General features: G+C 51.9%; 2 protein-coding genes across 3 annotated transcripts; one reads left to right on the top strand and one right to left on the bottom strand.

Annotated features, from left to right (window-relative positions):
* Window positions 1–28,642: 28,642 nt before the first annotated feature.
* IRX2 (iroquois homeobox 2) lies at window positions 28,643–33,852 on the bottom strand. The gene is made up of 5 exons (XM_043601512.1): window positions 33,540–33,852; window positions 31,826–32,231; window positions 30,821–31,561; window positions 29,955–30,029; window positions 28,643–29,233 (listed from the first exon to the last, which is right to left on the bottom strand). The coding sequence occupies exons 1-4, from the start codon at window positions 33,786–33,788 to the stop codon at window positions 29,977–29,979; spliced, it is 1,449 nt and encodes a 482-aa protein (XP_043457447.1). The 5' UTR covers window positions 33,789–33,852; the 3' UTR covers window positions 28,643–29,233; window positions 29,955–29,976.
* A 534-nt stretch (window positions 33,853–34,386) lies between these two features.
* Window positions 34,387–40,364, top strand: LOC122495674 (translation initiation factor IF-2-like). Of its 2 annotated transcripts, XM_043601494.1 has the most exons (6): window positions 34,388–34,880; window positions 35,067–35,195; window positions 35,642–35,722; window positions 37,264–38,137; window positions 38,336–38,373; window positions 38,404–40,364. In XM_043601494.1, exons 2-5 carry the CDS (start codon window positions 35,078–35,080, stop codon window positions 38,361–38,363), a joined length of 1,101 nt encoding a protein of 366 aa, XP_043457429.1. In that variant the 5' UTR covers window positions 34,388–34,880; window positions 35,067–35,077; the 3' UTR covers window positions 38,364–38,373; window positions 38,404–40,364. The 2 variants fall into 2 exon arrangements, with proteins under 2 accessions (XP_043457437.1, XP_043457429.1); XM_043601502.1 differs by having other exon boundaries at window positions 34,387–35,186.
* The last annotated feature ends 29,669 nt before the right edge of the window (window positions 40,365–70,033 follow it).

Here is a 70,033-nt window from a genome sequence, read left to right as displayed (position 1 = left end):
TCAGGTGAAGATCAGTGAATATTTTTTTATTAACTTTTTTTATTTATTTTTGGGACAGGGAGACAGAGAGAGAGAGTGAGCAGGGGAGGAGCAGAGAGAGAGGGAGACACAGAAACCGAAGCAGGTTCCAGGCTCCCAGCTGTCAGCACAGAGCCCGACGCAGGGCCCAAACCCACAGACGGGGAGATCGTTACCTGAGCCAGAGTCGGGCACTTGCAGACTGAGCCCCCCAGGCGCCCCGAGATCACTGAATTTTAAATGCAGAGCTGCCCAGGAAAGCAAGTGAGGAGAATCCCCGGGCCTGGAAACGGGGTGGAGTGCACGGTGACAAGTGTGGACCCAGAGCAAAACGGGTCCCTGGGACCAGAGGCCACCATGTACCCAGGGACTGACGTGGTGGGAGAGGACGTGCGGCCTCGGGCGGAGGCTGGACGCCTCTGAGCTGCCCCCTCGGAAGGGATCGGGACTCTGCTCTCTCGCTCCCACCTACTCAGGTCTGCAGCCCGCGGGCGTGCGGGTCCCCGGCCTGGGCCACCGGTGCAGAGTGAGGCCAGGTGGGGTGCCCGCCGGGAGCTGTGTGGGACCCCACGTGGGAGGACGTTCGAACCACGAGGACCCCGGCTCAGGACGCATTGTCATGCACGAGGCTTTGGGAACCAGTTTACACACCCACAGATGGGGACTTCCGTAGGCGGACGTGAAAATCCCAAAGCAATTCTGTAGAAACATGAAGCTAAGTCGACACTGCATCTCCCAGTAAGTAAAATAAGCTTTACCTCGTGAGAAAATAAAACGTATTCTAAAATGAAAATAGGCAGATGGGACGAAAATAAATACTGTCCCTGAAAAACAGTGACGGGACATCCCAGTCCTCACCCCCCAGTCCCAGGGTGAGGGCTGGGCAGGGCAGAGGGTATCTGGGAGCCTGGTGCACGTGGGGTGGGGGGCGCAGAGCTGGCGGGGGCACGGCCGTGGGGGCTGGGAGGCTGGCCCCCACTGAGGTTGGCCCAGTCAGCCGGCTGCAGGGGTTTGGGCCTCAGTCCCCTGCCTGCTGGGGGAAAACAGGGTCTGAGGGGTTACGCTGGGCCCTCCGGGTCCAGAAGCGTCCCCTCCCCTTTAGAATCAACCATCCCCGTTTGGCCCTTCTGTGAGATCACGACCCGAGCCGATGTCTGGTGTTTAAGTGACTGAGCCACCCAGGTGTCCCTTTGGTTGGCCCTCTGATTTGGTCGGGCTCCAACCCTCACCCAGCCTGGTCCCAGCCGTGCCGGGGCCTGCCTGCCTTCCTGGAGGGCAAGACACCCGCCCCCTACCCACTCACAAGGACATGGCATCCTCACGGAGCCGCGGGCCAGAGGGACAGCGACAAGGGCTGCCCGGCCGGCCCCGAGCTCCCGAGGCTCACAGTGGAGGCTCTGTGTCCCCCAGCACCCTGCAGCCTGTACCCCCCGAACCTCAGGACAGGAGTGACATTTGAAGGAACGTACCCGCTCTCTCCCACTGTGCTGTAGCCCCTCCTGAAAAGGCCCGTCTTCCCCAGTCGGGCCCATTTGGACCCAGACCAGGCGTTTGTGCCTGTGACCGGCACCGTCTGACGTCCAGGGCTGACGGTCGCCTCCCTGCCTCCCTCCCAGCTTGGCTCTCTCCTACCGGGCAGGCCAGTCCCTGGAAAGGGGTTTCTAGAGCCTCTCTGCACACAGCCGCCTGGCCACTGGGCGTGCAGCTCACCAAGGCCGGTGGCCGGAACTTCAGCGCCCACCCCGCCACGGGCACCGCACCTGGCACTGATCCACAGAGAGGTGTGGTCCTGGCCGTGGTTGTCTTTGGGAGACAAGTCAGACCTCCTCTGGGACCCTGGGGGCCAGGAGACCTCTCTGTGCGTCTTCAGGGAGCCCCCTGCCTCTGGGATGTCACAGTGGAGGGAGGCCTACTCACGCCCAGGGCTGAGGTTAGCCAGCGATGAGCCGGGACTCGGAGCTCGGAGTCCACGCAAAAGCTCCCTGACCTGGAGGGGGGCCTGCCTCTCCCCTCAGCGCACCTGACCCAGCGCGCCCCGCGACGTCTTCCTCCTTCTCCCCCGAGCACCACCCTCTCCTGGCAGGAGACACACACACACACACCAGACCCCCGGGCCACAACGAACGCCTCGCACTCGGAAGGGGCTCATCCCCCCAGAAGTGACTTCCACGGCTGACAACGGTCAGTGTTTTCCGGGAGCAGAACAGAGGAAAGAGAGCGTCAGGCTGACGAAGGACAGCGCGATCCTGCGGACCGTGCGCGGCTGGGGTCCCCGGAGGAGGGGTGCGCGGGGGCATCCCTCCTGCCAGCAGACCCCGCGGCCCAGCCAGGGTCCTCTCGTCCACAGGCGCCAACGGGAGGCCCCCCCGAGCTGGGACGGCTTGGCACTGGCTTCTAGAACCTATTCGGGGCCGCGATATCCAAGTTGGGATTCCACCTCTGGCTTCTGTATTATTTGCAAATTTAAAATAACAAAATGTTTAAAAACATATATTATAACGAGTAAGTGCCGAGTATAGATGCACCAAGGCAGCTGGAAATGCCTACGTTTAAGGTATTAAAATTGGAGTTGATGGTGGCCCCATTTTATTCATCACATCAAATGGAGATGCTTTTAAATTTATATTAAATTCAATTTAAATGCCATCAAAACCATGGTTGACAAAGTCCTGACAGATGAATATTTTAGTATGATTCAATAGCAGTAAACTTTATTTTCTTACCTTGAGGCAAGGTGATGGAGTTTTATATGCAGTCGGTTGAACTGGGTTTGTAGTAACATGGCTTAGCATTTCCATAAAATAAAATTTTATCTTTAAAAATGATTTTAAAGGGTTTAAGTCTTGAACTCTGAAAACATTTCTGCAGGGTCTCTCTGCTTTCTACTATGAAATCCGATAGCTTCCTTAGACCACTCTTCAAAATACCTCCTGGTTTAGGATTAACAATTAGTCATTTTAACGGATTCGTGTTTGATGTGGATCCTCAGGAACATTTCACCTTGGTTTTCCCACTTAGTCCTCGGGCACAGAGAACCTTACAGAGAACTGCCAGAGAGCTCTTACAGAGAACTCGGTGCTGGGGACATAGGTGTCGTATGAATGGACGAAATGATTGATTGATTGATTGAGCACAGTCATCAGTCTCTGCAGTCATTCTAAGAAACATCACACAGCCTTTTGTCCGGCTGCCGGGGGACCCTGGGCTCCAGACTTTACAGGGCTCGTGACAAAAAGAGCCACAGGGCTTCCTAGAGATTATTAGTGACACGTACATGTTGATATTACATAGAGATTATTAGTGATATATATTGACATATGGGGAGATTATTTTATATAGAGACGTATATTGTCATCAATACTGAGAAATGGTCCTTGTCCGCGTGCTCAGCCCTCCAGCCTCTGGATCTCCGTGTTGCCATCTAAGTGCTTACAATTCTCTTAGTATCTGCTTCCTAGAGTTGAGGACCCGGCTTCCCAGTCTCTTGTCTTTCCTGGGGATTTACAAGAGCTCGTGCGCTGGGGTGACGTTTTGTGAAACACTTCCGATGTATTGTTATTTTCTTTAGCCCACAGTAGTTTTGGTGCCTGTGAATTATCTCCCAAGTCGAGGCGGCCACGGCCTCGGGGTGGGGACAGATGGACCTGGAAGCGCTGTCACTTGCCAAACAACCTTGTTACGGAACGGAGCCTGCTGGATCCGGGAGCCGGGCTTCAGCCGCAAGAGCCGCGCCCTTGAGAAAGGGAAGGATTGCTTGCCCCCCAAAGCTTCCTTGGAAATGCCAAAGGCCAGAGCCCGGTGGGTGCAGGGCAGAGACTGTGGCCTGAGAGCCGGACGCGATACAGTGGGAGGCAGGGGTTTGGGGTGGGCCTGCCGCCACGTGTCCGGGAAGGGCTGAGGGAGCTGGCCGCAGCCTCCTGGGCGCCGGGATGGGCTCCTGGGGTCAGGGGGCAAGTCAGAGGTCAGACAGACAACGGCTGCTTGAGCAGGAGGGACGGAGTCTTGGGCCGGGGCGGGGGACGAGTGTGGATCCCCACAGGCAGACGCTTCAGGGCCGAAGAGGAGAGACTGGAACAGAATGAGGAAGGCGCACCTGCTCCAAAGCCTCTTATTCCCCCAGAGTCCGGGCGGACCCGGGGGTGGCTGGAGACACCTCGGAGCAGGTCGCCACCCTCCCACCTCCCACGCCTGGCCGCCAGCAGCCCAAGCGGCGGCTGAGGAAGCCGATCTTCGAGAGACGGTGAAGCCCCACGTCGGCACCACTGAACGGCCCCTGCCAGGCTTGTACCGAAAAGCTACCACGTGGGAGGGAGAAGGGCCCTTGCTCTCTCGCGTCCTCCCCACCGCGAGGCGCGGAGTGAGGACAGTCCCCAACATGCTGAACTGTCGGGGCAGAGGTGACGATCCGAGCGACGGGAGATGGACGTCCAAATATCCCCACGTCCTCACACCTGTGACTCCCCAGCCCGTCTTCCCGTGAAACGCGTTGGCCTTGGCCAAGGACAGGATTCCTCCCACGTGAGGCTGGTCATGGACTTCAAATAGAGATGTTTCCAGAGACAATAGGAACGCGGTGACGAACCGGTTCACTCATTCGGTCAGAAGTATTTGCTGGAGAACCTGCGATGAGGTGCGGCCCGCGGCCATGCTGCCGTCACGCGCTGGAGGGGACGCGGGTGTTCTCCTCTGGTTGCCATGAATGCCCCTTGGACATTGGCAGGGGTCCGCGGCCGGTCCTGTCTCTGGGTGTCCTCTTAGGTCACTTAGGACCGCTTCTGACGCCCCATAAGGGGAGTTCACGACGACGAGCCGGGCGAGCTCTCAGTGGGGAAGGCCCGCACGCGCACGGGCCGAGGGCCACGTTCTCTGCGCCGTCCCGTTTCTCACCCTCCCTCTGCGTCCTTGGACTTGTCCACCTGGCATTACAACCCCCACGCCCCGGGGCAGCAGAGCCTCCGCCCACGGCTGTCTGCAGAGAGGAAGGGACAGAGCAGGAAAACAAGACAGAGGCCTTTGGTTTCCTTTGGATTATAATCAGGGAAGTGAACCTTTCTCAGAATCCCTCTCCTCCCGCCCACCACACACCCCACAGCGATTTCCCATTTTTGCTTCGTGGACTTGAACTGGGTCATGTGGCCACGCCTGAGCTGCGGAAGGTTTCTGGGGAAGTAAATGTACGGTGAACGTGCACAGAAAGAAGGAATTAAGAAAGAGAGGGAGGAGGCTGCCGCCGGTGTGGGCCACCACCCTCCGCAGAAGGTACTCCACCCTGTAACAGCACAGGAGCCAGTCTGGCCACACATCGGGGCCTCAGAGTCGGGCCCCGCACCCCCTTAATCCTGCGTCTCAGGACGGCCTCTCGGGCCACAAAAGGTCGACCTTTCTTGTGGAGAGCCCGCGGACAGCAGCTCACGTGTTAATACTTGCTGTCCGGCTCCTGAGAAATAATAACTTATTCTGCAAATAAATCTCCGTGGTCATTATCACAGTTTGCATCACCCGTTACCATTACGTGTCCAGGATGGACGTGGCAGACGCGGTGGCCATAAAGCCTGCTGTCCGTTGTCACGCCCGCTCCGCCTTGGCCAGCTTCCAGGCGGGTCCAAGTAGTGCCCATGTCAAGTGCTAATTTTGATTGTGCCATTATTTTTTTATACATGTTTAGAAATTTTTTTTTTCAAGGGTATTTTTCAATCAATCCAAACTAAATCATTTTTTTAATGTGGAGGAGGAGGGAAGAATCAGTATAGAAAGATGTTTAATTTCCACACGAAGTCAGTCACTCACAGACGAAAAACAAGGGTCTGGGGGAGGGCGGCGGGGGGGCGCCTGGGCAGCTCAGTCAGGCGTCCGGCTCTTGATTTCCGCTCCGGTCATGATCTCACGGTTTGTGAGATTCAGCCCCATGTCAGGTTCTGAGCTGCTTGGGAGTCTCTCTGTCTCCCTTTCTCTGCCCCTTCCCAGCTCATTCTCTCTCTCTCTCTCTCTCTCTCTCCCTCCCTCCCTCCCCCCCTCTCAAAATAAATACATAGACATTAAATAAAAGCAAAGATCAGCAGTCATGACAAATGGAAATCAGGAAAACAGTCCCGGAAAGGATTCTATCTGATTCTTGGCTCTGCAGTCCCCACGTAGACTCAGAGGTGACGATAACTTCGTGATGTAACTGCTTGCCTACAGGATTGCATTTCACAAACCTTCCACATGATTAGCTCAGAATAAAGTTACTGTGTGATTATATATATTTCCATATCGTTTGCAAACTCAAAAAATACATATTTAAAAGAATATTTACTTTTTCTCCTCATCAGAATCCCAGTACACACATGAATTACAAACTTTCCTTTCTCTTTTTGAATTCTCCCAGTCTCCAAAGGCTAGAGAGAGACGCCAGGACTTAACAGTTCTGCATAGAATATTCCTGCCTGCACACTTAAAAATAGAAGCCATTATACTTTCCAACTTTTGCCAAATTGCAAATAAGTGAACTGAGTGAAGGATGCCGTGATGAGTCAGCGCTGAGTCGGCTGCTAGAGTGTCATCGAGCCCAACAAGTGTCAAAGGACTTCCCATGCGGCCTCCCCTGAGTCATGCACGGCACGGAGGAGCTCCCTGCCCCTGGCGCTGAGCCCGTCTGTGTCGAGGTGCTGGAGGGCAGACCTCGCTCCGGTGCGGAGGCCCTACGTCAGGGCCACTGACGAGCCCCCATAGATCTTCCACAGGACTGGCAGTTCCCTTTGTGAAGATACTCAGAGGGCGCCTGGGGGGCTCAGTCATTTAAGCACCAGACTCTTGGTTTCGGCTCAAGTCCTGATCTCACAGTTTCTGGGTTCGAGCCCCACGTGGGGCTCCGTGCAGGGCCTGCTTGGGGTTTTCTCTCTCCCTCTCTCTCTCTCTCTCTCTCTCTCAAAATAAATAAACAGACATTAAAAACAGAAAAAAAGATACTCAGTTGAAACAAACAAAACCCAGCCAGATTCCAGCCAGGTACAAAGCACATCCCTTCTGCGCAGACCTGAAGGAGGAACCGTTTGGTGGCCCAGCACTTAGATAGAACTGCTTTCTGCGCATCCGGCAAGGGAACTCTCCGTCCTGTGCAGAACCCCAGGGGCACCCCAAGACCCAGCCCGCATCCCCACTGCCTGGGGCTCAGCTCCCTCTAAAATCCCCCGGCAACAAAATTCTGTGAATTTTTCTGACGCCAAAAAACTCCTCGGCCAGAAGATCGGATGCTCACAATGGTCTGTGTCATTCAGGAAAAAAGATAAGCCATTCACCTTATTAGTTACTTCTCCCCACGTTCGGGGTCACGGCCCCTCGGATTCGTCGTGCTCCTGGCGGTGGGAAATCCTGACTTTGCCGTTGGGAATGCAACCGTGAGCGATCCCGTGTCATCCCTGCCTGTGGCTGGGGAGCCATGGGCAGCGGACTCCGGGGACAAGGGCGGGAGGCTGAGCACGCGTTGTCCTGCCTCTCTGGACCCTGCATGGCCGTCCGTCCCCCGTGCATGCGCTCTGTCCATCCTGTGCCCGCTCCAGGGTAACCCACGAGGTGGGCATAGCAGCACACGGGAAGAATCCCACGCCCACGGGCTGGCCCCGGGGCTGGACACGTGGCCGGGCCCAGCCGTCCGCACAGCCGGCCGTGAGTGTCCAGAGATGAGGTGCCGCGGCCACCAGCCCGTTTGTGGCCACCTTGCTGTCTGCCTCCCCTCACCCCGTCCCTCCCTGAAACGTGAAGGACAAGTGGACCCTGAACACAAGGGCACGTGGCTCCCTCTGTGCAGAGTGGAGGACAGACCCACGGCAGAGCTGTCCTGCCCTCTGCCGGAGCACAGGGGGCCCGGGAAGGCACCAGCACCGGGCTCCAGGGTCTTGACGAGGCTCAGAAGCTGGGCTCATGCCGTCCAGAAGCCACACTCCCCGGGGGGCACAGTCAGCGACGGGTCCTGAACACGATACGCTGTAACCCGAGCCCCGTATGGTCCCCTCCACCCTGTTCCCTGCGGTCCCTGCTCCTAAGCCAGCAGGGCACCGAGTACCCATCCCGCGGGTTACCCATTGTGATACCACTGTAATTCCTCCCGGGACGCTGACCGGTCTGAATATGAGAGTAGGGTAAGGGGGAATTCACCCACAGAAAACAAGGGGCACCTCTGTGGGCAAAGAAACCTCACGCCCTATTGTTCTGGGACAGGTCTCTCCGTGAGTGAGCAGAATCCCCCTCCCCACGGCCTCCTGGCCACCCTGCGTCCACAGATCCAGTGGTGACACCGGCCTCAAGCACGCATGTGAATGGTCCACTTCCTGGTGTAAATAAAGGAGAACCTCGGGTGCATCCGCTCTGTGCTCACAGCCAGGGATCCGGGGTTTCAGGATAATTGCGACGTGGGCATAAGGCCGTGGAGCATTTTCCGAGGAGCCTTCATTCTCTCAGCCAGGGTGACAGGAAAGACTGACGCAGCATGTGGCGGGCACCGGGCACGGGGTTATGCGCGTGCCTGGCACGCTGGCCAAGGCTTCTCCCTGCAGCCATCCTGAGGCCACAGGCCCCACGGGCTGGGGCGTGGGGGGCGATGTATCTGATAAACCGGGACTGAGCTGGGGTGAGGACCAGGGTCCAGAGCCCTCGCTGCGGGGGCGACGCAGCAGACGCGGGCTAAGCCCATGCGTCACAGGCCCCGGGGATTCCAGTTCGGGAAGGAAATGATGGAGAGGCGATCCTGCGGGAGAGCTGTGTCCCCGAGACAGTCCCCGCGACCCTCTTCAGCCTCGTAGCAGCGAAAAGCTGCCAGAACTCCTGAGTGCCTTCAATGAAGGCGATGCTTCCTTGCTCGCATTCAGTGATTAAGTGGAGTGAGACTAATATTTCTCGGTGAGTTTCCTGGAAGGAAGGCTGCCCAGAAGGACAGGTGAGTCTGTGCGTCCAGCCTAGGGCCCTGGTTGGGGGGGGGGGCTCATACTTGGACATTAGGGTTTGGATCACGTGGTCCTTGCCGGCGTTCTCTTTGGGCTATGTATTCGTGGGGATTTCTGTTCTCCGCACACTTTGCCAAGGATTTGCAAAACAGTCTCCTTCGTGGCGTCTGTGGCATGCCATGTGGCTGGCCCAACTACAGAGTGAGCCCACAGGGTGCTCGGGGAAGAAAACGGGAAGCTTGGAAGCTTCCAGAAGCAAGCACTGCCACAAGGGCACCTGGAAAGCCTCTCCGGGCCCTGCTGCCCCCCCCTCCCCGGTTTGGGCACGGGCTACCCTGTATCTATGACAAGACTGACCGTCACTGGTTATCATCAGCAACTTAAGAATGCAGTTTACAGGGGCGCCTGGGGAGTTCAGCCAGTTAAGCGTCGGAACTCAGCTCAGGTCATGATCTCACAGTTCGTGTGTTCGAGTCCTGCGTCAGGCTCTGTGCTGACGGCTCAGAGCCTGGAGCCGGCTTTGGATTCTGTGTCTCCCTCTCTCTCTGCCCCTCCCCCTCTCGCACTCTGTTTCTTTCTCAAAAATAAATGAATGTTAAAAAAAAAAAAGTGTTGAGGGCGCCTGGGTGGCTCAGTAGGTTAACCGTCGGACTTCGGCTCAGGTCATGATCTCGCGGTCTGTGAGTTCGAGCCCCGAGTCCGGCTCTGTGCTGCCAGCTCAAGGCCTGGAGCCTGCTGGAGTCTGTGTCTCCCTCTCTCCCTGCTCCTCCCCGGCTTGTGCTCTCCTGAAAATAAATAAACATTAAAAAAAAAAAAAAAGACCCCAGTTTACACGCACCCGATGCTTCCAAAGCTGGCAGCCGGTCACGGCGGCCCGGGTTCCCTCACCTGACTGCCGCTGCACTAACTTCACCGGCTTCACCGACAGTCAGGCACTGCCTCTGCCTCCTGTCCCGGGGAGGAAATGGGGAACGGCCAGGGTCGTGCTGGTCTCTGCACAAGCCCCGCACAAGCCAAGCGTCCCTCTCAGAATGAATCTAAGATTCTAACCACCTTTCAGAGAAGCGTGAACAACCTACTGCTTACGGACGACACTGGGGGCTCTCAGTCTCAACCTCAATCCTCCGCAAGAGTGGGACTTTTGCATCTATGCACACGTGCACACACATCTGAACAAGTACAAAAGGCCTTTGTCTCTACCCGACTACCTTTTCTATTCTATTTTGCTCCAAGGAAACTGCTCATTGATCTTATGACCCGCTGTGGACCCCAACCCCCACCTTGAAAATAAAGCTACGATACTCAGAGCGTCTCGCAATGTTTACGTAGTCTTGAACCTGTCACCACGCTCCACGGTGAGAAGTTTCTGTCCGTGTAGTCCTTTCTGCACGGGGCGGGTACTTGACTTCCTGAAGCCACGCTCTGTCTTGTATCAAGAAGCATGTTTCCAAGAGACACTGGGCTGTATTTCTAAGGCAGTTTCTAACCACCACTACGGACTGAGTCATTATGGAATTGAACCCATGGCTTGGGCTTTTAAGTGATTTAAACCTAACCAACCAAATAAGTATCAGTGAACTTCGTATGAGACGCCCTTGGTTCAAGGAGCTCTTGCTAAGTACAAAAAGACCCCAACTCAACCCAGAGAACCTTGAGATCACAAACTCTTAGATCTAGAAGAGATTGCATGATTCTCCTTCCCCAGTCTCGTCCTGTGGATTAAATGGAAAACGTGTGTGGGTCAAGTTGCCCGACCTAGCCCTCGGAACACAGGAAGAGTGTAACGAGAGCTGAATTAGGGGACAGGCTGACGTGGGCAAGGTCAAGGCCACACAGTAGAGTCCCGTGGGGAGTTCTGTGTTCCTGAGGTGGGTTCGACCGTCCACACTCACCTCCCCACCAGCAGGGCAGCCCCTCACCCACAGAGGAGAGTCGGCAGGATCCTGGGCCCTCTGAACTGTCTGCAGATCCTGCGAGGTCACCTAGACCTCTGAGTTGAGAGGAGTCACCTGTGCTCAGCTCACCCCAAGAGTCAAACCAAACGTACAACCCCGGCCTCATTAGCTCTATGTTTCCATGAGGTCAGAGTGGGGGGAAAGAAAAAAAAAAAAAAACAACGAAAAAACAGGAAGTTTTTTTTTTTTTAGTCTAAGCTCACACCCATGAAATGGCATCCCCAAGGGAAATTAAAATAAGACTTTGAACTGAAAACTGCCTAAGAAAAGGCACGCAAATGATGCAAAAGGGTAGGAGCCCATCGGGGCCGCCTGCCTACTTCTCACCCCTGGATGTGGCTGGGAACATCTTCCATTTGTAAAATCCAAGGTCATTTTAGTCACTGGTGAAGTGCTTGTGAGGAATTATTAATAGAAATTTTGAACAATACTGCTCAAACAGAACCATGATCTATATGCTTCTGACAAGCAGGGTGTTAAGCATTCTGAGGGGTTAGGATAACAATGGCTGGTTTTTCTCATACAAATGGAGCACCTGTCAGCTTTTCCAATAAAGAACTTTCACTGGAAGCATACTAAACTCTTCCTTACCCAGCTGCCATCATCCCACGATCCAGGCAAAGGTATTTTTAAATGTCTTTCAATATATTTCATGACTCCCAAGTGCAGCAGAAATAGTTTGTCCACATGTGAAGCTCTCCTCTCTCCAGCACGGCTCAAAGCCAGCGAGCGTTTGAGAGATGGCAGGTCATCACCTTAATCACTTTTGACTTTTTTCCCCCCAAACAGCATCATGAGATGCTTCAATCTGAAAAAATGGGGAGGGGGGGATTATTCTTAAAGAAGAAAACCTGGGATCTGGGTTCAGAGAGTGCAGTATATCCTGCCACTCTATCCTTCACTCTGGACTGTGGTCTGGGCAATGCACTTCTCCCCAGCTCCGTGACAGCCACGGGGGACCCCGGAAAAACCACGTGGTCTCTGGGTCTCCCCAGCTCTGTGACAGCCACGGGGGACACCAGAGAAACCATGTCATCTCTGGGGTCCCCCCAGCTCCGTGACAGCCACGGGGGACCCCAGAGAAACCACGTCATCTCTGGGTCCCCCCAGCTCCGTGACAGCCACGGGGGACCCCGGAGAAACCACGTCATCTCTGGGTCCCCCCAGCTCCATGACAGCCACGGGGACCCCAGAGAAACCACGTCGTCTCTGGGTCCCCCCAGCTCCGTGACAGCCACGGGGGACCCCGGAGAAACCACGTCGTCTCTGGGTCCCCCCAGCTCCGTGACAGCCACGGGGGACGCTGGAGAAACCATGCTGTCTCTGGTATGCCTTCTGGAGCACACAGACGATGTTGCCTTCTGCTTTCCTGAATCTCCCAGCCAGTGGTGCGTACTAAGGGGGTATCTGCGAAGTCCCGAGAGCCGTTTGGATAAGGGTTTCGGGGTCAGAAACCCCAGGCGTCCTCTTACAGGAAACACACAGAAAGAGACACAAACACACAATCCGACTAAATCTAACACGCTGAGGTCCTGTCGTACGTTGCAGACCCTCTGCACATAGCATCTTCCGTGAGCCCACGCCTGCACGAATTCGGGACACGTCCTGCCCAAAACAGGAGCACAGAAGCTCAGGGACCCACCTTGCACAGAGGAGCAAACTCTGTGCCGCTGCGTTCTACCAACCAGAGTCCTGAACCAATGGAGCCAATTTCCTGTGAGCGTTATGAGGTCTTTCTCAGTCTCTCTCCCCCTTCCTTCCCGCCCTCAGGGGAACATACCGCCTCTGCTGGAGGCCACATCGTTGTCCTTTCCAAAATTTCCTTTTCACGTTTGAAATCACCTTCGCGGACGGTGCTCACAACGGCCACTGGCGGCCTAGAAGGCTTAGGAACCGTTCAAACTTATTCCTCTAATAAAAAAATTCTGTAAGTAGCTCGATAGTTAATGATGTTCAAGAAATTGAATAATCTATTAAATGATTTTCCACGGTATTGTAAAATCTCTTGATTCCTGTCTGCCTCGTGTGGGCTCCGATTTAAACATAACCTTTTTGAAAGAAAATAATCTTCCTTTTGTTACCACGATGCTCACTTTGCAGTTAGGAGTCTGCGGTGAAAACACACGGTCCTTCCAGATAATAAATTAATTTGTACGCTGTCTGATATCTTTTAAGTTCCGTAGAATCGTCCAGCAGCTGATCCAAAAAAGGAGCCGAATTAAGGGGCTTCTGTGTGGACACATCCTCGGGAAGGGCTTGCTCGAGGCTCTGCTTGCGCACCTGACACAGGTAAGGTCGGGGAGGGTCAGGAAGCGGCCCGCTGGAGCTGGAAGGCAGGTGGCCCGACACCACACACGTTGTGCTCTGCCCACACCTTCTCGGGTCACAAGATACTCAGTAGATGTATGTGGATTGCTTATAATACTCAATAAACATAAACGTGGATTTCAAAACACGTAACAATTACTCCTTGAGAATGCACCTGGGTGTCACTATGCCAAGAGCAGGGCCACGCAGCTGGTCCGTGGACGGTCCTTCCTGGGACTCCCTGCGGGAACGTCCACTCGCACCCACCCACTGGCCACCACGGGGATCCATGGAGGCCAAGGGATACCACGAGGGGCCAGCGAGGGGCCGGCTCGGTGAAGACCCCCCGGAGAGGCCAGCGAGCAGGACGACGAGGTCACACAAGAAGAGGACAGGGGGTGGGCACATCAACAGGAGGACGTGCTTGAGAAGGACCCTTCACGGTGCTCAGCATCGAGCCAGAACCAGCTCGCCCATTGACCCTCAAGCCTTCACACTTCATCCCAGACCTAATATACTCATCTGTATCCAAACCTGGACATGTGTGTCCCTTGAAACTTGGCCTTTGCACACTTCCTGCCCAGCTCCAGGTATACGGGACGGGGAGAGCCTAGCGAAAAGGAAAGGCGAGCTCCACACGGACCTGGCCATTCTGTCCAGGCAGCAGGTGCCGTCCAGAGCCTCGCTGACTGGCGATGAGTGACAGTCCCCAATATTCCCGAAATACGTGGTCACCTTGATACATCTTCATAAGGGTTGTTAATCCACACGAAATAAGGCTCCTGCCCCAAAATCAGATTGTGCGGGCGAAGCGGAACTCGGAGGGGATGAGGCTCGGAGTACAACTAAGACAGCGTCGTGGTATTCGGGACCTCGGGGTGTGTGTGTGTGTGTGTGTGTGTGTGTGCACCAGACACACAGGCAAAGATGCTGTGTGTGATTATGAAGGGTGAAGCGACCTCGCCTAATGTGTAAATCAAGAGAGCTCAAAAAGAAGGATTTGATAGACGGGATGCGCTTCTGTAGCTGTGCCCTCGGTTCTGCATAACGCAGCAAGCCCGGCCATGTCCTCGGGGGTCCGTGAGTCAGCTAGAAGCTGGCACTTGGCTCCTTAGAAGAAAGTACGTTAGAGGATGTTTGCACAAGCCACAGTTCCGTGCTTGACTTACTCTGGGAAACTTAACCTCCACGGGAGAGGGGCATATAGATACAGATATAGATATAGATGTATGGGCAGAAAAGGAGGGGTCTTGGAAAGAGGCCCAGGGCTGAGCCCAGGCAGGTCATGGGCTTGGACCCAGAAGTGCCCCTGTGCCTGTAGGCAGCCCTGAAGGATACAGAGGCCGGCCGAGAGCTGAGACAGCCATTTTGCAAGGCCGTGGTTTGGGATAGGACAGGCTGTTCATGGGTTTCTGCAGATGCTGAAGCCCTTTTCAGGGACGTGCCGTAGAACAGACAGCAAGTGACGTGGCCGGGCGTCCACGGCCGTCCCCCACCGCTGCAGAGAAACGCTGTGTTGCATAGAAGGCCGAGTCTGTGTTCACTGGAGCTTGCTGTGTGTGCACACAGGTCTCAGGTGCTGGGGGGCGTCTGTGGGCGTCCTCACGACCCTTGGCTGCACTTTTGCTCGTGGCCTTCATGTGCACAGAAGCCACTTTGCAGCAGGGACAGCCGGGGACGGGTGAGGATGGCATGGGGTGCAGGGAAGGATGAGTCGGCCTGGAGGAGCAGGGTCTGGGTGGAGACGGGGCCAGGGAGACTGGCCACGGCCATGGAGGGACCCAGTGTGGGGTCCAGAGCACATTCCTTGGCCTGGGTTATTTTGGGCAGAGTACAAGTCCCCGGAACTTGCAACAAGTCTTCTCACGTGGAAGGGAGACGATGACCGTGGCTCTCAGGTTGCGCTGTAGGGAGGTTTGCGTGAGGGAGTCCACAGAAGGCACACGGAGGAATCGCGAAGTCAATGCTGGCAGCTCCCACCTCTACAATTCGCTCTGGGTCCCGAAACCACCGAGAGCTTCAGCCCCTCCGGCACAACACGTGAGGAGAGTCACACGGACCCAGGGAGACCCAATGTTTAAGTGAGACACCGGATGTGAGGACACCAGGCGGACCACGGACCCCAAACGATTACAACAGCAATGTCAAAGACCTCTGAGCACAATCACCGAGACAGATAGAAGGCCAACCAAGTTTCCGTCATTCAAATATTGCAAAACTCACCTAAATGTGACACAGAGACACAGAGTGAGCAGATGCTGCGGGAGGAAAGGGGCCCAGAGACCCGCTCCGCGCCGCGTCGCCACAAAACATCCGTTTATGAAAGGTGCATCAAGTCGGGTCTGCCTGTACAGAATGTACTTGCAAAAAGAATTATGAACGGAGCCGACGTCACTGCTAAGAAGCCATCGCTTACTCGGTGGCAGTGAAGAGCTCGGTGACACAGAAAGTAAACTTGTTAGCCTAACTTGAGTTCCCGGGGCGTTTGTACCTCAAAAGGGTTCCGCCCGTCTTGCAGAGACGTTTACCGGAAGCTTCCGTTAAGCAAACGTGCGAAGGTACCATTTCGCTCACTTCCTGCACAGCCCAGAGCGAGGACGAGGTGACAGGGTCACAAGCTGCCAGCAAGCGGCTGCACGAGATCCACCTGTGCAGAGACCCTCTCCCCTCCCTGATGAAACCCCCTCCTGCTCCACACCACACACATCTTTTAACCCGTCTGCGGCTTTTCAAGGCATCATGATCACCTAACAAGTGTTTGATGAGAGCACAAACTTAAAATAAGTCCTAACCGTCTGCATATAAGTCAGACTGCACTCTGCGAACAGGGTCCTAACTCGTTGAAGAGGGTGAACGGGATTCTGTCCATAGAGGCCCCTGTCCATACAGCCCCCTGCAGCTGACTGTCTACACAAACTTCTTGCAGCTAACGGTCTACACAAGGCCCCAGCAGACAGCTGTCTGCACGGGATCCCTGCAGCTGGCTGTCCGTGGGAAGCACCAGCACAAAGATGTGTTTGCCAACGTGAACAGGCAAGGGAAGCGGTGGGGGACCGTGTGGAAGGCCGGTGAGCCCCAGGTCCTGTCGGCGAAGGCCTGGACCAGGCGAGTTGAGGTCTGCGATCTACTTAAGATATTTTGGAGGTTGGTGTGGAAGGGCGCGGCGAGAAGGGGGCCTGAGGCAGGGATCCAGTGTGGGGATGCCGTTGCGGGCAGAGGGGAGATTAAGGGCCACAGAGAAGGCGGTGGTGAGCAGAAGAGAGGAGCCCGGAAGCAGGGCAGACGAGGCAGACCATGGGGCTTCGCTTTTCCAATCATCACGTGTCTTCCGTTCTCTCTGCTCAGAGAAAGTCACATTCTTTTTGAAAACCTCTGATGTCTATCCGCAGACGTACAACACAGAGCGGGGAACGGTGCCGAGTGCCGGACACAGGCGGCTTGCTCTGGCCAGTGCGGGCAGACAGAAGTCCACAGACGAAGACCCGAGTTCCGTGGGATGGAGACAAACACTCGTGGGTGCACAGGGATCGACAGCCTCCGGAGCCGGCAGGAGACTCCACACCCCCTGCAGGCTTATGGTGAATTTGAATGGGCTTATTGATAACACATCGAGATTCATCGGTGGGACCGTAGAGCAACACAATGAAATCCAACAAGACGTTATTGAAAACCATCTCCGGCTTTCAGTTACAGTTGATTTGAAAAGTGGGAACTTGAAAGGGACTCCGATCCCCCACCAACAGCCTGGCGATCCAAAGGGCACCGGTCTGGATGCGGCTTGAGCAGGCGTGTGCCCGGAGCGGGGCTCCCCATCTCTGGAAACGCCTGGAGACTGGAGGTCTGGCTTTGATACATCCTATCGTTTCTTGCCTTCCCCGGCTGCAGACACTGGGGGCCCCCACATATCCACCGTGTAGATTTCAGGTCAGTGCAAATCCAGCAAATCCCTGGCCGGTTGCTTTCGTGAATGTCTGAATGTCGGTGCTCGCGGAAGCCAGGACGCGCAACCTTGTAAATCAAACAGTCTGCAGACGTAGGCCGGGCCCAAGGTTGGATGCCAACGCCCCTCCTTCCTGTGGAGTGCGATGGAGGCTGGTCTGTGGGCCCACGGCCGAGTCAGGGCTAAGGCCAGCTTCCAAAACTGGGGATTACTACCTATAACATGCAGACACTTAACCTGCCTCTGATGGAAACTGGAGAGCTTTCTGACCACCCACTGACGGCCAAGCAAGGCTACCCAGCCCCCATCGCCTTGGGACAGCTATGTTTGCAGGACTTCAGGGGTCTGTGGAAACTCCCGGTTCTTTCCAGAGGGTGCAGGGCCCCACACGTCAGATCCACCCCGAAGTCATTTCACACGTGCTATGCAGCTCTGTCCCACCCCACCCGGGGTCTGCCGTCCGAACGCTGCCTGAATTTCCACCAAGGGTATTTTATTTCTTATTTGCTCATTTTCGTAACCTCAGGCCATCACCGTTTTAAACAAATACCAATAGTCGGGCCTGGGCGGCTCAGTCGTTTAAGCCTCTGACTCTTGATCTCGGCTCAGGTCATGATCTCATGGTTTGTGAGACTGAGCCCCACATCGGGGCTGACAGAGCAGAGCCTACATGGGATTCATTTTCCCTCTCTCTCTCTCTCTCTTTCTCAAAATAAATAAATAAACCTAAAAAATACCAATGCCTGTGTCCATGCTAAACCGACGGACCCTGAATCTCTCTCTCCAGATGACTCCAATGCCATTCTGCTTAAGGACTGTAAGATATGAAGCCACTTCACGTGGAACATAGACACCGTGGACATGGTGACCGTTAGTAATTTTATGCTGAATTAAAGTGACCGTTTTTAAATAGCAGTATTTACTTATGGGAAGGGTATGTGATTTGAGAATAGATTTTCATGGCAGAAAAGACAGAAGGGGAGGGGTGAGAGCAAAGGGGGGGTCCAACGCATTGTTGGCGGATTGTGTTGAGAGACACAGCCCCCTGCTTCCTATCTTACCAGAAGGTGGTTCTGGCTTGAACGAGAGCCACCTGACCCCTCCAGCTCCGTGCACCTACTCAGCAAATGTGGGTGTATGGACTCCACTTGGATCCCTCCCTCCGGCTCCTCCCTTGCAAAACACGGCTTAAAAGAAGTGTCACTGGGGGGCGCCTGGGGGGGGGGGGCTCCGTCCTTAAGTGACGAGGCTCAGGTCATGGTCTCATGGTTCATGAGTTCAAGCCCAGCATCGGGCTCTGTGCTGACAGCTGGGACCCTGGAGCCTGCTTCGGATTCCGTGTCTCCCTCTCTGTCTGCCCCTCCCCCACTCACGCTCTCTCTCTCTCTCTCTCTCTCTCTGTCTCTCTCAAAAAATAAAAACATTAAAAATTTTTTTAAAAAGTGTCACTGGACAAATATTTTTTAATGTGTCTCATCAAAAGTAATATTGTCAGGTTCAGCAAATAAATAAAATAAAACAAAACAAAATAAAATAAAATGAAAAGTTACATGCAAAGTACAAAGGACGGAAAAGCAACAACATTTTAGTCCCACTACCACATGGGACATTCTTCACACTTATAGTGCCGAAGTATCCATTGTTTATATACATATATATATAAGTCAAATGTAACTGGATGTCTTGAATTGTATCTAGCAACTCTGTTATTTATGTATATTTATGTATTCACGTTGAGTGTTTATATACATTCATGTGTTCATTGTATTCTGTCTGTATTGTACTCATTTATTGACTGTATCTATTATTTCTCACAAAATTCGAAGGGACACCTCTCAGGTCAGGAAGAAGTCTCCATAGAATCGGATCTCGTGACACTGTGCTTTTGTCAAACCCGCAGAACGTGCAACACACGGAGTGAGCCCTCACGTACACCCCGGACTTCAGTTAATGATGAAGTGCGGATATACAATCAGGCCGTGCCACGAATACCACCGGGAACCAAGATGCAAACAGCAGCGGAAGCCGAGCGATGAGCAGAGGGCACGTGGGAACCCTGCGCCTTCGCTGGGCAATGTTTCCGCAACCTTAAAAGTGCTGGAACTTTCCCTGTGACGAAAGCGGTGACGGGTCCAGCTTCCTGCGCGTGAAGTTAGCAGCGCTGTCTGTCCCGCCCTTCTCTACCCGCCTTCCCCCTGTGAGGGTCTGCTGGGGTCTCCTCTGCCCCTCACACCATCTGAAGCTCCTGTTGCCCACTGCCCACTGCCGTCCAGCCCCTGGTTCAGATGAAAGCACCTGCCCAGCCTTGCCCCCCGACCTCTCCCTCCCCACACACCTTGGGAAGCAGGTGGCTTCCCTGGGCAGAAGGGGACAAGGAGGCTCAGCAAGTTGAGTCCAGACCTGCCCTCTGATGGGCCCAGGGAAGCAGGGAGAGCTGAGGGTCCGCCCAGAGCCCCCCCCCAAACACTCTCCTCTCCCCCACAGGGCCCTCAACCTCAGAGATTCCCCATCAGGGATCACATTTCAAACATTAAAACAGCGCAGCTGTATTTTTTTAAGTTTTTTATTTAAATGTTGGATATTTACAAATTATAATGTGTATTTTGCCTTTAAATGTCAAGAGATAGCTTTGAGTATTTTAGAAGAAAATAATTTTCTTTTGGAAAACAAAACGAAGTTGGTCATTTTTACTTCTTGCATCTGGTTTTCTGTACAGTTTCTGTTGAAAATATATCGAGATGTATGCTTGGAACACAACGTTTTATTTATGTTTTTTAAGTTTATTTATTTTGAGAGAGAGCTGGCATGAGTGGGGGGAGGGGCAGAGAGAGAGGGAGAGAGAGGATCCCAAGCAGGCTTCATGCCCCTCGCTGAGCCCGACCGGGGCTTACAGACTGGAAGCTCGAGATCATGAGCTGAGCGGAAATCGAGAGCCGGACTCTTAACTGACTGAGCCACCCAGGCACCCCGATACATCAACTTTTTAATTTTTAAATCATGTATTGTCAGTAGGACACAAATTATATGAAAATCTTGTTTGCTACGAGAGGTAATTCGGCCCAAGACAAGAAAATGATCAGTGGAATAAATACACAGTTTGTGACTTTATTTTACCACAAATCCACAGGTGGCCGCCCCTCAGAACAGAGCGTCTGGCCCGGCACAGTGACCATGAATTCGGTCCTCCCCATGAGGTCCATAACCTCCATGCAAATCATGCTCATACATATTTGTGAGTTTGGTATTTGAAGGTGTATTTCCCCAGATAGAAGGGTAAAGCCCATTGTCTTGAGCAGTTCACAAGCCCGATTTACAAACGTTCAGTATTCAGACCTACAGTGTGGGTCTCGTCTGTCCCCCGGATCCGTGGACGTCACTGGGCCTCTGGCTGGGGTGAGGTCTGGTAGTGACCCGCTAGGGCAGGTGGGTGGCAACGCGGGGGCCAGCCCGGGGGCAACAAGGAGCCCCCTTGCAGAGCCTCCCGGTTGGAGGAGGCGGGCTTTGGGGGAAGGGCCATTTGAGCCACTCAAAGAGCCACACAGGGACAGTCATGAGGGCTGCCCCCGCCCCTGGGGCAGTATGGAGGCCGCCATCCTGCATTGTCTCCTCTGGGGTTCCCAGACCCACAGCAGCCCCCTCCCGAGTGCATGCACCCCTGCGGGGCCAGCCAGAGCCAGAGGGAGGCCACCCGCCCCAGACAGAGCTCGCACTCTGTCTCCTGCAGAATACACTGCAAGGGATGACCCCACTGTCGCAGCCAGCACCTGCCCCCGGCACGCCCCCCTGAAGCCGCCAGTGCTCAGGTAAAGGTGCCCCGGCAGCCTTTCCGCGGAGGTGATGGACGGCCAACCTGCTTCCCATTCCACCTGAGAAGTTTTCTGCCGGAGGCTTCCCCTCCCCCCACCCAAAGAGTCAGGCCAAAAGTGCCCCCCTGGCCAGACGGTCACACATCCCTTCCCTCCCTGCTCCCCGGAGTACGCCTGCTTCCTGCTCTCCGTGCCTCGTCTGCACCGGAAAGGGCTGGAGAGGAGGGGTGTGCACCTGAATACGTTCTTTGCTTCTACTTCCCACGGTGAGGTCCCAGTACAGTGTTTACAATAGAACTCATTTGTGGGGCTGCCTCCTGGCAGGCCGGCTTTATCTTCCTGAAGGCACAGCCTTAAAAAGTCCAGCCCCACAGAAATGGTCAACACACTCTCTCCCTTCGGGGCGTGGGCTCAACCTCCCCCTCCCCCCACCCCAATCAGGCCCTGCCCGAAGCAGGTTCCCAAAGCCTGGGCCCTGTCGGTAACTCCTGTTTATATCTGGGCCCATGACCACCAAGGGCACCTTTATTTGAGGGGCTGAGGATCATATAATCATTACAAAACAAATTGTTTTTCCACTGCTTGAGAGTCGGGAAGAATAAACCTGGAGCTGGTCTGGGCCTCCTATTTAAATAAACTAACGTCAGGGCTGGGCACCGACCTCGGGGAACCTGATCTGCACCCCGTGCCCCCCTGCACCTGGGCCCAGGGGTGGGGGGTCTCTAGGCCTTGGCTGGCCTATCCCATACCAGCCGACCAGCATTTCCTGGTCTGGGGCTGTGCAGACCTCCAGGGTGCAGTTACCCCTTCCCCCGGGGGGTGTGAATGGCGGGAAGGACTGAGCTGAGGTCGCTTTGGGGCCAGGACATCCCCCAGATGCACGAGGCCTTGACCCCCAAAGGTCAGGTAGGGCACCACCTCCCCAGATCCGACCCTCACCTCTCAGCCCCTCCCCCCAGCGCCCTGCCCCGCCCCCACCTCGGCCTCAGGACCGTCCCCCAGCCTGCAGGAGGCCGGAAGGTTTCAAGCCACTCCCTCGAGCGAGCAGCTCTGAGCCTCCAAGTCGGAGCTGCCTCAAGAGGTCCGGAAAGGAAGGGGTGGGGGAAGCTGGGTTGGAGGCCCCCCCTCCAACACACACACACAACGCGTTCTGCGGGCGGTTCTGCGAGGCTGTAGCACTACGGAAACCAGGCGACTGGGCCCGCTCCAGGGCGCCCCCGTTGGGCCTCGGGCTGCGCCGCCTCCTCAAGGGCTCCTCACCCCCTCCAGGCAGCCCACCGGCTGGTTCTTCGGGAGTTGCGCGGGGATGGAGTCTGGCAGTAGGTGGAGGGAGCTGCATTTGCTCTGCTGGGCCTGTAAACCCTGCCTGGGTCTGTCAAATTTCCAAAAAAGGAGAAGCGGAGGTTTCGCAGGCCACTGGTCTGCGGCGAGTGGTAGCTGAGAGGCCAGCCGCCCCCTCGAGTGCCGCGACCCTTCCTCGTCTGCAGCGGTCCCTGGGGGTGCCACCTGCCTGGGGAAGGGAGGGAAGGGCGTGCGGGGCGCAGCGCGGGGTCCCTTCGCGCGCCACTCGGAGGACCACCCGGCGCGCAACACAGGCCGTGGCAGGTGCGGGGTCCTGGCTCTCAGCAGCTTCGGGGCGTGGCCCTCCAGCCCTCCTGCCGCCGGACACGCGGTTCCCGTGCGGGAAAGGGACAGAGGGGGACGCCAGAAGGCGCGGCAGCTCTGAGCGCAGGGTCTCCAGTCACACCCCTCACCTCGGAGCCGCGCTTCCCGAGGGGAGGTGGGGAAGGGGATGGGGACCCGAGCCAGTCACGGAAGGGGGTCCAGAGCAGGGCTGGAGGGCGGAGAGGAAGAGGCCAGCCTTCATCGGTGGGAGTGGGTGGCCTCCCCGGAACCAGCAGCCGTCGTGCGTTGCCGCAGGCTGGTCCACCGCCCAGGGCTCCTGGCTGCGGCCTGCCCTAAGGAGGCTCGAGGGCCAGTTACCCATGACCCCAAACGGATGGGGCCAAAAGTGGGGGGACAGGGCAGGCAGCTGGACGCTGGGTCCTCAGACCACAGTCGCGTGCGGCGTGGGGCCACCGGAGGTCCCAGAGTGCCAGCTCACCCTCCTCCGGTCCCGCCAGCGCCCCACTTCCAGGTGTCCCCCGCGCCCCACCGCCGCGGGCTCCCGGCCAAGACCCCGAGGAGGCTCTGGCCAGGCAGTCCGGCGCAGGCGTGGCCCCAGGCCTGCCACCGCCTCTCCACGGGCCCTTGACCTGCCTGGCTCTACAGGTCGGGGGCCGGGGGGGGGGGCTGCCTTTTGGGGCCTCGATGTGACCAATGAGGCGCACGCGTGGCGGCGCTGCACCGGAGGACCGCGGGGCAGAAATGGGTGTGGGGTGTCGGCTGAAAGACGGCTTAGGCGTCTGGAGAGCTCCTACGGAAACAGTGCCCCGAGGAAACGCTCCTACCTGTGCCAGCCCAATGCGCGTGTGCTCGGACCGACCCTGGAGGGGCTGTGCCCACAGGAAGGAGCTTGGGGTCCTGGGGGGAACGCAGTTGGCACCTCCAGCTGGAGCACCCGCACTCAGGGCCGCGGCGAGGGCGACAGCGGGGACAACTGCGGTCCTCCGTGGGCGCTGTGGAACAGCTTCCCCGGCAGACGCTGCCTCTCCCCTGCGAGCTCCTCCGGCGGCACCGGTCATCGGCCGCTGCCGCTAACCCAGGCCACCTGCTCGTGCCCCTCTGACCAGCTAACCCATGGCCCAGCCTCTAGCCGCCCAGGACCACCCCGCACCCCTGCCCCGGGGCGGAGCGGGTGCTAGGGCGAGGCTCCCTTCAAGCCCCAAGCCAGGTCGGCCCCTTTCCGGGGGGGAATTCTCCCCGCCTGGGAACAGGGGTCCTCGCCCAGCCCCTCTCCCCGCTTAGAAAGTGCCAGGGGTTAAAACGATCGCCCTGCCCTTTCTCTAGATCTTGGAGAAGAGGCGAGAGCTTGGGCACCTTTCTGGGCCTCAGACCCTGGTAGCTGCTAGCTGTCCCACTGCCATTAACTTTGATCAGACCAGACTTATTAATTCCAGCTGCGCTCTATTTGTTTATTATTCCCCCCATTTTCATCTGGAATCATTACTTACAGCCTGGGGGGGGGAGGTGCCCACTGAGGGAATGGAGGTTGGGAGGGGGCTTCTGAGAGCGGGAAGGTGACTGTGGCTGTTTCCCCCCAAAGCCACCAAAAAGGAAGCCCAGCTCTTCTGCGGATCCTTGTTCAAGAGCATTAACTAATTATGGATCAGAGGAGTGGGAAAAAAAATACTCCTTTAAATAACCGAAGGTAATTATAACCCTGTTGTTGACACTAAGGATTAATAATTGATCAGGAGTTACACACAATAAATTGTCAATTTATCTCCCCACAAAAATGCCAGTGCTGTGCAATGCTTCCTACCTGCCCTCTGGGCATTTCCTGTAAAGACCCACTCTGCTCCCATCTGCAGGCAGCCCCAGACCTCAGGGTGTGCTGCTTCCTTCAGAACATTAGACCTAATTTGTGCTCAGGTCCATGCAGAACAAAGTAGCACTGGGCACCTTATTTTAGAAGGCTCCCCCTTGTGATCTTGGGGCCAGACTTAAACAAACAAACAAAAACCATTTTTCCTCTTTCCTTCTACCTGGGAGCTCGGAGGAACAGAGGACAGAGATTTCATAACTCACTCCCTTTTTATTAGATGGCCAGAGTAGTCCTTAATAACATCTTCAATTTTTATCTTTCTCGGAAAGAGAGAGAACGCTTGGCCCTCCGTGGAGAGAACACAAGCCTGTTCTCTGCGTGGAGGGTGGAGGGCGGAGGTGGGGGTGAGTCTACATCCCTCTGTTTGCAGGAGATTCAGTGAAAGGTTAGCAGCCCAGCGAACGGGGGTCTGCACCCCAACACGAGCGTTTTCTCCTTTGCCTGCCCAGACCGAGGCCCCTGGGCACATCACCAAATACCGGTCTCATGCAGCTCCCGCCAAAGCAGAGGGGAAGGCTGGCGCGTGCTTCCATTCCCGCCGACGGAAAGTGATTTCCAGCAACTGGAAAATTATATTGTCATAGATTACTCCTCCTCATAATAAGTCTTTAAAATATCTGTAGGGATTTGTCACTTACATAAAGGTTTGAAAATACATCAAAGGGACGTGTCCCCTTTGCGATTTGTAGAAATTCAAATGATGTTAATCATAATATCCACATATCACAGACTGTTGTGTTTTGTTCCCAAGATTGCCTCGTGGGTTAACACACTTTTTAAATGTTTGAAATGTTATTGTTGTGAAAGCTGTGCAGATCTACGTATATCCCTAATTTGGGGTTAAAATAAATGGGTTTCTTTTTTCCTTGAGATTTCCAATTTGCACTCAGAAAAAAAAAAAAACCCATCTGTCCCATAATCACTGCATAGGGTTATTTGGAGGAAACTTTCTAATAATTCGGGGTGTCCTTTCGATCGGAAAGGGTCGCCCCCGACGGAATACGTTGGTTCGCAGTGAGTTTTTCTCACTGATGTCGCTCAGCCGACACCAGCAGCGGCCGTGTGGGGCGCGTTTACTGCGCGACGTTGACAAACACGCGGCCCCCTTTCACTCCCCGCCGGCGGAGCAACCAGTTCGGGGCGATTTTCCGCGACCCCGAAGCGCGCGCGGGCGGGAGGGCGCGCGGTTCTCCGCCCCCGGCCGCCCCCCGCGCGCGCCCGCAGGTGTCCGGGCAGCCGCGCCCCCCTCCACCGCCCACCGGCCCGTCCCCTCCGCGCTCCCGCCCTGTCGCCTCGCGTCCGACAAAGGTGGACGAAGTTCTTTTCAAGTTTCAAAGGCAGTCGCTGCGCGGCTCTGCAGAAACAATGACTCTTTTATTGGGAACAAATGTTGACATTTGCGGGGCGCGGGAGGCCGCGGCCGCCGGGCCAGCGCTCGCGGGGATCTCGGCAGCGCCCGGCCCGCGGGCCCCGCCGGGGATGAAAGCGCCGATTCCGATCGCCCAGCCCGGGCCGCGGAGGGCCGCGCCGAGAGCCCCGGGAGCGCCGGGACCCAGGGCCGCAGCGCCCGGCCCGACGGCCCCGTGCGCCCCGCTCCCCGCCGGCGCTGGCTGCCGCCGCCCGTCGCGGCCGGCGCCGGCTTTGGCTCACCAGGTTCTACAGCCCAAAGAGGAATCGGACCCCACGGCGACTTCCTTCCCCCGCGAAGGGTCGGGCTCCGCGTCTGTCTCTCCGCCTCCTCCCCCCTCCTCCCTTGCTCCCCTCCCTCCCGCCTCCCTCGCTCTCCTGCCTCCTTCATCTGCCCTAAAGATCTTCACGGAGAAGACCTCATAAATCACTCTGCATTTCGTTACAAAAGCCCCCTCTAAACACCTGCAGGTTTTAAGTTCTTAGCCCGCATTGAAAAATCAAGTTCTCCAGAAAGAAATTCAGGTAGGGAGGCAGGGTGAGTAAGTTATGGAAATCTTTGATAATTTGCTGGGCACAGAAACATCAAAGAAGACTCGTCTGGCTGAGCTAATCTCCGGAGCTGCTTTGGGTTCCCAGCAGTCGAAAGGGGCAGTTGTCCGGAGACCGGGTCCTGCCGGGCGCGTGTGGGCGCGCGCAGAGAACCCACCCCGCGTGCAGGTCAAACCACCTTCTGTTCCAAAGAGGGGGAAGCTTCCATCAGGCCTCAACTTCTGAACGTAGGCACGGACATCAATTCTCCTTTGGGTTTCCCACTGGCCTACTTGAGACTTCCGGAAGAGACAGAGTGCTTTCACTGCTGTCTCTCCATGGCCTGCCTGGTCTTCCCGTGTTTGATTTGTTAAACGTCATTAACTTTCGTGCTTCTCAGAGAAGTCTTAAAAATGCTCAAATTCTAATATTACCTAGAACAGATAGTGCTGCCACGTGCACGCTGTTCCCTGATGGTTTAGGAAATACGGCGAAAATTAATAAAAGCCAGCCAGTCCTATGCCTTCATATTGCAATCGAAAATGCTATCAGGAGGGGAAACATCATTATCTTCATGGAAATTCTATGAAGGCTTCATGTCAGAAACAAAAATAAGCAAAGAGCTCACGGCTCCCTTTTACGTCTGCAGACCTCACATTTTTCTTCCAGACGCACTGCCACAGAGTGGCAAGGTTTCCCATGTGAAAAATCTCCCCTGTCACCAAGAAAGAGCTCAGCCCAAACAACTCCAGGTCTCTCTTACTCGGGGAGGCAGGACGGAGGGAAAGAAACAAAAAAACAAAAAACAGCTCTCTACACGAAGGGTTCGCTTTCTGTCCAACCTCCGAATGCCTACATGCTCAAAACCAACAGAATGCCTAAGGAGGAGCAGAAAACCAAAACCCTGATCTGTTCCTCTTCTGGGGAGAAAACCGCAGGTGCCCCTCCCCACTGGCCTGGCTGGGTGTCCAGTGAACAGCCCCCGGCTTCGCCTCAAGTATCCAAGATTACTTTCAAATACCCTTTCTAACAAGACCCCAGCAAGAGGCTGCTAATTTCTACTGCACAAAAAGCCACTGGAGAGAGATCCGTTTGTCAATATCAACTGGTCCAGCAATTTCCCATCCGCAGACACATCGGCCTATCGTCGCTGGCAGATGTTTAGACAAGATTTTATAAATTGTTCAATATCAGCCCATAATGAACCCCAACTGACCATTCCAAAGCAGCTAAAAGCATCCGGGACGTCCCCCGCTGGGATCCAATAATGGGCTCATGCTGTAGCATTATTAATCATGGAATAAAATAGATGAACCTCTTGAAAGATAAGTGTATGATTGATTAAAGGGCAATCTAAGAAGCTATTATTCTTGTTTTATAACCGTAAGTTATATTCACTCAATTTATCTTTGGAAAGGAAACAAATGATTGTTCATTTCTTTTCTGAAATTATATTATATGGATATCCATATAATTTTGCTGAAAATTAAGGTGACAGGTTTGCTGCTTTTATGATACCCGTCAAAGGGAATACGCTACTTGCCTACAAATTCTGGACTTGTCCTATAATTAGAGAGTGAGCAGCCCAGGCCGCAGTCTAAGGTCGTTTACACTTTTCTTTCCCCCCAGGGTAAGGGTAAGAGCCGCTGAAAGGAAAATAAATCTCTCCTCCCAGATTTTCGCCTTGCGTTCAATGTGAGTTATATGAAAAGGAGAGCTACGGAGTCATTCAATAAATCCGAATAATCTATGCCAATTTGGGTAATTTGGGCTTTAAAATAAACAATTACTTCCATCAGTAATTTATGGTCGGAGGAGTGACTCTGCACTGCAGGCTTTTATCGCAATTCTCAGGCTTACGTTCCTGAGGAGGTTCAATAAGCCAGCGTGGAAATAAATATAAAATGGATCCTGATGCGAAAGTACGGCAGGTCATTTAATTTTGCCAAGTTAAAAAAAAAAATGTAGGCTAACAAGTAATTTGCATATTCAGAGCACAAAAATCTTAATTTTCTTGCAATACATGTGCATATAAATATTCTAAAGCTGTACATTATTGGCCTGCTGTGTATTTCTTTTTCATCTGCCTTTCTCCTCCACCCCCTCCTTTTTTTTTTTTTTTTGAGCAGGAGAAGGGAGAGATTATTTTACACATTTTCATTAAAATGCCTGAGGTCATATCACCTGGGGGGGGGGGGCGAGGAGGGGCTGCTACGAACTGGGGCTCCCTACCCAAATCACTCTCCTAGGAAAAATGAGCCCCAAACACCATATTGTTGTAGACTAGTCTGTTTTTATTTACAATTTAAGATATAAATTAGTAGAGAATTCTTGTTAAACAACCAACAAAGATTGTATAACCAGCAATGTTCAAATAAAAACCAGGCAGAATTTATTTACAAAAAGTTTAGATTCCATTGCAATACAACTTGCATAAATTACTAGAAGCTTTATATCATTATAAAAATAAATATCAAATTTGTTTCCACTTCTTAAGTACTCAAGTTCTTCAATCACGTTTTATTTCTACTGTGTACATCTTTTACAAATAAATTTTACAGTAAATCCTATCACACCTATAGAATATATACCGTGGCAATGAAGTGATCAATTCAAGATATCCTGAGAAAAAAGATTGTTTTCAAAAGTCACACGTACATCGGGGGAAGCTATACTATGCCAACAAATTCACGTTATGTCCAACAAAGGTCTGTTCTGTCAGAGTCTGTGGCTCCTCGTTTACAGTGGGGCAAGATGCGGTCCGGATTTAGAGATGGTTTTTTTCTATCTGTATATTTATGAACTTGGGGAGAGAGAACGGCCTGCTGACTTTTTTTTTTTTCCAAAGCAATTGTGACACCTACCTGTGGACCAAGGAAAAAACCAAATCATCCCAAATCCTTCAGTTCCACATCAACGTTATCACATTACAAAAATGAGTCGACCTGAAATGATTCTGCCTCTCTCCCAACATCTTCGAGATCTGTGATTAGTAATTTTGCCTAGTTGTAAAGTAGGTATTTTTCCGAGATGCTGCTGTGAGCCAGGCGAACTGCAGGGTCCTATCTAGTCCGTCTGGACACGGGGGCCAGGCCTGATAAACGGCCAGTGCGGCTCACTTCTCTTCGGGCTTACTGTGCAAACACCACCTCTAAAGGCTCTGATGCCCCACGCTCTGCACCACCAGCTCATCAGCGCCAGTGTCTATTTATGTGTGCAGTGCAGTAAAAACGGTCCCCAACTGCATACAGATACCCAAATTTTAGGGTAATCTATTTTCCAAAGAGAAGACAACAGCACTGGTGCCACATACATATTCCAGTGAAAGGAGTGATTCTTCAAAGCAGAACTGGAGTGGAAAAGGGGGGACTCTAGAGAGACCAGCTAGGTTCCCACTTAAAGGAAAAACAAAACAAAACAAAACAAAACCAAAAGACCGAAGAACGCTGCAGTGCTCTGTCCTCAGACTCCAGGACCGGAGGCAGCAAACATACATTAAGCAAGTTTACAGCTCACTTGGTGGAGGGAGGCTGGGGGGCGGGGGGGGGGGGGGGCGTGGGAGGTGACATCAGGGTCCCCACTTACTTGCATTGCTGAGCTGGGGCTTCTATAGGTAGGGCTGGACGCCCCCACCGACCACGGTGCAGCCCTCACTGGCATCTGTCAGGGGAGGGGGCAGTTAGTCAGAACCTGACCCCAGAGCCATCTGTCTCGCAGACAGCTGCACACCCACCAGCCCGCACACCCATGCACACTCGCTCCCCGAACGCACAAAACACTTTGGGGGAACTGTCTCCCCCCTCTCCCCACTGTTGGAGACAGACTGGGGGCATGTTTCCTCTTCCCGTTTTCTCTTCCTGCCCCCTTGAGTTCCTTCCACAGGTCTTAACAACTCCAGCCTGAATTATGAGCAACGGAGGCACCCGGGAAAGGCCAGCGGAAGGGGCCGAGATTCTCGCTGTCTATTTGGAAGAACGGGGCGGCTCTCAGAGTTGCTAGGACGGTTTGTTTCCTTGCAGGCAAAGGCGGGAGCGAAGAGTCAGTTGAGGCTCCGGGAACCCAGAACACTCTGCAGCTTAAGCCCAACCAAGGGGAAGGCAAACTGCAATTTGCATTTGGTGACAATCGGTCTTTTGCCGAAACGAATCAATCAGGATAATAATACTAACAGTAATAACAACGGTAAGCTAAGTAAAACCGAGACAATTAGGGGCAAGCCTTCCTGCAAGGCCAGGGGCGCTCGGCCCTTCCCTCCCCCCCCACAACCCCGTGGTACACGCCCCCCCCCCACTCCCCACGACTGCTGGTGGAGCCCGGCTTTCCGCCTACTCCCTGCCCTCCCTTCAACAACAAAGGCTCCCCCCGCCGCGCCCCAGGGTCGCCCCGGCCCCTCGCCCGGCTTTCTGGGGGGTGCTGGCTCCCCGGGGACCCGCGCACCGCAGGCAGCCTACCTTTCTTGGGCTCGTAGCCGCCGCCCGGGGGCCGGTAGTGGGGCTCCAGCGGGTGCGCGCCCGCCTTGCCCGCGTCGCTGGCCGCCTTGGGCGCCGAGTGCAGCGCCTCTCCGGGGGCGGCGGCCGCCGAGTTGTACCGCAGGAGCCCCTGGCCCTGCAGCGCCGCGTTCAAGTTCCCGTAGTTTGTGTAGTTGCCGTAGAAGGGCGACGTGTAGTAGAGGTGGCGGCCGAGCAGCGGCGAGGCGGGGTACGGGGAGCCGCCCGGAGGCGCCCCGGTCGAGGCGGGCGCGGCGGCCGCGGGCAGCCCCGGCGGCGCGCAGCCCGGGCCCAGGCTCGGCTGCTTGAGGTCCGACGTGGCGATCTCGGCCAGAGACCACAGCTTGGGCTTGCTGGCGGGCTGCGGCGCGCCCGGCGACGTCCGGCTGCCCAGGGGCATCTTGCCGCCGCCGCCGCCGCCGCCGCCGCCGCCACCGCGGGGCGCGGCCTCGGGCGGGGGGCTCAGCAGCGGCGCCTCCACGCCGGTGAGCGGCGACGAGGTCACGGGCTTGGGCGGCGCCAGGTCCCGCTCGCCGTCGTCCTCGTCGTCCTCGTCGTCGTCGTCGTCCTCCAGGTCTTCGTACTTATCTTTGTGCTCCGAGCCCGACTCGCACAGGGGGTCCCCCGCCCGACAAGACAGCTTCTCCGCGTCCGACTCGGCCGAGCACGAGTGATCCGTGAGCGAGTCGACGTGCAGGCTGATCCCTGCAGGGGCGCGGGCACGGCTGTGGTGCGCGGGGACAGCACCCCCACCCCCCCTCCCCGCGCCCCCCACGTGATCCCCCACCCCGGCCACGACCCCGGGGCGGGGGGGGGGGGCAGCAGGGCCTCCCCCGGGAAGCGCGCGAGGCCTCGACCGGCCCCACGCGATCCTGGGTGGCGGCGCGCGGCGTCTCCCCGGCCCTCGGCTCTGCGCCCGCCTGGGGAGAAAGCTCCCCGCGGCCCCGCGCCAGCCGCGGCCCCGCTCACCTTCGTCCTCGGCCGAGGTCTCGGTGCCCTCCTGCGCCTTGTCTGGACTCTCCCCCTTGCTCCTCGCCGCGTCGCCCTCCTCCTCGTCCTCGTCCTCGCTTTTGTTCCTCGGGGCCCACGTCATCTTGTTCTCCTTCTTGAGGCGCCGGCGCGCGTTGGCGAACCAGGTGGACACCTGCGTGAGGGTCATCTTGGTGATGATGGCCAGCATGATCTTCTCGCCCTTGGTGGGGTACGGGTTCTTGCGGTGCTCGTTCAGCCAGGCCTTGAGCGTGGCCGTGGCGTCCCGCGTGGCGTTCTTGCGGTACGCGGGGTCGTTGAGCTGGTAAGGGTAGGCCGCGCTGCCGTACGGGTGGTAGCTGATGGCGCCCGCCACCCCGGTCGTGTGCGCGTCGTAGGGCGCGCCCTGGAACCAACAAGAGCCTGGTGAATGGGGTGCGCGGGGACCTGGCCCGCATCCGCCCTCCCGACGCTGCCGTTCCCAGGGTCAGGACCGCGCTGGAGCCTCATTTCCCGGCAGCAAAAGAGCAGGGGGGGAAAAATAAAAAAAAGCCCGCAGCGCATAACGCAAGACAGGCTGTTGACCACGAAAACGCTGCAGTTCTAACCTCGAATTTTTGAACTATTTCACTTTGCTAAAACGCCACAACTTCCCCCCCCGTTGTCCCTGAGCTGCGGGCACGGATGCACGCGGACGTGCACAGACACAGGCCCGCAGGTACTTTCTTGATATCTAAATTTCTCTGGCTGGCTCCCCCTTCTCCCCCTTCCCCGTCCTTATATGGTTAAAAAACCACCCCAGAGCCCCCGCTCGGCTATTCACCGCTCTAAAGCTCGGCAAATCCAATTTGCAACTCAGAAGCCAGTCACCGTTTCGAATTCTTCAAATACGCGGTAATTAGCATTTTAATTCAGCCTTTAACGTTTAAATTCGAGACATTTGCAGCCTCCGCCAAGGCCCCGGCGACAGGGCCGCTGCCCTGGAATCCCACCGAGGGCGGGCTGCGGCGACACCCCCCCCCCACCCCGGCTCCCCCCGTAACGGCCTCGCTCGCCCGAAACGGGCGTCAGCAGCACCCGGGCCGGGCCCAGCTGCGGAACCAGAGGCGCGCGGGCCGACCCCCGGTCGGGGGAGCAGTAGCTGGCCGCGGCACGCAGGGGACGGGCGCGGCGACCGGGGCTGCCACACGCCCGCCCGCACCGCTTTTCGAAAGCTCGGCCTGTGGGACAGATAAAGGCCGAGATCGTGGCGCACCAGGAGGGGTCCCGGAGCCGCCTCCCGCCGCTCCTCCCGCTCCCCCAACCCGGTGACCCCAAGCCCCACAAGTAACCCCCACGCGCTCCGCGGTCGCCGCGGAGGCCCCAGCGGAGCCGAGACCCGCTCCCCGAGCCAAAGGGAGCGCGCCCCCGGCCCGCTCCGGACCCCTCGCCAGGCTTTGGCGCGCGAAGCGAGGACCACCCGGGACGGATTCCCGACCCCAGCAGCGGGGTCGCACTTTTCGGGCTCTTTGGGAACGTCACCCCGGGAGCCAGGGGAGAAGCTGCACGGACCCCCGGCCTGAGTAACGTCGCCGGGCCGGCCGGGCCCGCCAGCGGCGCGAACGGCCCGGGTCCGAGACCCCGGAGCCCCCGCCCACGGCACACCCTCCCCGCGCCCTCGCGTCCCGATCGCGCCCCCACCCCCACCCCCCGGCACTCGCCCGCGCGCGGTTACCATGTAGGACGGGAAGCCGGCGGCGGCGGCGGCGGCGTCGGCCGAGTACTGCAGCGGGCTGCCGAAGCCGGAGGCCGCCTGCGCCGTGAAGGCCGCGGAGCCCGGGTAAGGGCTGAACGCCGAGCCCGACGCCGAGCGGGCCAGCTCCTCGCTGCGCGGCGCCGCCAGCGCCGACGCGCCGTACGCCGGGCACGAGTAGAGCGCCAGCGAGCCGGGCGCCTGGTACAGGTAGCCCTGCGGATAGGACATGGTGGGCGCGGGGCGCCGGGCCCGCGTCACGCCGAGCAGCGGGCAGGGCGCGCGGCGCCCTCCATCCACGCCCGGCCGGGGCGCGGCGCGGCGGCGGGCGCGGGGGCCGCGGGCCGAGGCGGGCCGGCCCGCGCACTAGCCTGCGAGGCCCGCGGGCCGGGGGAGCGGCGGGGCGGCGGCGGCAGCGGCGCGGAGCCGGTGGGCGCAGCCGCGCGCCAGGCCGGCGGTCGGGGTTTGGGGGAGTCTGGAGTCGGGAGTGAGGAGTTGAGGAAGGAGCGCTCGAGTTTCCGAGGGACATTGGAACGCGGAGCTGTCCGTCACGCGCTCATCTGCATATTCGGGCGCCCGCCCCCTCCCCTGCTCCGCCCGCTCCGCCCGCTCCCGCTGCCGGGCCGCGGCCGGGGGAGGGGCGGGGAGGGGAGGGCGGAGGAAGAGGAGGAGGAGGAGGAGGAGGAGGAGGAGGAGGAGGCGGCGGGAGGGCGGGGGAGAAGGAGGGAGGGACGCGCAGGCTTTTGTGGCGCAGTCGCCTCCCGCGCAGCCCCAGCCCGCGGCCCGCGGCCCCGCAGCCCGGCCCGGCCGAGCCCCGAGCCCCGGCGCGCGCCCCCTCCCACTCGACCGTACTCCCGCCGCCCCCCCCTCCTCCGCCGGCCTGCTCCCCGCCGCCGCCCCCGTCACCTTCCTCGTTCCCCCCTAGCCCCCGCAGCCGCTGCCTCCCCCCCTCCCCGTTCGGCCCGCGGGGACTGAGCGGAGGCCGTCCGCACGCAGGCGGGTCTGGTCCACTTGGGGGACGCACGGCCCGCGCCCCGCTCTGCGCTACGAAGAGGCCGGCCCAGGTGACCGCGCGCGTGTCCCCAGGCTCCGGCCGGGAGCCGCGGGCCGAAGGGAGGGCGGGGTGGCAGCGCCGGCGGCCCGGGTCCTCCTGGGGGTGGCGTGCGCGGCTCTCACCTCCACCTTCCCGGGTCCCCTCTGCCTCGCCGTGGAAGGCGCCCCGCGTGGCCTCGGGTCCGGTCGCCTGCCCCGCGCCGTCCCGCGTGTCCCTGCGGGACCCGGATCCCGGGCGCCTTCCTCGCGGACTGCCAGGAGGGCCCAGAGGTGAGCTTGCTGCCCCGAAGTCCACAGCGGAGACCCGGGGCTCTGGGCGTGAGGACTTTCGGCTTTGGGGAAGGTTTAGACACACGCCGCCCGTGTCCCACCCGCGAAGATGCCACTCCTCCCCCGAGAGTTTTATTTGATTTTATTTTAATAAGTTGACTCCTCCGTCGGACGTGTGTCATAAAGCATTCTAGAGAATGACTGTCACCGGACAGACCGCCTCTGGCACGACGCGAAGCCTTGCTGTCACTTGGGGAGGAAGGAGAAGGAGCCAGGCCTCTGGCAGGAGCGCAGGCAGCGGCAGAGGTAGGCCAGGTAACTGGCGGCTCGGGACGTGCCTCTGGGGGCCCGGACGGGAGATGCTTAGGGTGGGCCCTGGGACCCCAGCCCCAGAAAACCCTTCACTCCATTGCCTCTCTTCCACCCCTCCCCCACCAGGGGCAGGAGGGTGCTGGGGGAGGGGGTGCTCAGGAGGTCCACCGGGTATCTGTGTGTGCGGTCCTGGGCAGACGCCCACCCAACAGGTGCCTCTTCCCCAGAGGCCGCCTCGGAAAGGTTTCCTGTAAGGTCGAATCCCTGCAGGTGAGGGCTCGGCCTGCAGCCCTCTCGCCCCCACACTTCCCTGCACTCTACCCTGGCAGCCCGGCTGCCGAGTTCTGTGAAGGTCCTGCGGGGGGCAGACCCCGGGCTAGGCTGCAGCCCAGTCCTGTTGGCCAGCAGAACTTTGAAGACATAGTTAAGCTGCGTTTGTCTTTCCCTAGGTCCAGGGGAGCCCGTCCCAAACCCAGGTGTCGGGCTTGAGAAGAACCCATCCTCAGTGGCCTGCAGGCTTGTGGCTCCTAGTAGGTGCCTGTTGCCTCCAGCCGCCACCAGTCTTCTGGCTTCTGCCTCCCCAGTGCTCCCCCTCTTCCTAAAATCCAGCCTCCTGGCTTCAACCTCCACATCGCCGCTTCCCACACACTGGGCCACTTGGAGGACCCAGCCCCCTGGTTCCCACCACGCTGCCGCCCCACGTGGGCCGTCCTAACTCAGTGTAGGGCAGACTTTACACCAATTATTGAAGTGTGGAAAAGGAAAGAGAAAATGGAGGGGGGGGGTGGTGCTCCAGCAGTCCTCGGAGCATACCAGCGTCGGGGTCTGGGATGTTTTTGGTCTTCCGGAGAGGGGATTCTGGGAGGTAGAGGCCTCGAAAGAGAGTCACCCAGGTGGGATGACAAATGTAACAGCCAACGGATCAGATTGCAGGCTTCGGGGGTTCGCTTCCAATTAGATAGTTTAAGTGAAAAAAAATCAGGTCTAATGTTTATCACCAAGGATGATTGGCCTGCAATGTTTCCATTTCCAAAGGCCAGTTCCTGCTGTGTTTCATTAGCATTTGGGGCTCGTCCCCTCGCCCTCCCTCCCTCTCCCTCCACCCCCCTTGGGCCTGATCTCTGCCAGGGGCAGAAAAGAAAACAGCGAATTATTACAAAAACATCCCCAGTTTGGAGCAGGAGCGTATGCTCCGGATACACTCGATTTTGACATCAATTAAGTATATAAGCAGACAAGGCCACGTGGCTTTGGAGGGGCTCCCGCCGCCCAGGGCGCGTCTCCACCACGGCTGTCTCCTCTTCGTCTCTTTCGCGCGAGCTGCTGATTCTGAAGACAGCCTCTTCCTCCCGCGTATTTCCCCCAGCAATTACACCCCTCCACTGAAATCCAAATTCTCCATACTGCTGCCTGCTACTAATAAAAACCGTCTACCTTGCACTATTAAACAGTCGAATCGCAGTGCTTGCCGCTTTTATTGGTAGTGACTGTAGCAAATTAACATGCCTACGCAGAGACATTAAAACTTACGCTCCGCATTGTTCCTGGAATATATAAACTTCGTTTCACGTTAAAGCTCCCGGATTTTTTTTTTTTTTAAGTCACTTTCCTTGTCTTGGATTAAACTTGGCTGGCTCTTCTTTTAAAACAAGTCAGTGGGAAAAACAGGCTGCAAGCGAGGAGGCCCGACGCGGTGGCTCGGCACGCGGCCGCCCGCGAGGGTGGCGAACTCCGTCCCCGGTGACCGCGGAGAGCGCAGGCCGCGCGGGGAGCGAGCCGCCGGCCCCGGGCCCCACGGCCGCCCGTGCAGCAGGGCGGGGGCCCGGGCGCTTTGGTGGCGGGCGAGGGGTGTCCGGGCGCCTGGCCGCGGCTGTTTTCGTGGCGTCCGAGCCGGAGCGGCGGACGGAGGCGAGGCCCGCGCGGCAGCCCCGGCCAGCTGCGGTGACAGCGCGATGGCTCGTAACCGTCACGTAGGCGGCGCGCGGTTTCGGGCTCGGTTTCCCTCTCCTCCCCTCCGCGCGCGGATGAAAAGAAGTTAACACCGTCGCATTTCTGTGTCTTGTCCCCACAGCCGCCGGTGCCTTTCGAGCGAGTCGGCGTGGACACGCACGTTTCAAGGAGCCGGGGCGTCCTGCGAGGCCGAGCGCAGAGAAAGGCCTGGAGCCGGGCTTGCGCCCGAGGGTCTCTCGGAAGGAGCTGGCGGCGCCGGCCGGGCCGCCTCGCAGCCTCGGTCGGCCCTGGGCTCTCGGGCGGGGCGCGGGGAGGCCGGGGAGCGGCGCGGGCCCGGGAGTCGTGCGCGCGGGCGGCGAGGGGGCGCTGTGGCCCGCGGCTGCGGCCTGGTCCCCGCAGCGGTGGCCCCGGCGCAGTCCCCGGCCACTGAACGGCGGTGGGCGCTCTCGCCCCGGCCCGGCCCGGCCTACCTCTGCCCGCGTCGCTTTAACTTGGGGAAAAAGGAAAACTAGGCCGGGCGTTTCGATGAACCGAAGCCGCGCACGAACTTGCTTCACTCTGCCTCACTGCCGGGTAATGGGCGCAGTTTGTGGGGTTGGTGGCAACACTTACAAAATGGAACGTGTAATGGGGGGGGGGGCGATTAAGGTGAACGTACACATTTCCCCCCAGGGCTGTGACTTTCGCCACATGGGCGTGGGCGCGTCAGGGCACCTGCCCAGCGTGTTCCGAATCCCGGGTCGCTGCTGGCCCACGACTTCCTGGGGCCCTGCAGCAAACGCAGCCAGAAGGAGTCGGGGGTCACGAAGTTCGCATCTGCAACTTCCTTTGTTTCCGTCTCCCTCTGTTTCTCGCAAAGCAGCGCTGGCCGCCGTGAACTGCGCGAAGAGCAAGTCCCAACGAGACGCCAATCTCTCTCCGGCGCGGGTACCTCCGGGCTCGTCCGACGGGGCTGCAGATGCGGCGCTCTTCGGAGGTTCTCAAACACGGTTCCGGTGAGACCTGTCCCCGCAGAGCGAGCGCGCGGGAGAACCCTGGCAGGCGGGGGTGGGGGGTTGGGGGGTCCCCTCGCCCCTGGCCTGGAGCCGCCTGCGGCCTCGCGGGAGGAGACCCGAGGGCGCAGCCCCCAGAGGCCGGGGGGCAGCCCGTGGGGTCGGGACCCCAGCACCGAGGGCACCTCTCTGGCTCCCCAGGCACCGGTGTTTGGTTACCGGTTGCTGACTCGAGCGTAGCGACGGCAGACCCCGGTGCCTTCGAGCGGGCAGCCAAGTGTGCGTCCCCCCCGCGGCGCCCGCCTCCGACGCGTCCCCACTTCCGCGCGTCCGGCGGCCTCTGTCCCTGCCCGCCCCCCGCCTCCCCCCGTCCGCGTCCTCCCAGCTCCTCTGCCGCCGCTTCCCCCGCCTCCGGCGCGCAGCCCCCGGGCCCGAATTCCGTTCCCGGAGACCCGCTTCGGGAGCGGCCCGCGTGGGTCAGCGATCCGCGCGGGAGGCAGGTGGGCGAGCCCCCCCCCCGCCCCCCTGGCCTCTCCCGCGCGCGCGCACGCGGACGCGCGCCCGCGCGCCTCCGGGAGGGTCTCCCCGCTCCTGCGCGGACAGAGCAGCGGTCGGGCCGGGGTCTGGCTTCGTTGTGCTCCTGGTTCGCGTTTCGGCTTTTTTTTTTTTTTTAAGTGTTTCTGCAAGGCAAACAGTGTTCGGGACAACTCAGCTGCCCCCCTCCCTGCCCCGCGGCAGCGCCCCCCGCTCCCCCCCCCAACCCCGGCCTGGCCGTCGCCGCTCGAGCGGGGGGCGCACCTCCGGGGCCGGCGGCGCGGACCGAGCGGAGCCCGCGGGCGCAGGAGCAGGTAGGACCCCCGCTCGCAGGAATACGCTGGCGAAGGAGGCTTCTCTTCAGCCGTCTGATGGCTGCTTTAGCGCCTGTCTGGGGCCGTGTTGCATCGCCTCGGGCTAACTCCTCGTCGGCCCTGTGGACCCCAAAACAGCTCGCCCAGACCGCCGACTCGGGGGCACAGGGCAGGCACAGGCCAGCCCGGCCCCTACCAAGCTCTCCCGGAGGCTGTGGCACACCTGGGATTGCTTAGGTAGGGAGGGCAGGAGGGTTTTGTTTCCTTTTTGTTTTTGATTTGTTTTGTTTTTCTTTTGAAAAACTGGGGAGCATGCGGAAGCCATTTGACAAATTGCACCAAAACAGTCATCATAAAAACTTCAGTTGGGCAGCACAGAAATGGCCGACCCCCGCCAGGGGGAGGACCCTGGGAGCTTTGCAGATAGGACAAGCCATGCTGTGCAGAATCAGAAAGAATCCTCGGAGTCCGAGAGTGAAGACGAGCCATTTGGTGGGAAAATGGACCCGCCATAGGAACAGACTGTGCGGAGAGCAGGTCTGAAAAGGCTCAAGGATGCCCCAACTCCCTAGTGATGGGAAATCAGAAAGTGCCCCAGGTGCGACTTTCCGGCCACTGGAGGCCACCAGACTAGGGTGCAGGCACAGGGAATGCCTCTCACTGCAGTGCTAGCTGAAATTGCTGAGAGGCAACTAGGGAGCTGTTTGGCAGCACGTGGGAGGTCAGCAGACACCCACTTCTCTGGTCTGCAACCCCCCGCTTCCTGGTCCACCACAGAGAGCAGGCCAGTGGAGGCAGGGAGGGGTGGCCAAGCACCGCCCGCAGCGTTGTTTGCCAAGTGCAAACTGGGGACCCCCGGACCGCAGTCAGCGCAGGCCTGGATACGCAACGTGGGGCATATTTCATGGAACACAGTGGCCCCCAGGGGTGAATGTGCATGAAGGTAGTGCCCCTTGGGTCAAAGTGTGTAAGTCCTGAAGGTACAAAGCTGAGTGAGAAAATCCTCTGAAAGGAAAAGGATTCGGGCAAGATGATGCAAAGGGTGGAGTTTTACGGATGACAATATTCTGTGCTATTTACAGACGGGTGGGGGGCTGTCCCAGAGGCTGCTGTCACAGTGTGGGAAGGAAGGCCTCCACTCCCCTGCAGGGCGCCTGAGTACTTGTGAAGGGTGGGTGGGGGGGATTTGGAGAGGGGTCCAGCGCTATTGGTGATGTTTTAATTCTGAAAAGCGTATCTGATGTAAATGTCCCACGAAAGGTGAATGATTATTCACTTGGAATGATGGTCACATGCAGTTATGTTACTCTGTACGTTTCTATTGTGTGGAAATATTTTGTGTTGAAAATGAAAATAAAAAATAAGAGTTAGCATTTTAAAAAGTGTTATACTACAGAAGAAGTATAATTTAGGGGTTTTATTTAAAAGCAAAACAAGGAAGTGCCTGGGTGACTCAGTCCGTCAAGCATCCGACTTTGGCTCAGGTCATGATCTCATGGTCCGTGAGTTCAAGCCCCGCGTCGGGCTCTGTGCCAACGGCTCAGAGCCTGGAGCCTGCTTCAGATTCTGTGTCTCCCTCTCTCTCTGCCCCTCCTCTGCTCATGCTCTGTCTCTCTCAAAAATAAATAAACATTAAAAAAAATTAAAACAAACAAAACAAACAACTAGGTCTTGGGTTTGCCGTTCAGACCTTTAAATGGATTTTGTCACCTGTGTATATGTCTTTGTGCCATTATCCGAGGCCCGGCAGGGGGACGGGCTGCTTGGGCAGCAGGCTCCCCGGGATCACTGTGCCTTCCATCTGGGGTCTGCAGAGTCACTGCCTCGCCTCGTGGGAGGTGGGCCTGGCCCCTGGCTCTGCTCTAGGCGGGGGGCACCATGGGCACCGAGGCCTCCAGGGAAGGGGAAGGTTCAGGGATCACTGCAAGTGTCCGTGGGGAGAGGCTTGCCTTGACGCTGAGTGCATTCCCGCATCTTCCCTGATGTCACAGGGAACATCTTTAAGAAATCCCAGTCGAGGTTAGAGAGAGGGGCTGGGGGCAGCACACAGCCTAGCGAGGAAAGGAGAAGAGAGGCGGGCCTGGGAGACAGACGGTGCTGCTCTGCCAGGCTGTGGCCCTTCAACACCACCTCACTCCTGGAGGAGACTCCTCCGGCCTTTCTTGCCTCAAGCTCCTTCTAGAAACAAGGCGCTCTCACTCTCCTCTCCGCTGCAGCCAGAGGGATCTGGGTCTTCACATACAAATCTGCTCAGAGCCCTTGCTCAGTGGGAGAGGCCGCGAGGCCGGGTCCTTTGGCCTGGCCCGTCAGCGAGCATAGTGGTCTGCATATGTCATTCTGCTCCCCAACCTGTTTAGAGCCTGGCCAGGAGGTGGGCACTCTTGCCTGGGAACCACCACACTTCAGAAAGCTTCCCTGTGCCAACATGGCCGAAAGCCCTTTGGAACTCGTTTCTGCCCACAGCTGTAGGCTGGCAGCTCCCCGGCTCCCTGCTCGCAGCACCCTGGCCCACTGGCCTGTCCACCAGCAGCCACATTCCCTCCCTGGCCGGGCCTCTACGGATTGCTTCACCCCGTCAGTCCTTCCCCCTCGTTCTCCTTGGGAGCTGCTGGTGTCCGGGTAGGCGGGCTCTCTGGCCTCATTCTCCCACCCCCCAGTCCAAGCCTGGGAAAGTCATGAACACTAAGTAAGTGTTGAATACGTGAATGAATGAACGGGTGGATGAATGGCTCACTCCTGGTTGTTCATGTTTACTTGTAAGAGGCACAGCAAGGAGCCGAGGGAGATGAGCAGAGAACTGACCCGGACACTTGTGCAGATTTCACCACTGCTTCCCCCTGGGGCAGTCCCCTGCACCTGAGCGTCGTGGACCACAGGTCATGGGGCAGATCAGATGACAGGAGCCCTGGCTCTCCAATGTACGGCATGATCAATTTTGGGTGTTAAACTTTAGGACCTAATAGATATGCACATTGAAAATAACGTGGAGTTTTTAAAACATTCCTGAGTTAGGGGCACCTGGATGGCTCAGTTGGTTGAGCGTCCGACTTTGCTCCGGTCATGATCTCACAGTTCGTGAGTTCGAGCCCCGATGACAGCTCGGAGCCTGGAGCCGGCTTCGGATTCTGTGTCTCCCTCTCTCTCTGCCCCTCCCCCACTCTCACTCTGTCTCTCTCTCTCTCAAAAATAAATAAACATTAAAAAGAAAATTCCCGAGTTAGCCATCAGCCCCCAAACTTGCATTCCTTGAGCAAAGTGGGCACGTGTTTTCTGTTTTGCATTCGGAATGACCTGTGCTGTTCCCAGCACATAGCAGGTGCTCACAGCAATTAATTGGGTTGACTGAATGAATGCGTGTTGACATTTGGGAAAAGGAAACTTGAACATGAGCAAACTGAACGGTGATGATATTTTACATAAAATATTCAGGGTGGGAAAGAGTTATAGTATTTAAAAAATTAATTTGATTCCAGCAAGAATTTTGTGGATACAGGCAAATCAATTCCCAAATTTATTCTTAAAGACATGGTCATTAGTACTGCTTAAATAATTTTGGTGAAGGACAAAGTAGGGGGAATCAGTCGATTTTATTTTAAGACATTACGTGGCTACCAGAGTCCGGAGTATGTGGTGCTGGTGGAGGGACAGACATGTAGATCATCGGAGCAGAATAGAGAGCACAGACACAGACCCACACGAGCCTGACCTGTTTGATGACAATGAAAAACAATTCAGTGGAGGAAAGTTAGTCTTTTCCACAAATGGCGCTGGAGTCACTGGACATTCCCAGCAAAACAACAACATGTACAACATGTCAGCCCAACTCTCACACCTTGCTCAATAATGAACTAAAAATGGATCACTGACTTAAATGGAATTATAGAACTTTGAGAAAAACATAGAAGAAAATCTTTAAGATCTAGGAGCTAGGCAGTGAATTCTTAGGCCAGGCACCAAAGGCATACGCAGAAAAGGAAAATTTGATTAATTGAACTTGATCCAAATTAAAATTTTTGTTCTGGGAAAGGCACTTCCAGTTTTAACTATTATTCTTTTTGTGAAAGATATTTGTAAAAGAACGCAAAGATGAGCTGCAGAGTGAGGGGATTATCTGCAAAACACATATCCAACAAAGGACTAGTATCTACAATATATAAAGAACACTAAAACAAAGCAAAACAAAGAAAGAAAGAAAACAATGACAGGAGACCATCATTTGGAATTTGGACAAAAGATCTAAGAAGACATTTCACCAAAAAGGATATAGAGATGGAAAATAGGCACATGAACAGATGTTCAATGTCATCAAGGAAATGCAAATTAAAACCACAATGAAAGGCATGACCCCCCTCGAATGGCAAAGGTAAATAGAAGAGTGACACCCTCAAATGCTGGTGACCACTTGGAGAAGCGGGCACGTCCACACCTTGCTGGTGGGCATAACAGAATGATACAGTCGCTCTGGAAAACAGTTGGGCAGTTTCTTCCAAAACTAAACTTGAAACTCCCGCGGAGTCCGGCAGTTGCGTTCTTGGGCATTGGTCCCAGAGAAACAGAAACGTGCATTCACACCAACTCTGCACACGGATGTTCCCAGCAGCCTTATTTGTAATAGAAACTGGAATCAGCCAGATGTCCTTCTGAGGCCGAATGGTAAAGCTACTGCTCAGCTGTGCACACAGTGAGCTGTGGGTCCACGAGGCAGTCCCGATGGATCTCCAGAGAATTAGGTTGTGGGGCAAGAGCCAATCCCAAAGGCTACCTACGGCACGACACATAGAATCTAAATCAAAAATGGATAGAGCGTTTTAGAATGAGAAGATCGGAGAAGGGGGCACCAGTTTGGTGGGGACAAGGGTGGGGAGTTGGGGGAGGTGAGGGAAATGGGCGTGTCCATACAAGGGAATGGGAGGCACCTTTGGGATATTTTGTGCTGCCCCCTCTGAGCACGGGCGACCAGGGCCCGGTGAGACCACCCCCTTCCCAGGACACAGAACCAGGAGCCACATCAGTGTCCCTGCACTGAGGCTCTGGGGGGAAGTTGCAGGAGCACCAGACAGACACTCAGGAAGTGGAACTCTAAGAGGGGACCTTTCTGCATTGTTCTCTTAATTTCAGGGAGGCCTGGAGGGGAGGATTTGTAACAGTACCAGTGGATACAAATCGGTCACAAAATTTGGTGGATTCTTTCTTCATTTGTTTTTTTTTTTTTTTTTTCAAAATGCTATTATTGTGTGCAGAAAGATTTGTAAGGATACACAGGAAACGCCAGGTAACTATTCACGAGGAGTGAAATCTGCAGCATGAAATCGGAAGAATCTACATTTTGCCACTTCATGTGTATTTGGTAATTTTAAAAAAGCTATGTGCCAAGTGATGAATCGGGTGCATACGATAAAGGAGCGAGAGGAACAGCAGGTCTCTATATCCGTTCTCTTTTGAACTCTCTGACTTTGCCAGAGTTTTACATGACTCTCTGAGAAAAATATTTATGGTCAGCTTTTATATATAGATTTGAAATAAAGCACATAATCAATTATATTTCAGATAAGTGCACATATATTTCTAATTTGTATTTAGCATCAAAATATTTTTATTTATATCTCTCCCCATATATCGAAAGTCTTATTTCCTTCAACATGGTATATTCATTTATTTGATTTATCTCAAAATATATTGCATTGACATTATTAATAACAATAAATTCACTGAGTGCAGTTGTTTTTTAAATTTCCTTGCAATTTTTTTTGTATCTGGAAAACATCATATTTAGGATGCATAAGGCACTATGTTCAAACTTACTTGAAAGTATTACATTATCTCATCAATGTTATACAGGTTTATGTATTTCTATCTACCTTAATTTTAGGGTTTTCTCCTTTTTGGACTGGATTCCATTTAAAAAAATTTAATGTTTCTATATTTTTGAGAAAGAGAGACAGAGCATGAGCAGGGGAGGGGCAGAGAGACACAGAATCCGAAGCACCTCCAGGCTCCGAGCTGTCAGCACAGAGCCCAGTGCGGGGCTCGAACTCACGAACTGTGAGATCGTGACCTGAGCAAAGTTGGGCGCTCAACCGACTGAGCCACCCAGGTGCCCCTGGATTCCATTTTTTGCAGAATAATTCCCATGGTTTCAGTGTTATGAACAGTGAACTCAGCAAAGTCTTGCCTCTTTCCTTCCCTTTTATTTTGTCTCCCCCACCGCCATCAGTCCATCTTCGTCAGCTTCTAGGAAGTCTTCCCCGTTTCTTTTTGCAAATGTAAGCCAAGACATGCGTGCCTTCATGACAATAAGTAAATCCTCTTCCTTTCTTTCTTAGAGACGAGAGGATTGTACACACTATTCAACACCCTGCTACTCTTTTTGTAACAATAAATCAAGGACCTCACTACAAATTACTTTGTAGAGATTTTCCTCATTTTTTTCAAAAGTACCTACATAGCATTCATCTTGGAATGCATTGCGGTGAGTCAGCCAGACCCCTCGTAAAGATATTTGTGTCGTTTAAGCTTTCACTTTTAGAAACAGTGCTGCGGTTTCTATGAAGGCTGTCCCGTATTTGTAGCGGTCCAGGAGCAGGATGGATTGTAAGAAGTGGGGTGACCGGGTCGCGGGGTGGACGGATGTGCGGTGTCGTCAGGGACGAGGCTGGCGGTACGGTCTCATGTCTCTCAGCAAGGCGGGAGGGCGCTGGCTGCTTCACACGTGTGCCAACACTTGGCATGCTCAGTCTCTTCCACTTAGCCACTCCGGTGGCTATGACAGGTGTTTTCTCAGATTCTGTATTTGTGTGTTTGATGTGCATGCATCACAGCGCCAACATGTCTCATCAACATAGAAACAAGAGTCCTCATGCATGTAAGGGACCCAAGTCCCGCAGCCTATCAGAGGGTAAAGCACCATGCACAAATGGGGTTCATCCCGGGAACTGAGAGTTGACTCAACTTGGAGAAATCGATGTAATTCACTATGTCAAGAGAGTAAAGGGGATAAATCATGTCAGTAGATGGAGAAAAAAATGGACAAATTTATGACTCCTTTATTAAGAATGCTCAGAAAACCATGGGCAGAATGAAATCGCTCAATTGGACGGAGAACACCAACATGCACCACAGCGGACATCAGTGTTAACCAGAGAAGAGTTAATGCCTTTCAGGGTTGGGAGCACGATAAGGATTTGCACTGGATCCCGGCATTGCACTGGGGGTCTTAGCTGGTGTAATAAGATAATAAGCAGACAAGCAAACAAGCAAATGAAGAAATAAGGCAAAATTTGGAAGGTTTCTTAGGCAGCATGACTGTGAAAAACAAAGTATCTATCAGAATTAGTATGTGAATGTAGCAAGGTCACAGGATAGAAAATCCATATGAAAACAATTGCATTTCTTTTTATTTTATTTTGTTTTATTTTCATCATGACAAGTGTACTCTTTAATCCCCATCACCCATTTCTCCATCCCCTGACCCACCTCCCCGCTGGTGACCATCGATATGTTCTCTGTAGTTAAGAGTTTGTTTCTTGGTTTGTCTCCTCTTTTTTTTTTCCCCTTTGCTCATTTGTTTCGTTTCTTAAATTCCACATAAGTGAAATCATATATTTGTCTTTCTCTGACTGACTAACTTTGCTGAGCATAATACTGTCTAGTTCTGTCCATGTCATTGCAAATGGCAAGATTTCATTCTTTTTTATGGCTGAGCAGTATTCCATTTTCTATATATACGACATCTTTTCTATCCATCCATCAGTTGATGGACATTTGGGCAAGAGGTTTCCTTTTTCTCCACATCCTCACCAGTACTTGTTGTTTCTTCTGGGTTTTTTTTTTTTTTTTTGTCTTTAAAGATTTTATTTTTAAGTGATCTCTACACCCAATGTAGGGCTCAAACTTACAACCTGAGACTGAGTTTCATGTTCTACTGACTGAGCCAGCCAGGCCCCCTACTGCGTTTCTGATTTTGGTCATTCTGACAGGTGTGAGGTGACAAATCTCCAAGGTTTTAATTTATATTTCTCTGATGATGAGTGATGCTGAACCTCTTTTCATGTGTCTGTTGGCCATCTGGATGTCTTCTTTGGAGAAATGCCTATTCATGTCTTCTGCCCTTTTTTAAATTGGATTATTTGTTTTGGGGGTGTTGAGTCGATCAATTCTTTATATATTTTGGTTACTAACCCTTTGGCAGATGTTTTATTTGCAAATATCTTCTATTCAGTTGGTTGCCTTCTAGTTTTGTTGATTGTTTCCTTTGCTGTGCAGAAGCTTTTTATTTTGATGTAGTCCCAATAGTTTATTGTTGCTTTTGTTTCCTTTACGTCAGGAGACCTATCTAGAAAAATGCTGCTATGGCTGATGTCAGACAGATTACTGCCTGTGCTCTTCCGAGATTTTTATGGATTTATGTCTCACATTTGGGCCCGTAGTCAATTTTGAGTTTATTTTTGTGTAGGATGTAAGAAAGTGCTCCAATTTCATTCTTTTTCATGTGGTTGTTCAGTTCTCTCAACACCATTTGTTGGAGAGACATTTTCCCCATTGTATATTCTTTCCTGCTTTATCGAAGATTAATTGACCATTTAATTGTGGGTTCATTTCTGGGTTTTTTTGTTGTTGTTGTTCAGTTCCATTGATCTATATGTCTATTTCTTTAAAGTTTATTTATTTATTTTGAGAGAGAGATTGAGAGAGAGACCAGATGTACATGGGCATCCACGAGCAGGGGAGGGACAGAGAGGAAGAGAGAGAATCCCAAGCAGGTTCTGCACTGACTGTGTGGAGCCTGACCTGGGGTTTGAACTCACAAACTCAAATCATGACCTGAGCTGAAATCAAGAGTCAGATGCTCAGCCAACTGAGCCGCCCAGGCACCCATCTGTCTGTTTTTATGCCAGTACCATACTGTTTTAGTTACCACTCCTTTTTTAATGTAACTTGAAACCTGGAATTATGGCACATCCGGTTTTGTCGTTCTTTTTTCAATTGCTTTGGCTATTCAAGATCTTTTGTGGTTGCATACAAATGTTAGGATTGTTTGTTCTCGTTCTGTGAAAATGTTGGTATTTTGCTAGGGATTACACGAAATCTGTAGATCGCTTTCAGTAGAATAGACATTTGATACAAAACAATTATATTGCTACAATGTAGCAATAAGTTATAGGAAATTTAATTTTTGACAATTTTTTTAACAAATAAGCATTTAACTTTGAGTGAGTACGAATCCATTGAGTCAGATGTATCACACAAAGACTCTACCCAGAACGCTACACAAGAGTGAGGGAGAGAAGTGTCAAGAAAACGGAGGTATGTCACACTCCTGGATTTCAAACTCCATCTGTTAAGATGTCCATTCTCCCCGGATTGGTATGTAGACATACGGCATCAATCGACACATCGGTGGTTTGTTTTGTTTTGTTTTGTTCTGTTTTGTTTTGTTTTCGGAGAAACTGATAGACTTATTCTAAAGTTTATGTGCAGTTACAAAGAACAAGATAAGTCGAACAATTTTGAAGGAGAACCAACTTGGAAAGCTTACGCCACTTGACTTTAAGCCTGACTATAAAGCTATGGTAATTAAGACAGCTTGACACCGGTGAATAGAAAGACCTATAGACCCACAGAACAGAATAGGGAGCCCAACGTAGATCCGTACATAGATGATCGCTTAGTCTTTTATTTACTTATTTTTTAGAAATCCATGTTAGTTGACATACAGTATAGTCTTGGCTTCAGGAGTAGAACCCAGTGATTCACTACTTACATACGACACCCAGTGCTCATCCCAACAGGTGTCCTCTTTCATGCCCATCACCCATCTGGCCCATCCCCCCCCACCTCCCTTCCAGCAGCCCTGTTTGTTCTCTGTGTTTAAGAGTCTCTTATGTTTTGCCTCTCTGTTTTTATCTTATTTTTCCTTCTCTTCCCCTATGTTCATTTGTTGTGTTTCTTAAATTCCACATATGAGTAAAAGCATATATTTGTCTTTCTCTGCCTGGCTTATTTCGCTTAGCATAATACACTCTAGCTCCATCCACGTTGTTGCAAATGGCAAGATTTCATTTTTTTGATTGCTGAGTAATATTCCATTGCATGTATATACATATATACATACACACACAACGTCTTGTTTATTCATTCACCAGTTCGATGGACATTTGGGCTCTTTCCTTAATTTGGTTATTGTTGATGGCGCTGCTATAAACCTTGGGGTGTGTGTATCCCTTCGAAATAGCATTTTTGTGTCTTTTGGATAAATTCCTAGTAGTGCAATCGCTGGGTCATAGGGTGGTTCTATGTTTAATTTTTTAGGAGCCTCCATACTGTTTTACACAGTGGCTGCACCAGTTTGCATTCCCGCCAACAGTGCAAGAGGGTTCCCCTTTCTCCACATCCTGGCAAACATCTGTTGTTTCCTGAGTTGTTACTTTTAGCCATTCTGACAGGTGTGAGGTGATATCTCATCATGGTTCTGATTTGCATTTCCCTGATGATGAGTGACGTTGAGCATCTTTTCATGTGTCTGTTGGCCATCTGGATGTCTTCTTTGGAGAAGTGTCTATTCATGTCTTTTGCCCATTTCTTCACTGAATTATTTGGATTTGGGGTGCTGAGTTTGATAAGTTCATTATGGATTTTGGGTACTACCCCTTTAGATGGTCACTTAGTTTTGACATAAATACCTTGGTGCAAAAGCAACTCAATATCCACATGAAAAAAAATGAACTATGTGTTCTACCTCAGACCATACACTGAGTTATTTTGAAATGGATCATAAATCTAAATGCAAAAGCTAAAACATCTGGAAAAAAACCATATGAGCATATCTTCACAGTTTCGGTGATTCACATATTCCTTATATAGGACACACACAAGAATATCCTTAAAAGAAAAAGGCATTAGTTGGAGTTCAAGTGATCCGTAAGTGACAAGGACAATACAACGAAAGGACAAGCCACAGTGTATAATTTGTGATATAGATTATATTGTTTATAGCGTCAATCCTGTGATATAAGATATATTGTATACGGTGTATAATTTGACCAAAATGCATATATATGAACACATCAGACACTTTGATAAGAAGACAAGGAGCCTAATAAAAAATGGGTAAAAGTCTTGAATGGACACTTACCAAAAGAAGACGTAAAATGGCCAATAAGCCTTTCAGAAATGGTCAACGTCATTAGTCGTAAGAGAAATGCAAACTTAAAGCACAAGATACTACTACAAACCCATTAGAGTCAGGCTAAAACTAAAGCCTGAGAATATCAAGTGTTAGCAACGATGAGGAACAAGCCAGACTCTTCACTACCGCTGGTGGGGTGTGAAATCACACGCACACTTGGAAAACTCTTGGCACTTTTATATATAGTTCAGCATCCACTTGCCACTTGTCTAAGAGATTCTACTCTTAGGTATTTACCCAAGAGAAAAGAATACACATGTCCTGCAAACTATCTGACCCAAATGTTTATTGTGGTACTATTCGTAACAGCCCCAAACTGGAAACAAGCCAAGTATTTATCAATAGATGAATGGAGAGTTAAGTTGTAGTCTATTTACCAAATGTAATAATGCCGTAATCAAACGGCTGAACTACCACACACAACATGGGTGGATCTCAAAAACATTTTGTTGAAACAAGAAACTAGATACAAAAGAGGGTAGATAGTCTAGAAGGGTGTGCTGATGGTGTTCTAGAACAGTACTGGCTAAGATTAATCAGGAGCCCACAAGCCGCCTGGGACGTCAGTGGTGGAGGACTAAGACGGGTCGGGGCAGGTGGAGACCTCACCCGATATGCTGATCGGTGTCATGATTGCATGCATGTGTATATTTACGAAAGCTACCAAATTTGACACTTACCATCTGATCTTTGTATCATATATAAATTATGCTTTAAGTAGCAAACATATACGTCTTACGTTTTACTAAAATTACAAAACAATGTTTAAAATACTCCTGGGGCTCCTGGGTGGCTCAGTTGGTTGAGCGACTGACTTCGGCTCAGGTCACGATCTCGCGGTCTGTGAGTTCGAGCCCTGCATCGGGCTCTGTGCCGACAGCTCAGAGCCTGGAGCTGCTTCAGATTCTGTGTCTCCCTCTCACTCTGTCCTTCCCCCACTCATGCTCTGTCTCTATCTCAGAAATAAACATTAAAAAAAATTTTTTTTAAATACTCCTAAAGAGTTTATGTTTACATCCCTCCACCTGTTTACCAAATCCTGCCCGACCTGGACGTTCTCAATCATTTCTATCTTTGCCAGTATGACTGGAGATAAACGATGTTTTACCCGTGTGTTAACTCTCCTTGGTCTTTTGTTACATTTGAGCCTGAACACATCTCATATTTATCGGTCAGTTAGCTTTCTGCTTCTGTGAATTGTCCCCTTAGTTTCTTTTCTTTTTTTTAAATTTTATTGTTGATCTTTCTGTTATTAATAAGTGATCTTGTAACTTATGATACTAAGCCTTTTACATCCATGTAAATTGAAATTATTTTCCTAACGTTTTGATCTTTCAACTCAATTTAAAGTATTTTTGAACTTAAATAAGTCCTTGATTTATCAAGGACTTAGTATCGTCTGTCAGTGGTTTATAAGTTGTGACCTTTTGGTTGGTTGATTGAAGACATTTCTTCAAAGAACCTAGAACGCCAAATACGTGTTTCTTTTTGTAACTATAGGCCTTTCACAGTAACATTTTTTATTCTTTGGGAATTATCTTTTTAACGATGTGAGGTAACGTTTACTGAATGGATGGCAAATTTTCCCAAGCTCCGAATTTGTTTCTCCTACAAATGACAAGTTGAAACAGCCTCCACTCTTTCATATTATGTTTCCACAGATTTGCGGGTCTCATCTAGTCGGTCTTTTTTTCTAAGTTGGTTTTTATTTTTATCAAAGTTATGCATGGTCATCATTTGAAAACTCAGCCCCCTCCTCCCCTTCCCTGTTGTTTGCTCTGCCCAGACTGTGCCCCTCACAGGCTCCTCACGCCAGGAGGGAGAGGCCAGCCCCCTCTGCTTGCACCTGCACAAGCCTCAGGACAGGTTTTCATCAACAGAGTACAACGGAAGCACCTTTGGGCGACATCCAGCTCCAGCAGGGGATGGGGGCTTTGCTTCCTGGGCGCCCGGCTGCCATGTTGTAAGGAAGCTCAGGCCAGACCCCCTCCTCCCCCAGGCAAACAGAGGCCACACAGACAGAGGCCCTGCCAGGAGAGGGCATCTGGTACGCTTCTGTGAGCTCCCGGCTGGATGTGGCCAACAGGAGGGGCTCCCATCCGAGTGCAGGCAGCTCACAGAATCATGAGACATAACACAATGTACGCGACTTAAGTCACTAGGTTTGGGACAATTTGTGTCCCAGCAACAGGTAATTGTTACACTGACCTTGGCAAATTACTGGTTCTCTGTGACCTTCAGTCTTCTGCTCTGTGCGATAGGGCTACAATGGCTTCCTTAGAAGGCTGCCCTTTTTAAAAAATTATTATTATTTTTTATTTAAATTCAAGTTGGTTAACTATAGAGTAGTACTAGTTTCAGGAGTAGAATCTGGGGATTCGTCACTTGCATACGACAGCCAGTGCTCATCCCGACAGGCGAGGGGGCTGTTCCTTAGCAGGAACAGACCCTGGGGACCTAGCCCAGGGCCTGACACACACACCCGGTGTGTGGGGGTCAAGAGCCACACGTGGCTTTGGACGATATGCTTGCTCTCCTGGTTTCTCTGTAGCTGAGAACACTTTAACGCTTTCTTCCATACTTTTTAATTTGGGGGGGAGGGGACGTTGGCAGAGGCATGGAAATCGACTTCACCACGCTGGCCTCGCACGTTCCCGTCCTCTGATGGGGACGATGGCGACAGATCCCTGTTTTAGACTAAATCCAGCCACAGTCCCCGAGGGAAGACGGGGCAGTGACTACAACCGGGCGTGACACAGGAAGAGGGGGAAGGGTGTCTGTGTCACATCTGAGCGATCCCCGCCGGCTCATCACTAGACCGCCAGATTGGACGTGCCGTGGCGGAGATGGGGGTGCATGGATGTGGCCCCGAGAGGCAGCTTGGCCTGGAAGCATGGAAGCACTCCTTCGCCCCACCAGAGGCGGCTCGTGGGACGTGCTCACTCCCGGCTCAGCAGGATGGGGCTGCAGGATTGGCATTTGGAAAGAGTTGGCCGTTGAATGACTGAGTCAGTAACAACGCAGAGGTTGTCTAGTTATCTGTTAGAAGTAGCTACTTGGACTTCACAGTGGATTTGGCGTGCTTTCTGCCAAGGGCCAGGAGGGTGTCTCCAAAGCCTGGCCTCTGGGCAGAGGTGGTGGAGAGCCACGGGCCCGGCCGGGTTTCAGGCTGAAGGTGGCACCAGGCTCGAGGGCCACCAGGACGGCAGAGGCCAGGGCCCGAGCTTAGTGGCGCTCCCAGAAAACTCCTCCCTCCCAAAGACAGGAGGATTGAGGCCGTTGAGAAAGGGAGAGCACAGAGGCTCGTCGCTGTCAGCGCAGGGGACAGCAGGTGCACACTGAAAATAAGCACCAAGACCTTGACGTGGGGGTTTCAGAGGAGATGGAACAGGGGTAAGAGGCTCTATCTTTGCAAGGATGCTTTAGTTCATTAAATTCTGGGAAAGGGTCGGTGGAAGGTGGTGGCCGTGGGCCGCTGCCGATATCGCCTCGCGGCCCCCGGGACGGCGTCCATCGTGCGCGTGTGATCTTCCGTCATCACGATCGCCCCTGGGGGACTCTGCGGTGCCTGTCTTTGGGGTGTCCAGGCTCCCCACCACCTGCTTCGTCCTCACCACCGGTCCAGAACAGCACACCTGCCCAGGCAGCTCTGTCCTCGTGACTGGAGGCGTGAGCCAGTCCACCGGCGCTCTTTGCTGGGCGTTACGTTTCTGTCTGTTCATTGGTTTGTTCGTCAGATAGACCAGCAAATAGTTGTTGACAATGGTTGTGTGGTGAACCGTGTCCCCCAAATTCATCCTTTAAAGCCCTAACCTCAGTACCTCTACGTGCGACTGTATTTGGACATAAGCTCTTTTAAGAGGTGACCAACCCAGGGGCACGTGGGTGGCTCAGTCGGTCGAGCGTCCGACTTCAGCTCAGGTCATGATCTCACAGTCCGTGAGTTCAAGCCCCATGTCAGGCTCTGTGCTGCCGGCTTGGAGCCTGGGACCTGCTTCGGACTCTGGGTCTCCCCCTCTCTCTGCCCCTCCTCTGCTCATGCTCTGTCTCTCTCTGTCTCAAAAATAAATAAAAACATTAAAAAAGTTTTTTTAAAGACGTGACCAACCCAAATGAGACCATTAAAAGTGGCCCTAACCCCATGTGACAGGTGTCCTTATAAGAAGAGGAGAGTAGAACACAGGCACGCACAGGGGGACGGCCACGTGAGGACACGGGGAGAGACGGCAGCGGGGAGAGAGGCCTCCCAAGGAACCAGCCGTGCAGACCCCCGTTTCGGGCTTTGGCTTCCAGAACCAGAGAATACATTTCTATCGTTCAGTCTGTCCAGGCCTGGCACTTTGTTACGACAACCTGAGCAGACCAACACGAGCACCTGCAAAGTGGTAACCCCTGGGCACAGTCGTTGTTTTATTTTAAAAACGGGGGGGCTGGTTGTTTCTCACGCGGGGGAGGACAGAAACTCACTGGTTATGGCATCGGCCCGGCCAGCAGGAGCCTCCTATGGCCTGTCCTGGTGGCAGGTCCGTCCTTCCACTGGGTTCACAGCAGACTCCTGCCCGCTACGCTCAACCTCCCAATCAAATCAGGGGAGAATGTCACAGGCCGCTTACATCTCCCAGTTGGTGGGTCCCCGGAGATGGTGCACAAAATACAGGTTAGGGCCTTACGTTGGCAGGGAATATTGGCCGAGCCCTCGAGGGTGCGAGGCCATGGCCTGCGGCCCCAGCCAACACGCTCCCTGGGCAGCTGGGCCACGCCACGTGCCGCTGGCTGACGCGGACACCGAGGGCCTTGGCCCGAGCTTTGTGCCCATTGGACAAGAAGGGGCTCAGTGAGACCCAGTCCTATTTCCCTTGGGGACTGATGTCCACACAAGTGAGGAGGAGTGTTGACAGGGGAATATTTGGTTATTTATTTACATTCTGACTGTGTCCTCACTTTGCGTGAACAAACTCAGCGGAGCGGGGGGCGGGGGAAGCCTGTGTCGTGAGTGTCCTCCCCGGGCCGCTGGGGGCTGGGGACACACGCTCCCAGCCTGCACCGGGTCGCGCCACGCAGAAACTGATGCGGTGCGGACGGCGTTGAGAGTTCAGAGCAGGAGCTGCAAACCATTGCCAGCATCCAGAGTGACCGTGGCCGCATTGTGCCGGCCCGTCACCCACTCTCCACGCGTGTGTGTCTGTGGTTCACGTGGACGCCTTCCGTGTTCTCCAGGATTATCGCTGACGCTCCTCTGATTTCCCTTCTCTGTCTCTCAGGTTTACAAGTTTGCGGATGAGCGTGTGAGTTTTCCGAGGGCTTAGAGCACGCTTCACTTTTTCCTTTTCAAAAGTATTACAGCGTCTTGGGGCGCCTGAGTGGCTCAGTCGGGTAAGCGTCCGATTTCAGCTCAGGCCATGATCTCACGGTTTGTGAGTTTGAGACCCATGTCGGGCTCTGTGCTGACAGCTCGGAGCCTGAGCCTGCTTCGGATTCTGTGTCTCCCTCTCTCTCCACCCCTCCCCTGCTTGCTCGCTCTCTCTCTCTCTCTCTCTCAAAAATAATAAACATTAAAAAAAAAAAGTATTACAGCGTCCTCTCCAAAGAGCCTCTCCCTCACCTGCCTTTCTTTCTAATTGTTTTAAATGTTCTTTCTTTTTTCTTTCTAATTGTTTTAAATCTTTATTTATTTTTGAGAAAGAGGGAGAGGGAGACAGAGTGAGAGCAGGGGAGGGGCAGAGAGAGAGACACACACACAGGATCCGAAGCAGGCTCCGGGCTCCGAGCCGTCAGCACAGAGCCCGACGCGGGGCTGGAACCCACCAACTGTGAGCTCATGACCTGAGCCGAAGTTGGACGCTCAACTGACCAAGCCATACAGGCACCCCTAGTTTGTCGATGTGCTTTTTTAATCAACCGTGAGCTAAGCATGGTCTCTCACCCGTACCTCCGTCACCTGTGCGGTCGGAAGCAATAGCATATTCATGGGCGTGTATCTCAGTGGGCTCTTCTAATTCACATGGGCTTTCGGGCTGGTGCTCCAAGGGTAGAAGGCCCCAGGCTTCTATTTTCAGGGTGCTCTGTTGGTATTTGCTGGTGCACAGACAGATGTGTACACGGGGTCCCTGAATCCATGAGCTCAAGGCTGGGGCTTGTCCGTGTGGCTAGTGGTGGCCGGCCTGGGCCGAGGCCCCTGGAGCTGTCTTGTGTTGCGAAGGCGCATGTCTGGGACGGCTGTGGCCTGACCAGCTGTACTGGACACATCGTCGTTTCTCAGGGGGTCAAAGGGGCTAGAGGCACAGGGAAACAGGGTAGGCGATCCGAGGGCTCTTTCATCAGTGCCCACGAGAGAAGGTCACGAGGTGACATCTGAGAAGAAACCAGAACGGAGGGAGAGGGAGTTTCCGGAAGGCGTGGGGAGGTCAGAGGGTTTATCTGGGGAATGTGGCCACAGACTTCCAAAGTCTTAGAGGGAGCAGCCCATGGGTCCAGAAGACGGTTCTTCCCGGAGGCGGGTGTAAAAAAGGACCGCAAATGGGGCGGCTTAAAGCGACGGGAATTTACGGTGTCAGAACCCGAGGCCAGAAGTTGGAAGTCAAGCTGCCGGCAGGCGTGGGTCCCTCGTCCCTCGGTGTCTGGGGCCCCAGGCGTCCTGCCTGCCCTGTGGCCACACTGCTTCGGTCTCTGCCTTCCCCACAGCCCCCCCCCCCCACTTCTGGGAAGGGCCCCCACCCTTAAATCCAGGCAGGTCTTTACCTTAGTCAGGTGCGCAGAGACCCTGTGTGTGTGTGTGAATCAGGCCACATTACCAAGTGTGGGTGGAGGCTTTCTCTGTCGGGGGAGGGGAAAGGCAGGAAATGCAGACTCCAGGAGGAATTCAGAAGAGAACGTTTGTTGACCGCTTTCCAGAAGTGGGGGGAGAGAGCGGCCAGCCCCAGGCAGGTAGGTGCGGGTGGGTCACCGGGGGACAGGACTGTTCGCCGTGAGACCAAAGCTGATTCACGCTGACCTGGGGGGCCCTGGGGGGGGGGGGAGGACTGGGCAGGTCTGCCCGGCTGGTCTCTGGCCTCTCGCTCCCCCCGGTCTCTGGTGACCCTGTCCTTTCTTTACCCCCAGTTTCAGGGGTCCCTATATTGTGCTAGGGCTGCCCAAGCCAGAATTTGTCACGGGCCTCCCCGCGCTCGGGCAAGGGCCAGCTTCCTCTGGGTCCGCTTCCCGGCCCCTGACCCCTGGCAGCTGGGGTGGGGGGAGCAGGCACTTGAGTCCTTTTGAAATTGCTGTGCTGATCGCAGCCTCTAAGTGAGGAGCATGCTTTGTTTGTGTTTGGGGTTGCCCCGGGCCTGGTGTGTGCTGTTTGTTGCAGGGGCCGCCCCCACTGCCGGCCCTCCCCCCACCCCCCACGGCTGGAATGTGCCCTCAGGTGCCACACACCTCAGTGCAGGTGAGAGGTGCTCCCCGCACAACTGGTTCGACCTGTTTCCACCACCGGGCGCCAGGAACCTGGAACCTGGGCCATTCCAGGGCTAGCCCTTCCCGGGGCAGGCTCCGGCCACCACCCCCCCCAGCCCGGCCTGGGCACAGGTCTGCAGGCCAGGGTGGCTCTGGGCCCCGGGTGCGGGCCGCTCTCCACACCTGCTCTCCCAGGAGGCTCTGCCCTGCCAGCTGGCTCTGCCGCACCTCTGCAGGCAGGAGCCCCGCTTTGCTGGACGTGGGAGGAGGCCTGGGGTGGGGGGAGGGGGGCGGGTTTGCTTCAAGATAGAGGCAGCTTCAGATTTGATGTGGGGCTGTTTCCCCTGCATGGTCGCCTCCCTCTTTCCTGCTGTTCCCCTCTGCACATCCCCCTGGGGAGGGGGCAAGCCCCCAGCACCCACTCTCGCTCAGGAAGAGCGACGTTACACAGTGTTCGTGAGCTGGCTTCTGCCGATGGCCACAACGCCAGGGTTAAGTTCCTTACGAAGGGTTTGCACCGACAAAGGTCCTTTTCTCTCCAATGGGAATTCTTGCACTGGCCGTTACTTCATTCATGTTATGGAACCAAATTAGAATGGTGTTAGATTTTCGTAAATAGGTATGTATATATATTCACATATTTCCCACAAATAAAAATTCATATGCTTATAAAGTACATATGAAAAGATGCAAGTTTGAGGTTGCAAAATTATTGCATGGTTCCCCAAACAACACATGCCCAGGCAACAATGATATAAAGTAACAACAAAATGACCCCCAAAGAGCCTACTGGAAATTAAACATCAACAACAACAACAAAAGAGCTCAAGCTATTTCATGAGCAAATGGGAGAATGTGCTCAAGGTGGAGGGAACAGAAATCATCTATTTCGGGGCATAGATATAAACTATGCTTTTTGGAAGCAATTAAAAAAATGTTTTTAACGTTTGTTTATTTTTGAGAGAGACAGAGACGGAATGCGAGTGGGTTGGGGCAGAGAGAGAGAGGGAGACACAGGATCCGAAGCAGGCTCCAGGCTCCGAGCTGTCAGCACAGAGCCCGACGCGGGGCTCGAACTCACGCGCTGCGAGATCATGACCCGAGCCAGAGTAGGACACTCAACCGACTGAGCCACCCAGGCGCCCCTGGAAGCTATTTTTAAATATTTGTCAAAACATAGAATCTTCGTAGTCTCTGAATAAGAATCCCGTTTCTGGAAATTTCATCTATGGAAATATCCCAAACTACGTGCATAGGAGCATTACGAAGGTGTGCTTGTCACAGCAGAAAACTGGAACCGGCTTAAACACCTGTCAGGAAGCGTAGTAGGTAATTATGCACTGGCAGAGGACCATCCGTCAGCTCTAAAATCATGCCCACACCAGCTACATACGCAAGGAAGTATTTGTCAAGATTCGCACTATGTGGTTGGAAGTTTAACTTCTGAGGAATCGAATAAAGGGTCCAGGGTGAGTATGTGTCCTTATCAATGTTCATATTGCTTCTCACCACAAATATGTGGCATTTTATAATTAAGAAAGACAGGGACGCCTGGGGGTCAGTCAGTTAAGCATCCAACTGTTGCTTTTGGCTCAGGTCATGATCTCATGGTCCTGAGATCAAGCCCCGAGTTAGGCTCTGCCCTGACGGCATGAAGCCTGCTGGAGATTCTCTCTCCCCCTCCCTCTCTGACCCTCCCCCACTCGTTCTCTCTCTCTCTCTCTCTCAAAATAAATAAAGAAAAAATAAAAGAAAGTATAACTAAAAATATAAAAAAATAAAATAAAAAAAGAAGTAGAGAAGAGGTCCTGGGTCAAAACCGCCGTGATACAGCCTCGCGGTGGAACCCTGAGTAGACACTGAACAAGAAGGGCGCAGAGCCATATGGAAACCATTGCAAGGAGAGCCGCTACCATTGGCTAGATTGTGTGCGTGATAAAGCAGGTGCGATACTAATAAAACCCTGGAAATAATAAGTCACAGAAAATCTGGAAATAAAAGCCTGGAAAGCTGAGTCAGCGCTTCTGTGATGGAGCACGTGGTCGCGGGGTCTCCCTCCTCAATATCTGTGTTTGAGTGACGTCGGGGACCGACTGTGGAGGGTGACCCGTAGGAGCGGCTGTCTGTCCTTCACCAGCACCCCCTCCTACAGAGCAGCGATGTGACTGTGACTTTTAATCGTCCTAATGACCGAGAAGCTGAATAGTTGAGGACCCTAGCGCACAGCAGATCACCCACCGCCCTTTCACAGGTACTGGGTCACGGTGGTAGGACCCTGTGACAGCTCCCCTGGAGGCTCCGGGGAGAATGCTTTCATCCCTGTCTCTCTCGCTGTCGGGTGCTTGCTCATGATCCTGGGTGTTCCCGGGCTTGGGGCCGCCTTGCTCCAGCCTCTGCCTCCAAGTTCAAGTGGCTGTCCTCCCCGACACAGCCTCTCCTCTTCCGTCTGTCCTGGGGGCTGTCACTGGACTCAGGACACACACAGATAATCCAGGATGACTTTATCTCAAGGTCCTTAACTTACTTACATCTGCAGGCAATGGTTTTCCAAATAAAATCCTAGTCACAGGTTCTGGGATTAGGACACAGGAGAATGTTTCTGGGGGTCACCATTCAACCCCCTGTAGACCACAACCCCAAAGTCATTCCCCCTCCCCAGACTCAGTGTGTACCCCCAGCACTTTCTCTAAGCACTTCTATACGTCTACACGCACCTACAGACATGTAAGGCGTGTGTGCATGTATGTGCGTAAGTCGTGTCCCGTAAGTCGCGTGTACATACACATGTGTGCACCTGCGCTCACGGAAGCCATAGGCTACATATGCCAAAGCCTTCCAACAGTCAGTTCGTGCGCTGGGAAGACAGCCCTCCACCCCACCTCGCAAGACACTTTGAGTCACTCAACTTTCTGAACCACAGAACCGTGACAGAATAATTGTACTCACAGCGGACGATAGAGTAAGTTTTACGGAACACACCGCGGTATGACACTTTCTTCTTGTGCTAACGTGTCTTGAGGGAGTTTCCATATCACCAAGGTCCTTGGTTTTTATTGACCACATACTAATCCAGTGGTTTAGATTCCAGTTTTGAGACAGTGTTGGCGATTTATACCTCCAAGATCGTTTCATCATGGGTCGGTTTTAAAATGTATTCCTATAAAGTTTTGATTACCTTTTACCTTGAATTTTGGTTACTTGTGCCTGTGCATTAATCTTTCCTATTCAATTTACATACAGTTTGAATATTATTTCTTTTCAAAGAACCGCTTTTTATGTTTGTTGAAAGATAGTGTATGCAAAGATGGATGGATTGATTTAAAATATGTTGAAATTTCCATATGCAGTAATAAAGGCTCAGTTTTTGTGATCGTTTCATGAATATTTTAAAATAATGTGTATTCTCTAATTGTTCAATTTCAGTAGCAAAAGGCAAATTAGACCAAGCTTATTAAAGATAGTATCCAACTTTGCCACTTTTCTTTTTTCTATTTGATTTGTTAGTTTCTGAGCTATAAGTTCATGTCTCTTTACTATGGTTGAGACTTTTCTACGTGTCTTTATTTGCTTTGTGTGTTTTCAGGTTCTGTCTTTGGGTGCAAAAACTTTCCAATCGACATAAGTTTAGTCCTTTATTCCTTTTATCGTATGAAGATCTGACTTTCTCCACTGTGTTTTCACTCTGAATTCAAATTTATTTCACATCCACACGCTCCATTTGCTTGCTCGTTTTTAGAGTTTGATGGTCACATCTCTATCCTTCCCGTCTTTCCCTCTTCATGTTTGATGTGTCCCTTCAACCGACTGGTAGTAGGATTTTTTTACCTAGTGTGTAAGCTTCTGTCATTTACGACATGAAAGGAGCTCTTACATTTATCATGAGCACTGATCTGTCTACTTAGCTTTTCTTTTCAGTATATTTTTGTCTGTTTCTGCTTTCGCAGATACCGTATTTTTCCATTTCATTCTTCCTTTATAAACTTTCATGTGTTTGACTTGATCATGCTTTCTTAGTTCCTTCTCAGCTTCTCTCTAATTGTATCTGTAAGCATATGACTAGGGCATAACTTTAAGTGTGCTCATTTACTGGCTGTTGAGAGTAAAACTGCTGTGAACACCCATGAGCTGGTCTTTGTGTGGAATGTTCTTTTGACTTCTCGTGTAAACACCCGGGAGTTTGTGTGCTGGGCCATAAAGTAAGTGCATGCTCAACTTTATAAGAATCTTCCAAATTGCTCTCTGGAGGGACGTACCATTCTACATTTCCACCAGTGATTATAACGCTACCGTCGGTCGCCGTCCGTACCTGGTCACCGTCCGTACCCGATACTTTCAGGATTTAAAACGTTCATTATTCTGGTGGGTTTGCGCTGGTAACTTCTCGGGATTTTAGTTTGCATTTCTTTGATGATTTAAAGAAACATGTTCCATGTGTTTATTGATCATTCACATATTTTTTGCTTACAGATGGAATGTTGAGACATTTGTCAACATTTAAAAAAAAGTGGCTGTTTGTATTGTTTTTATTGAGTGATATTTTGGACATCAGCCTCTGGTCTGACATGCATATTGTGAATATTTTCTCCAGTCCGTGGCATGCCTTTCTATTTCTGTGACATCCTCCCGAGCACAAAGTCTTTAATTTGTGGAAGTTCCACTTGTCAGTTTCTCTTTGATGAGGTCTGTGCGTTTTAGGTCCTAAATAATCTTGGCCTATATCCGTGTCACAAAGATTTCTTATTATTTCTTCAAGAACTTTTATAGTTTTATATGTAGGGCCGTGACTCATTTCAAGTTAAAATTTGCGTTTGACGTCCACTTGTCCTAGAACCATTTAGTAGACAGACTGTCTCTTCCCCACGAACTCGCCCTACCCTCTTTGTAGAAACGCCATTGACCGCGTCCGTATGATCTGTCTCTCGGTAATTGATTCTGTGCCATCGGCTGCACGTCCCTTTCAATGTCAGGACCACATGGGCTTCATGGCTGTAGCAGAACAGCAAGCTTTGAAACTAGACTGTGGCGGCCCTCCCTCTCGGGTCCAGTTTACGACAGTCTTGGTTCCTCCAGGTCCTTTGCCCGTTTGCTCAAGTTTTCAAGTCAGCCTGTCGTTTTCCACTGGAAAGCCTGTTGAGGTTTTCATTTGTATCGCAGTAAATCTACTGATTAATTAAAGGACAGTTGATACTGTAACAAATTGGGTGTCTGATCCAGGTACATGATGTATCTCACTATTTACGTAGGTTTGTTTCATTTTCTTCAGCAATATTCTGTAGTCTTCAGGATGTGAGCACAGCACATATTTGGACATTTTTGTTTTTACGTATTTGTGATGCTATCGATAATGGATATTAAAATTCATTTTCCAGTTGCTTTTTGCTAGCATATAATGAATTATGCATATTGACCTTTCATCATGTGACTTTGCCAAATCCATTCTGAATTCTAGACACTTTTGATGAGTCCATACGATTTAGGACTTACCATGTAAAAATTATGTCATTCACAAAATATATTATTCACAAATAAAGACAACTTTATTTCTTCTTTGAGAATCTGTGATGATGGCTTCTTTTTTTGGCCTTATTGCACTAAATAGAGTCTCTGCTACAACGTTGATTAGAGGTGGTGGGAAGGGACACCCTCGCCTTGTTCCTGATCCTGGAGGAAAACATTTAGTCTTTCACCACTAAAGATGATGTTGATTATAAGTAACTTCAGATGATCTTTACTGGTTTACGGATGTTCTCTGCTCCCTTAGTTTGTTGATTTTTTGTTTTTGTTTTTGTTTGCCCCACTCAGTGCTCATCAAGATAGTGTTCTCTTAATCCTCTTTGTCTATTTCAATTACCACCCTTCACCTCCCTTCTGGCAACCACCAGTTTGTTCTCTGTGTATAAGTCTTTGTTGTTGTTGTTTGCTTATCTCTTTTTTTGTTGTTCATTTTTTTAAATTTTTTAATATGAAATTTATTGTCAGATTGGTTTCCATACAACACCCAGTGCTCATCCCAAAAGGTGCCCTCCTCAATACCCATCACCCACCCTCCCCTCCCTCCCACCCCCCATCAACCCTCAGTTTGTTCTCAGTTTTTAAGAGTCTCTTATGCTTTGGCTCTCTCTCACTCTAACCTCTTTTTTTTTTTAATTTTTTTAAATGTTTACTTATTATTTCCAGAGAGAGAGAGAGAGAGAGAGGAGAGAGAGAGGCCTAGTGCGAGTGGGAAAGGAGCAGAGAAAGAGAGAGAGAGCGTGAGCAGGGGAGGGGCAGAGAGAGGGAGACACAGAATCCAAAGCAGGCTCCGGGCTCTGAGCTGTCAGCCTAACAATGGGCTAGAACCCATCAACTGTGAGATCATTACCTGAACCAAAGTCGGATGCTCAACCAACTGAGCCACCCAGGTGCCCCCATTTGTTTTGTTTCTTAAATTCCATACATGAGCGAAAACATATATTCATCTTTCCCTGACTGACTTAACTTCACTTAGCATTATACTTTTTAGCTCCATCCACGTCGTTGCAAATGGCAAGATTTCTTTTTCATGGCTGAGTAATATTCCATTGTGTATATACACCACATCTTCTTTATCCATTCATTGATCGATGGATACTTGAACTCTTTCCATAGTTTGGTGTTGTTCATAGTGCTACGATAAATGTGGGTGTATCCCTTTCAATGAGTGTTTTTGTATTCTTTGGGTAAATACTTGGTAGTGGAGTTACTGTATCATATGTATTTCTATTTTCAATTTTTAGAGGATCCTCCATACTGTTCTCCTCAGTGGCTGAACCACTTCGCATTCCCTCAAACAAAGCATAAGGGTTCTTTTTTGTCCACATCTTCGCCAACATTTGTTATTTCTCATGTTTTTGATTTTAGCCTTTCTGACAGGTGTCAGGTGATATCTCATTGCAATTTTAATTTGCATTTCCCTGATGATGAGTGACGTTGAGCATCTTTTCATGTGTCTGTTGGCCATCTGGATGTCTTCTTTGGAAAAAATGTCCATTCAGGTCCTCTGCCCATTTTTAATTGGATTATTTGGTTTTTGGTTTTCAGTTGCATAAGTTCTCTATATATTTTGGACATTACCTTTTATTGAGTGTGTAATTTGTAAATATCTCCTCCCATTGAGTAGTTTGCCTTGTTGTTTTGTTGATGCTTCCTTCATGTTTAAAAGATTTTGATTTTGGTGTAGGTCTAATAGTTTAATTTTTCCTTTTGTTTCCCTTGCCTTAGGAGACATATCTAGAAAAATAATTCTATGGCTGATGTCAAAGGTATTACTGCCTATGTTTTCTTTCAGGAATTTTATGGTTTCGGTCTCACATTCAGGTCTTTGTTCAATTTCGAATTTATTTTTGTGTATGGTGTGTAAAAATGGTCCAGTTTTTCCCGTTGTATATTCTTGCTTCCTTTGTTGTAAGTTAATTGACCAGATAAGCATGGGTTTATTTCTGGGTTCCCCATTGGGTTCCATTGATTTATGTGTCTACTTTGTGCCAGGACCATACCGTTGCACTACAGCCTTATGTAGTACATCTCAAACCCTCAGTTGTGATACCTCTAGTTTTATTCTCCTTTCTCAAGAGTCTTTGGCTATTTGGGGTCTTTTCTGATTTCATACCGATTTTAGGATTATTTGATCTATTTCTGTGAAAAATGTTGGCATTTTGACAGGGATTGCATTAATCTGTAGATGGCTTTGGGTAATATCTACATATTAACAATATTGGTTCTTCTAATCAGTGAGCCTGGGATATCTTGCTACTTGATTTTGTGATCTTCAATTTATTGTTTTCAGTTTGCTGAGCCTTAAATCATGAAAAGGTATTGAATTTTATCAAATATTTTTTTTCCATCTGTTGAAGTAATTTCTTCTTCCTCTTCTCCTTCTTCTTCTCCTCCCTCCCTTCCTCCTCCTCTTTCTTTGTCTTCTTGTTAATATGGTGAATTATATTGATTGATTTTCGAACGCTAACTTAATCTTAAATTTTTGAAATGAACTCTATTTGGTCATAATATATTTTCTTTTTGTTGCCAGTTTTTATTTGCTGATATTTTGTAAAAGAATTTGCATCCTTTTTTTTCATAATGGATTTTGATAGTTCTTTTTTCTTCCGTTTTTGGTGTCTTAGTAACAAAGTAGTTTTGGTTCACAAAATGAGATCGGAAGTATTTCTCTCCTCCTTTATTTTCTGAAACATTTTTATCATTGTTGTTCTTCTTATTTCTGAAAATATTAATAGAATTGATCACTGAATTTTTGGAGGGACTGGGTGGCTCAGTCAGTTAAGGGTCTGACTTCAGATCAGGTCATGATCTCATAGTACATGGGTTCAAGCTCTCCATCGGGCTCTGCTGACAGTGTGGAGCCTGCTTGGGATTCTCTCTCTCCCTCTCTCTCTCTGCCCCTCCCCCACTCACTTGTGCTCTCTCTCTCTCTCTCTCTCTCTCTCAAAAATAAATAAACTTAAAAAATAATTGATCACTGAATTTTCTTTGTAGGGAATTTTTCATGATAAATTTAATATTTTGATAAATACAGAACTACTCATATTTTCTATTCTTCCTTATGTTTGATATCTTTCAAGAAATTGTCTCAGTTTTATATAAATGATTGAATGCATTGCCATAAAACACATTATAATGTTTCCTTATTATCTCTTTAACATCTGTGGGATCTGTAGTGATGTGCCTTCTTTGATTCTGGATATTAATAATTTATATCTTCTCATTTTCTCTTGTTAAGTTAACTACAGATTCATGAATTTTATTGATTTTTTTTCAAAGAATGAGCTTTTGGTTTCATTGATTTTTCCCTATTGTAAGTCTTTTTTTTTTTAATCATTGATTTCAGCTCTGATCTTAATATTTCACTCCTTCTCTTATTTATTTGATATTCTTTTTTTTTTTAGCTTCTAAGGGGGAGGCCTAGACCACTGATTTTCAACTTTTCTTCTTTTCATATTTAGCATTAAACTACAAATTACCTTCTAAGCATTGCTTTTGCTGAAGCTTACACATTTTTATGTGCTGTGTTTTCATTTTTATTTAAACTATTTTCTCAATTCCCTTTCTTCTCACCCTCTTCTTTGACCCACTGGGTTATTTAAATATATTTTGCTTAGTTTCCAAATATGCAGGAATATTATAGATGCATTCTTATTATTTATTCCTAATTTAATACCACTATATCAAAGAATATGCTCTGTATAATTTCATCCCTCTTAAGTTTATTGAAACTTGTTTCATGGTCAATTATTTGGTCTGTATTGGGGAAGATACCAGATTCACTTGAGAAATGCATTCTGCTGTTGTTAGGCAGAGTATTCTATATAGATCAATTGATTAAAGTTGGTTGATGATGTTATTTAGGTCTTCTATGTCCTTATTGATTTTCTTTCTACTTGTTCTATCAATTGCTGAGAGAGGAGTGTTAATATCACCAACTGTTCTTGTCTAGTTCTCTTTCACTCTGTCAATTTTTTTTTGCCTCATATATTTCAACACATTATTATTGGGTGCATACAAATTTAGGATTGCTTTTTTTTTCTTTATTAACTACTTTATCACTATGAAATATCCATATATATATATATATATATATACACACACATACACACACACACACACACACAAATATTCCTAGTCCCGAAGTGTATATTGTCTGATACTAAAATAGTCCCTTCTGCTTCCTTATGATTAGTATTTTCATTGTGTGCCTTTTTTGATCCTATTATTTTAACAAAGCTCTCTCTCTTTTTTTAATGTTTAAGCTTATTTCTTATAGACTTGCAGTCTGTACTCGGGTCTTACATTTTATTATGTTTAACAATCCCTGCCTTTTAGCTGGTGTCTTAGATTTTTTTAATACTTAATATCACTTGTTGTGGTTTGGCTTAAATCTACTATATTGCTGCTTATCTATTCTCTCCTGTACCTTTATCTTTTCCTGTCTTTTTTAGATTGATTTTTCTGTTTATTTCACTTAATTTCCATTGTTGGCTTGTTAGTTATATCTGTTTTTAATTATATTTTTAGCGGTCTCTGGAGCTTACAGTATGCAACTTTAATTCAAGAAATCTACCTTTAAATATTGCATATCTATGTATATAAGACCCTTACAAGACAATTTCCAATGTCATACTTTTATTTATACATATGATATTAACCTCATAATATATTATGACATTTTGGCTTTAAATGATCGATTATCCTTTAAAAAATTCAAAATTGAGGGGTGCCTGGGTGGCTCAGTCTGTTAAGCCAGTCTGTTAAGTCTGACTTTGGTTCTTGTCATGATCTCATGGTTCCTGAGTTCGGTCCAGGTCATGATCTCATGGTTCCTGAGTTCGAGCCCTGCACTGGGCTCTGTGCCAACAGCTCAGAGCCTGGAGCCTGCTTCGGATTCTGTGTCTCCCTCTTTCTCTGTCCCTCTTCTGCTCAGACTCTGTCTCTCTCAAAGATAAAATGAACTGGGGCACCTGGGTGGCTCCGTTAAGTTAAGCATCTGATGCTTGATCTTGGCTCAGGTCATGATCTCACAGTTTGTGAGTTTGAGCCCGGCATGGGGTTCTGCACTGATGGTGCAGAACCTGCTTGGGATTTTTATCTTTCCTTTTCTGTGCCCCTCCCCTGCTTAGGCGTGCTCTCTTTCTCTCTCTCTCTCTCTCTCTCTCTCTCTCTCTCTCTCTCTCAAAATGAATAAATAAACATAAAAAATGTTTTTAAATAAAATAAACATTAAAACAATTAAAATAAATAAATAATTCAAAATTGAGAAAAATGACCTTAATATTTATCTACCATTAGTTACCATTTCTGGAGCTCTTTGTTCCTTTCCATAGACCCAAGTTCCTATCTAGCATTATTTAATTTCAGCAATAAGAAGGTTTCTTTTTTTAAAAAAACATTTATTTATTTTTTAAGAGACCGAGAGAGATAGAGCATGAGCAGGGAGGGGCAGAGAGAGAGAGGGAGACACAGAATGTGAAGCAGGCTCCAGGCTCTGAGCTGTCAGCAGAGAGCCCAACGCAGCTTTGAACCCATGAACCACAAGATCATTGCCTGAGCCGAAGTCAGACACTTAACCGATTGAGCCACCCGGGTGCCCCCAGCATGAAGAACTTTTGAAATTAACATTGTTTATAGTAAATGTCTTCTAGTGATAAATTCTTCCCGCTTTTATTGATCTGGACAAATATTTTGCCTTATTTAAAAAAATGTTTCTCTGGACACAGAATTATAGCTTGATTCTTTCTCCTTTCAGCACTTTATAGATTTTCTTTTCTCATTGTTCTGGCTTTCACTGATTCTCAGAAGTCTGCAGTCATTGTTATCTGCGGTCCCCTGAATTGTGCACTCCCGCCCCTTACCCCAGCTGCCTTGCATGGTTCTCTTTGTATTTATCCTGACTGGGCTTTGCTAAGTTTTTTCATTGATTTGTAAAAATATCCACTGTCATTTATTCAGATATATTTCTGACCCTTTCTCTTTCTCAGAGATTCCAAATGGGTTTACATTAGATTGTTTGACCTTTTTCCGCTGAGGCTCTAGCTTTTGTTGTTATCCTTGATGTTTTGTCTTTTTTCCTCCTCTGTGTGCTCCTTTTTGGATACATTTTATTGCTGTATCTTCAAGTTCCCTAATCTTTCCTTTTGTGGTGTCTACCACTTTCTCTGTCTCTTTTTTTTTTAAATGTCTATTTATTTAGAGAGAGAGAGTGTGAGCCGGGGAGGGGCAGAGAGAGAAGGAGAGAGGGAGAATCCCAAGCAGGCTCCACGCCATTAGCTCAGAGCCCAATGTGAGGCTCAAACTCACGAGCCATGGGATCCTGAGTTGAGCTGAAATCAAGAGTTGGACAGTCAACCGACTGAGCCACCCAGGCATCCCTTTCTCTCTCTTTTTTGGATGGTGGTGTTATATTCTGTGGCACAAAAGTAGATTCTCGTAATTTATTCACCCATTTCCCCAAGGAAACACATGTATATTCATTCTAGGTGTTTGCTATTCTCAATGGTCATACAAAAAACATCCTTGCACATATATTCTCATTCAATTTTATTTGTGTGTGATAAGGTACTGCGTGTCTGGGATTTCTGAGCCAAAAAGCATATATATATATATATATATATATATATATATGTATGTATATGTATAATTTTTATATATATATATATATATATATATATATACATATATTTCATTTTAAAACTATTGCCCAATGCTCTTCTATCTCAAACATGTCTGTTTGATTATACACTTGCATAATTTACAGCACACAATTAATGGGAAGATTTCATACATTTTGCTTGAGCACAGTCCTTCTTTCTTTCCTTCTGTGCTCGGATGTCTGCTCCTTCTGCCCTCCAAATTTTCCTTTTCTGTGGCGCTTAATCTGCTAAGTCCATCAGCCACTTTTCTTTTCAGCTC

Source organism: Prionailurus bengalensis, chromosome A1 (genome assembly GCF_016509475.1).
Source record: "Prionailurus bengalensis isolate Pbe53 chromosome A1, Fcat_Pben_1.1_paternal_pri, whole genome shotgun sequence".
In the NCBI taxonomy this organism is placed as follows: domain Eukaryota; kingdom Metazoa; phylum Chordata; class Mammalia; order Carnivora; family Felidae; genus Prionailurus; species Prionailurus bengalensis.
The sequence above is the reverse complement of the archived record's forward strand: the minus strand, read 5'-3'. Positions and strand labels throughout refer to the sequence as shown.

Excerpts from the sequence above, each read along its gene's own strand:
- IRX2 (XM_043601512.1), bottom strand. The coding sequence starts at position 33,788 with ATGTCCTATCCGCAGGGCTACCTGTACCAGGCGCCCGGCTCGCTGGCG. Across the intron at positions 32,232-33,539 it reads CCGGCTTCCCGTCCTACATG|GGCGCGCCCTACGACGCGCA; the intron begins GTAACCGCGCGC and ends TGTTGGTTCCAG. Across the intron at positions 31,562-31,825 it reads GACCTCGGCCGAGGACGAAG|GGATCAGCCTGCACGTCGAC; the intron begins GTGAGCGGGGCC and ends GCGCCCCTGCAG.
- LOC122495674 (XM_043601494.1), top strand. The coding sequence starts at position 35,078 with ATGACTGTCACCGGACAGACCGCCTCTGGCACGACGCGAAGCCTTGCT. Across the intron at positions 35,196-35,641 it reads CAGCGGCAGAGGTAGGCCAG|GTCCAGGGGAGCCCGTCCCA; the intron begins GTAACTGGCGGC and ends GTCTTTCCCTAG. Across the intron at positions 38,138-38,335 it reads GGTTCTCAAACACGGTTCCG|GCACCGGTGTTTGGTTACCG; the intron begins GTGAGACCTGTC and ends CTGGCTCCCCAG.